A 72,089-nucleotide genomic window follows, 5' to 3' on the forward strand; every position below is an offset into this window, starting at 1 on the left:
AGTCTAGTCTATAGTCTAGTCTATAGTCTAGTCTATAGTCTAGTCCATAGTCTAGTCTATAGTCTAGTCTATAGTCTGGTCTATAGTCTAGTCTATAGTCTGGTCTATAGTCTAGTCTATAGTCTAGTCTATAGTCTAGTCTATAGTCCAGTCTATAGTCTAGTCTATAGTCTAGTCTATAGTCTAGTCTATAGTCTAGTCTATAGTCTAGTCTATAGTCTAGTCTATAGTCTAGTCTATAGTCTAGTCTATAGTCTAGTCTATAGTCTAGTCTATAGTCTAGTCTATAGTCTAGTCTATAGTCTAGTCTATAGTCTGGTCTATAGTCTAGTCTATAGTCTAGTCTATAGTATAGTGGCTTTTGTTTCGAAAAATTTTGAACCTAGTTCACTTATATTATTAACAAGATAACAACAATTAAAAACACTTTGAAAATTAAACGAAAAACAAACCACAAACGATTTGAACCAACTGAGAAAAGAACCTTACCTACAAGTGGTATTTTTATCATCATCATGATCATCAGTAGTATGTCTAGTACTGCTAATAATTTGATTTCTATTTTGTATATAATGTATGGTAGAAGTTGAAGTAGTGATAGGGGGAGTAGTATTGGTGTTGTTGGTAATATTATTATTAGTAGTACTAAGACTGGTACCAATTGCAGTAGTGGTAGTAGTAGTAGTAGAAGTGGTATTATTGGTAGTAGTATTATTACAAGTGTTGGTGTTGTTGATTGTATCTGCTGTTTTATGAGAATTATTATGTCTCAAAGAAAAACGTTTGTTTTTCATAAAGGAGGCTCTAGAGGTAGAGGACTTTTTCTTACTAAAACTACAAAAAAAAAGAAGAAACCAAAGAAAAAAGAAGGAGGGATATAGAAATAGAAAATTAAAAGAAGAACAGGATATAAAAAAAAAACAAAACTTAAGTTTTAAGCGATTATTTAAGGACAAGGCTAAATCAAACATAATCGGAGCAAGATAAAGAATTATTAACAAATATGAACAACAGTTAGTAAAACAAGCAAAGAAAACGGTTTTTAGTTAAACTTTAGTAAAGAAGAAAGCCTTAACTTTTGTTATTTGGTTTCAAAGAAATTAGCAAATAAAACAAACAGAAACAATATATGAAAAATAAATTTTGTTTTTTCGAAAATAAAACATGATTTGTTAAAATAATCTGTTAAATTTTTATGATGATTTCATAAATTATTTCTAGATTATTGCGTACAAAATAAAATAAAAATTTGTCAAGAAAATTCAAAGCCATTAAGCGTGAAATATTAAACAAATAAAAAATTTGTGTTGTTTTTTTTTTCAAAAATTTTGCCGGGGAGATGCTAAATGTTTGAAGAGTTTATTTTTGTATTAATATTTGTGTTTATATCAAAATTTTGAACAAAATTTATGAGAAAAACGAAAGTTATGGATGTTTATATTATTGGTTAAAACAACGAAAAAAACCCACTTGAAGTTAAGGTTTTTTTCCAAAATTATGATTTAATAAAATTTTAAAAATATACGAAATATTTCGAAACATAAAGCTGGTGAGGCCAAAAAATCTATTAAGTTCAACTTACTTTTGCTTTAAAATCTCAAACCATTCGTCAACAACATTCTGCGGCGGGAAAGTACCATCTTCGAATGCTAAATCTTTAACGGTGATGCCTTGTGCTTCTAATTCTTCAGTATTATAACTGGGCTCGCATACACGTACCACAGTGTTAACATTATTTTTCTTTAATTCCTGGAAAAGCAAATAAAACAACAACAATTAATGAAAAGCACAAATATAAAATTTAGGAGAGCTTTTAATAACAGAAAACTTTTGCTCTTTTTCTTCAAGAAATTTCTCTGAGAAAAAAGCTGGAGTAGTCTACAGCACAGCCATAATCTAGTGAATAGTCTAGCCTCTAGTATGATCTGTATTCTAGTCTAGTCTGTAGTCTAAATTCTAGTCTAGTATATAGTCTAGTCTATAGTCTAGTCTATGGTGTAGTCTATAGTATAGTCTATAGTCCAGTCTATAGTCTAGTCTATAGTGTAGTCTATGGTGTAGTCTATAGTGTAGTCTATAGTGTAGTCTATAGTGTAGTCTATAGTGTAGTCTATAGTGTAGTCTATAGTGTAGTCTATAGTGTAGTCTATAGTGTAGTCTATAGTGTAGTCTATAGTGTAGTCTATAGTGTAGTCTATAGTCTAGTCTATAGTCTAGTCTATAGTCTAGTCTATAGTCTAGTCTATAGTCTAGTCTATAGTCTAGTCTATAGTGTAGTCTATAGTGTAGTCTATAGTCTAGTCTATAGTCTAGTCTATAGTCTTGTCTATAGTCTAGTCTATAGTCTAGTCTATAGTCTAGTCTATAGTCTAGTCTATAGTCTAGTCTATAGTCTAGTCTATAGTCTAGTCTATAGTCTAGTCTATAGTCTAGTCTATAGTCTAGTCTATAGTCTAGTCTATAGTCTAGTCTATAGTCTAGTCTATAGTCTAGTCTATAGTCTAGTCTATAGTCTAGTCTATAGTCTAGTCTATAGTCTAGTCTATAGTCTAGTCTATAGTCTAGTTAGTCTAGTCTATAGTCTAGTCTATAGTCTAGTCTATAGTCTAGTCTATAGTCTAGTCTATAGTCTAGTCTATAGTCTAGTCTATAGTCTAGTCTATAGTCTAGTCTATAGTCTAGTCTATAGTCTAGTCTATAGTCTAGTCTATAGTCTAGTCTATAGTCTAGTCTATAGTCTAGTCTATAGTCTAGTCTATAGTCTAGTCTATAGTCTAGTCTATAGTCTAGTCTATAGTCTAGTCTATAGTCTAGTCTATAGTCTAGTCTATAGTCTAGTCTATAGTCTAGTCTATAGTCTAGTCTATAGTCTAGTCTATAGTCTAGTCTATAGTTTAGTCTATAGTCTAGTCTATAGTCTAGTCTATAGTCTAGTCTATAGTCTAGTCTATAGTCTAGTCTATAGTCTAGTCTATAGTCTAGTCTATAGTCTAGTCTATAGTCCAGTCTATAGTCTAGTCTATAGCCTAGTCTAGTCTAGTCTATAGTCCAGTCTAGTCTTGTCTATAGTCTAGTCTATAGTCTAGCTTAGTCTAGTCTAGTCCATAGTCTAGTCTATAGTCTAGTCCATAGTCTAGTCTATAGTCTAGTCCATAGTCTAGTCTATAGTCTAGTCTATAGTCTAGTCCATAGTCTAGTCTATAGTCTAGTCCATAGTCTAGTCTATAGTCTAGTCTATAGTCTAGTCTATAGTCTAGTCTAGTCTATAGTCCAGTCTAGTCTAGTCTATAGACTATAGTCTATTGTAGTCTATAGTGTAGCCTAGAGTGTAGTTTATAGTGTAGTCTATAGTCTATAGTGTAGTCAATAGTCTAGTCTATAGTCTATAGTGTAGTAAATAGTGTAGTTTATAGTGTAGTCTATAGTGTAGTCTAGTCTATAGTCCAGTCTATACTCTAGTATAGTCTAGTCTATTGTCTAGTATATAGTCTAGTCTATAGTCCAGTCTTTAGTCTAGTCTATAGTCTAGTCTATAGTCTAGTTTGTAGTCTAGTCTAATGTCAAGTGTATTGTTTAGCCTATAGTCTTGTCTAGTCTATAATCTAGTGTATAGTCTAGCCTATAGTGTTGTTTATAGTGTAGTCTATAGTCTAGTCTATAGTCTAGTCTATAGTCCAGTCTATAGTCTAGTATAGTCTAGTCTATTGTCTAGTATATAGTCTAGTCTATAGTCCAGTCTTTAGTCTAGTCTAGTCTATAGTCTAGTCTATAGTCTAGTCTATAGTCTAGTCTATAGTCTAGTCTATAGTCTAGTCTATAGTCTAGTCTATAGTCTAGTCTATAGTCTAGTCTATAGTCTAGTCTATAGTCTAGTCTATAGTCTAGTATATAGTCTAGTCTATAGTCTAGTATATAGTCTAGTCTATAGTCTAGTCTATAGTAGTCTAGTCTAGTCTATAGTCTAGTCTATAGTCTAGTCTATAGTCTAGTCTATAGTCTAGTCTATAGTCTAGTCTATAGTCTAGTCTATAGTCTAGTCTATACTAGTCTATAGTCTAGTCTATAGTCTAGTCTATAGTCTAGTCTATAGTCTAGTCTATAGTCTAGTCTATAGTCTAGTCTATAGTCTAGTCTATAGTCTAGTCTATAGTCTAGTCTATAGTCTAGTCTATAGTCTAGTCTATAGTCTAGTCTATAGTCTAGTCTATAGTCTAGTCTATAGTCTAGTCTATAGTCTAGTCTATAGTCTAGTCTAGTCTATAGTCTAGTCTATAGTCTAGTCTATAGTCTAGTCTATAGTCTAGTCTATAGTCTAGTCTATTAAGAAGAAAAACTTCAGCTGTTTAAGAGCTTTTTTCTATTTTCGCTCTATTTCAAAGCTTATTTACAGCTTTTGTCTTGAGAAGAAGACTATTAATTTAGAGATCTTTTCTAATTAAAAGCTTTTTTCTGAAAAAAAAGTAGCATTTGTTTCTGTATTAAAAATCATGTAATTTCTAATCAAACTCACCATTATATAATGATGTATGGTTACATCTGATGGCCGATCAGTGATTAGGAACTTCATTCCCTTAAACTCAATAAGAGCAGGTGCGGGGCGTAAATCCTTTTGACGCATGTTGCTCATTAATATCGATAATACAATTAATTTAAAAAAATAAAACTTTTACAAACTTATTTTTTTACGACAAAACAAAATGTGTTGTTGTTGTTGTTCTCCTTGTGTTTTTTCTTTTTGTTGTTGTTGTTTTTTCTTATGTTTTAAATATAATAAATATATATATAAAACGTTCTTATAGGATTAATTAAGTAAATAATTTTTTTTTTTTTTTTTAAATTTACAAAAAAGATTTAAGAAATTTTGTTAGCAAAAATTTTTTGTTTAGTTTTTTGTAGGTTTTTTAAAAAAAAAGTGTTCAAAAAAAGAGGTTTGTAGCGTTTAATTGTTTTTAGTTTTTGTTTGTCTTTTATAATTAAATTTAGACCGTTATTAAGACTTGTTTTTGTTTAAGTTGAAGAACAACAAAATGAACGGAAAAATTTACAAAGTAAAATTTTAAAAATTTTATGTTTTTTTTTACAATAAAGACTTGTTCTAATAACTAACGGAAGATGTTTTTACACTTTTTTCTTACAAAAAATTCAGCTTTTGTTTTTTAAAATAATTATAATTTTTTAGTAATTTTTTAAATATATAGCAAATTTTAAGCAATTAAATGTTAAGTACTGTACTTTTTATAATTTTTAATTTTTTTTTTTAAATTTAGGATTTGTTTTTCTTATAAGTTTTACTTTGTAGCTTAAAAATTATCACAAAATAAAATTAATCTGTTTTCTTAATTTTTTGTTTTTTTTTTTTTTACTAATTTTAGTCAAAAAAATTTCAAAAAATATTTGTTTTTCTCTATTTGTTTTTGTTTTAATAAACCTGCTTTTCCCTGTTCTTGCTGTAGTTTGTCAGTTTTTCAATATCCTTTTTTATAGGTTATGTTTTTCTTTTTTATATTTAATCCTGGTTGAGAGGGTTAGATTTTTAATTTTCAAATTTCCAATATTTCTTTTTTTCTATTTTTTTCTTTTAGAATTCGTTGAATAATTTTTTTAATTTTGTTTATTTTTTTTTTCGCGGGGGATTTTCTCAAATACCACTTGATCTGCTTGATATGATCGCTTGTGTTTGATGATTTTGGTGAAATCTTTTCAGCTGTAGCGTTTTGACGTCTTATTCAGATACGTTTTTGTATTAACTCTCTCTTCTATTGTATCATTCGGTTGTTAATCCTTCTAACTAGTCTTAAACTTGCAGTTTCTTCGTCTAACTTTTAAACGCCTTCGTGATCGTTTAGATTTTCTATTGCTGCTTCCTTTGATGCAAACTTTTTCCCCCTAAAAGTAAAATAAAAAGAGGGAGAAAGAAATTAATAATTTTATCAAAAGTTCTTAATTACTCTAAAGTACTAGTCATATTTTATTAAGAAAATATCTGGGATCAGAGTAACTATTTCCAGAAATTATAACTTTATATGAAAGCTACTTTTATTTCCAGAATAAAGCTTTGAATCAGAGGAACTCTATACTCTTCTACTTTATAGAAACGCTCTGAATAAGAGCAACTTTTTCTATAAAAAAAAATATTCTGAATTAGAGCAACTTTTTCTATAGAAAATTGCTCTAGATCAGAGCAAATTGTCTAGTCTAGTCTACAGTCTAGTCTATAGTCTAGTCTATAGTCTAGTCTATAGTCTAGTCAATAGTCTAGTCTATAGTCTAGTCTGTAGTCTAGTCTATAGTCTAGTCTATAGTCTAGTCTATAGTCTAGGCTATAGTCTAGTCTATAGTCTAGTCTATAGTCTAGTCAATAGTCTAGTCTAGTCTAGTCTATAGTCTAGTCTATAGTCTAGTCTATAGTCTAGTCTATAGTCTAGTCTATAGTCTAGTCTATAGTCTAGTCTATAGTCTAGTCTATAGTCTAGTCTAGTCTATAGTCTAGTCTATAGTCTAGTCTATAGTCTAGTCTATAGTCTAGTCTATAGTCTAGTCTATAGTCTAGTCTATAGTCTAGTCTATAGTCTAGTCTATAGTCTAGTCTATAGTCTAGTCTATAGTCTAGTCTATAGTCTAGTCTATAGTCTAGTCTATAGTCTAGTCTATAGTCTAGTCTATAGTCTAGTCTATAGTCTAGTCTATAGTCTAGTCTATAGTCTAGTCTATAGTCTAGTCTATAGTCTAGTCTATAGTTAGTCTATAGTCTAGTCTAGTCTAGTCTATAGTCTAGTCTATAGTCTAGTCTATAGTCTTAGTCTATAGTCTAGTCTATAGTCTAGTCTATAGTCTAGTCTATAGTCTAGTCTATAGTCTAGTCTATAGTCTAGTCTATATTCTCGTCTATATTCTAGTCTATAGTCTAGTCTATAGTCTAGTCTATAGTCTAGTCTATAGTCTAGTCTATAGTCTAGTCTCTAGTCTGTCTATAGTCTAGTCTATAGTCTAGTCTATTGTCTAGTCTATAGTCTAGTCTATAGTCTAGTCTATAGTCTAGTCTATAGTCTAGTCTATAGTCTAGTCTATAGTCTAGTCTATAGTCTAGTCTATAGTCTAGTCTATAGTCTAGTCTATAGTCTAGTCTATAGTCTAGTCTATAGTCTAGTCTATAGTCTAGTCTATAGTCTAGTCTATAGTCTAGTCTATAGTCTAGTCTATAATCTAGTCTATAGTCTAGTCTATAGTCTAGTCTATAGTCTAGTCTATAGTCTAGTCTATAGTCTAGTCTATAGTCTAGTCTATAGTCTAGCCTATAGTCTAGTCTATAGTCTAGTCTATAGTCTAGTCTATAGTCTAGTCTATAGTCTAGTCTATAATCTAGTCTATAGTCTAGTCTATAGTCTAGTCTATAATCTAGTCTATAGTCTAGTCTATAATCTAGTCTATAGTCTAGTCTATAATCTAGTCTATAGTCTAGTCTATAATCTAGTCTATAGTCTAGTCTATAGTCTAGTCTATAGTCTAGTCTATAGTCTAGTCTATAGTCTAGTCTATAGTCTAGTCTAGTCTAGTCTAGTCTATAGTCTAGTCTATAGTCTAGTCTATAGTTAGTCTAGTCTAGTCTATTGTCGAGGCTATAGTCTAGTCTATAGTCTTGTATATAGTCTAGTCTATAGTCTAGTCTATAGTCTAGTATATAGTCTAGTATTAAGTCTAGTCTATAGTCTAGTGTATAGTCTAATATATAGTCTAGTATATAGTCTAGTATAAAGTCTAGTCTATAGTCTAGTGTATAGTCTAGTCTATGTCTAGCCTATAGTCTAGTCTATAGTTTAGACTTTTTTTAGAGTAAGTTGCGTGATGTCAGCTAAAAATTCTCTAGAGAAAATTGCTCTGGATTAGAGAACTTTGATCTGGATATTTCCTTTATTAGCAAGGGAAGAGTAAGTCTGTTGTACTTTTGTAATAACAACCATAAAATTATTTATAAAATAAACAAAATATTAAAGTAATAAAGACAAAAAATAAAAGAACGTCTTTTGTTTAATAAACATCAACAATAATTTTATAAATATCTATGGTAAACAAAAATATAATAGAAAAAATATTCAAATTATTAAAGTAAATAGAATAGAGGATAATATGTATGTGTAGAAGGTGGAATGAAAGACAACAACAACAAAAAAAGCTAATTGCAGTTGTTTGATAAAATCAAGGACTATAAAGAGACAAAATTAAAAAGTCAGACTAAAATTATAAAAATTCTATGAACAAAGTTGAACTAGAGTAACTTTGCTCAATCTTTACTTAATACCACCGTGACTATTTAGTTTTGTCTGCGTAACAAGATTTTCTAATAAACAAACAAATTGTGTTTATTATTTATTAAATTTTGTTTTGTATTTTTTATACATATTTTTGTTTATTATTATCAACATCCACCAATATTTGGTTAAATGCCAAACAAACCCCTAAAATACAAAAAAAAAAAATAAAAACAAAGCCAAACAAACAAAACGAAATATCTACGTAAAATTTCATTAAAGTGATGACTTTCTGTTGTGGCTATAACGACAAACCAACAAACACCATTGACAGTGAGTGAGTTGATTATTTTTTTGTTTTTCAAACGTAAATTATCAAATTCAAACAAGGAGGGCAGGTCTGCACCTAAATAGAACAGAAAAAAAACTCATCAACAGCAACAAAATAAATTATAAATAATATCGCATAAAAACAAAGGGAAGTGTGGGTGTTATTTTCCAACTAAATTTGCCATGATTTCATTTAAACAACGAAAACAACGACTACGACAATCAGAGAAAGGCGACAATTGTGGTGTGGCGCACAAAAAAATTGCCGCAAAAATAAATTAAGCAGAAATCAAAGTCACAACATATATAATCTGTTCATATAGCAACACACACCCTTTATCTATCCATTCCCTACTAAATGTCATTTAAATTATAGTTGGATGTGAAAAAGTGCAGGAAAAATTGCGGAAAAAAACGATTTAGTATGGATCATTATTGCCTTAATAGTCTAAAATTAGTTGATACATTACTAAAGGTTCATGCAAGTCTAATGTAAATGATACAATTTATGCTATGACCATTGAACTTAGTAAGTATTTCAATCAGTTTCATTCAAAAAATATTATGTACGAAAGTTTTTATTTAAATTGAGCTCAATTTTGCAATTTAAGGCAGGAAATATTAATAAATTTAAACGAGAAAAGAAGAGGAAAATTAGAATTGTTTAAATACATTTTTATTAAAATAAAGTCTACTCTAAAATCGGGATTATAGTCTAGAATTTAGTCTGGTTTAATGTCTGGACTATAGTCTTTACTATACTCTAATCTACAGACTTGACTACAAACTATTCTCTGGTCTGGAATAGTCCATAGCCTGGACTTTAGTCTATAGTCAGGAATATAGTCTAGTCTAAAGTCTAGTCTATAGTCTAGTCTATAGTCTAGTCTAGTCTAGTATCTAGTTAGTCTAGTCTAGTCTATAGTCTAGTCTATAGTCTAGTCTATAGTCTAGTCTATAGTCTAGTCTAGTCTAGTCTATAGTCTAGTCTATAGTCTAGTCTATAGTCTAGTCTATAGTCTAGTCTATAGTCTAGTCTATAGTCTAGTCTAGTCTATAGTCTATAGTCTAGTCTATAGTCTAGTCTATAGTCTAGTCTATAGTCTAGTCTATAGTCTAGTCTATAGTCTAGTCTATAGTCTAGTCTAGTCTATAGTCTAGTCTAGTCTATAGTCTAGTCTAGTCTATAGTCTAGTCTATAGTCTAGTCTATAGTCTAGTCTATAGTCTAGTCTATAGTCTAGTCTATAGTCTAATCTATAGTCTAGTCTATAGTCTAGTCTATAGTCTAGTCTATAGTCTAGTCTATAGTCTAGTCTATAGTCTAGTCTATAGTCTAGTCTATAGTCTAGTCTATAGTCTAGTCTATAGTCTAGTCTATAGTCTAGTCTATAGTCTAGTCTATAGTCTAGTCTATAGTCTAGTCTATAGTCTAGTCTATAGTCTAGTCTATAGTCTAGTCTATAGTCTAGTCTATAGTCTAGTCTATAGTCTAGTCTATAGTCTAGTCTATAGTCTAGTCTATAGTCTAGTCTATAGTCTAGTCTATAGTCTAGTCTATAGTCTAGTCTATAGTCTAGTCTATAGTCTAGTCTATAGTCTAGTCTATAGTCTAGTCTATAGTCTAGTCTATAGTCTAGTCTATAGTCTAGTCTATAGTCTAGTCTATAGTCTAGTCTATAGTCTAGTCTATAGTCTAGTCTATAGTCTAGTCTATAGTCTAGTCTATAGTCTAGTCTATAGTCTAGCCTATAGTATAAAGACTATAGTCCAGACATTAAACCAGACTATATTCGAGACTATAATACCGATTTTAGAGTAGACTTTATTTTAATAAAAATATATTTAAACAATTTTAATTTTCCTCTTCTCGTTTAAATTTATTAATATTTCCTGCCTTAAGTCTATAGTCTAGTCTATAGTCTAGTCTATAGTCTAGTCTATAGTCTAGTCTGTAGTCTAGTCTATAGTCTAGTCTATAGTCTTGTCTATAGTCTAGTCTATAGTGTAGACTATAGTATAGTCTATAGTCTAGTCTATAGTCTAGTCTATAGTCTAGTCTATAGTCTAGTCTATAGTCTAGTCTATAGTCTAGTCTATAGTCTAGTCTATAGTCTAGTCTATAGTCTAGTCTATAGTCTAGTCTATAGTCTAGTCTATAGTCTAGTCTATAGTCTAGTCTATAGTCTAGTCTATAGTCTAGTCTATAGTCTAGTCTATAGTCTAGTCTATAGTCTAGTCTATAGTCTAGTCTATAGTCTAGTCTATAGTCTAGTCTATAGTCTAGTCTATAGTCTAGTCTATAGTCTAGTCTATAGTCTAGTCTATAGTCTAAGTCTAGTCTATAGTGTAGTCTATAGCGTAGTCTATAGTGTAATCTATAGTCTAGTCTATAGTCTAGTCTATAGTCTAGTATTTAGTCTACTCTATAGTCTAGTCTATAGTCTAGTCTATAGTCTAGACTATAGTCTAGTCTATAGTCTAGTCTATAGTCTAGTCTATAGTCTAGTCTATAGTCTAGTCTATAGTCTAGTCTATAGTCTAGTCTATAGTCTAGTCTATAGTCTAGTCTATAGTCTAGTCTATAGTCTAGTCTATAGTCTAGTCTATAGTCTAGTCTATAGTCTAGTCTATAGTCTAGTCTATAGTCTAGTCTATAGTCTAGTCTATAGTCTAGTCTATAGTCTAGTCTATAGTCTAGTCTATAGTCTAGTCTATAGTCTAGTCTATAGTCTAGTCTATAGTCTAGTCTATAGTCTAGTCTATAGTCTAGTCTATAGTCTAGTCTATAGTCTAGTCTATAGTCTAGTCTATAGTCTAGTCTATAGTCTAGTCTATAGTCTAGTCTATAGTCTAGTCTATAGTCTAGTCTATAGTCTAGTCTATAGTCTAGTCTATAGTCTAGTCTATAGTCTAGTCTATAGTCTAGTCTATAGTCTAGTCTATAGTCTAGTCTATAGTCTAGTCTATAGTCTAGTCTATAGTCTAGTCTATAGTCTAGTCTATAGTCTAGTCTATAGTCTAGTCTATAGTCTAGTCTATAGTCTAGTCTATAGTCTAGTCCTATAGTCTAGTCTATAGTCTAGTCTATAGTCTAGTCTATAGTCTAGTCTATAGTCTAGTCTATAGTCTAGTCTATAGTCTATTTTATAGTCTAGTCTATAGTCTATTCTATAGTCTAGTCTATAGTCTAGTCTATAGTCTAGTCTATAGTCTAGTCTATAGTCTAGTCTATAGTCTAGTCTATAGTCTAGTCTATAGTCTAGTCTATAGTCTAGTCTATAGTCTAGTCTATAGTCTAGTCTATAGTCTAGTCTATAGTCTAGTCTATAGTCTAGTCTATAGTCTAGTCTATAGTCTAGTCTATAGCCTAGTTTATAGTCTAGTCTATAGTCTAGTTTAGTTTATACTCTAGTCTGTTCTAGTCTATAGTCTAGTCTATAGTCTATTCTAGTCTACTCCATAGTCTAGTCAATAGTCTAATCAATAGTCTATAGTAATCTATAGGTTACTCCTTAGTTTACTCCATAGTCCATACTACATACTCTACTGCGTAGTCTAGTCCGTAGTCTAGTCTGTAGTCTAGTCTATAGTCTAGTCTATAGTCTAGTCTGTAGTCTAGTCTGTAGTCTAGTATATAGTATAGTCTGTAGTCTAGTCTGTAGTCTAGTCTGTAGCCTAGTCTGTAGTCTATTTAATAGACTACTCTATAGTATAATCAATAGCTTGAATATTGACTATAGTCTACTTCATATTTTACGTTATATTCTACTCTATAATCTACTCCATAGTCTAGTATGTAATCTAGTCTATAGTCTTGTCTGTAGTCTAGTTTGTAGTCTAGTCTATAGACTAGTCTATAGTCTAGTCTATAGTCTAGTCTATAGTCTAGTCTATAGTCTAGTCTATAGTCTAGTCTATAGTCTAGTCCGTAGTCTAGTCTATAGCCTACTCTATAGTCTAGTTTATAGTCCTGTTTATAGTCTAGTTTATAGTCTAGTTTGTAGTCTAGTCTATAGTCTAGTTTATAGTCTAGTTTATAGTCTAGTCTATAGTCTAGTTTATACTCTAGTTTATAGTCTAGTGTATAGTCTAGTCTATAGTCTGGTCTATTATCTAGCTTTTAGCTCGGACTAGTTGGGGGAATATAGTCGGTAATGTGGATTATTTGCTCTAGTTTTTCTCGTCGTTACTGCAACCTGTACCAGATTTTTATTTATTTTTTATGACTAATTAAAATGAATATAAATGTTTATAAATAAAATGTAATTGTTTTATCTAAAAAACTAAATTGCCTTAGCAAGCTTTTACATATTGTGATATGCAGAAGATTCATTTATTCATCATGGGCTATTACAAAACTCTAACAAAAAAAGAAACAGAAGGCAGGTGTAATTCCTATCTAGTATTATTAACATTGATTAGCAATTTTACAATTAAGAAATCTCAACAAATTTGCGTCGTGTAATAACCTTAAGTGACCGCTAGTACATGAATGTAGACAAAAAATCATTCATGCCGAAAAAAAAACAGAAGATAGAAATCTTAAAATTGAACAATTGACAGCTGTCAATAGTTTTTTTGTAACGAAAAAAAAGAGATGTACATTTATGTATTTAAATTTTCTTAAAATGCTCGTGTTTGGCGTTAACATATTTTGTAAGAATTTTCAAAAAAATAAGCTTATTTCCGTTTTTGTTGTTGCCTTAAAAAAGTTCTTAAATGAACTTTACACTTTCATTTTTAATTTTATTCTCTTTTATTATTAAGTTTTTTCTTCTTCTTTTTAGTTTGTTTTTATCTCACAATTGTGAAAAATAAAGTGTTGACATTTTGTTGTATTTTTTCATTGCTATTGTTTGTTTTATTGTTGTTTATTATAGTATTATTGTTTTATGTTCGTTCGGTTTTGTCTGTGTGATTTGCGCCTGGTTTAATCAGAAATTGAGGGCAACCGAGCGTATAAAATTTCCTCTTATTTTATATTTTTGTTCGATTTCTTATTTACACTTTTCGCATTGTATTGTTTTTCATAAGAAAGCTAAATTTATGTGATGACGTCTTTTGGGTGCATTTTGACTTTGTAAAATATAAAATGCATTTAAAAGTTTTTCAAAACTTTTTGTGACTTTTAAGGGAAACCTGATTTGGATGTATTTTCTATAGATAATAGAGCTTTATAAAGATGTATAGGTTTTCATAGAAAGCTTTCTTGTAAGGAAAGATTTCAATTATACCAAAGGAATCTAATAAAAAGCTTTCTAATAGAGATAAGTTTGTAATAGAAAGCTTTTGATATTGCAAAACATTTCTTAAATAAAGCTTTCGATATCGTAAAGCGTTTCTATAGAAAGCTTTCAAGTTTTCTAATAGAAAGAAGTTTGTAATTGAACGCTTTCGATATTGTAAAGCGTTTTAATAGAAAGCTTTTGATATTGTAAAGCGTTTTAATAGAAAGCTTTTAATATTGCAAAACATTTCTTAAATAAAGCTTTCTATATCGTAAAGCGTTTTAATAGAAATCTTTCAAGTTTTCTAATAAAAAGGAGTTTGTGATAGAACGCTTTCGATATCGTAAAGCGTTTTAATAGTAAGCTTTCGATGTCGTAAAGCGTTTTAATAGAAAGCTTTCGATATTTTCAAAACTTTTTGTGACTTTTAAGGGAAACGTGATTTGGATGTATTTTCTATAGATAATAGAGTTTTATAAAGATGTATAGGTTTTCATAGAAAGCGTTCTTGTAAAGAAAGATTTCAATTATAGCAAAGGAATCTAATAAAAAGCTTTCTAATAGAGGTAAGTTTGTAATAGAAAGCTTACGATCTTGCAAAGCATTTCTTAAATAAAGCTTTAAAGCGTTTTAATGGAAATTTTTCAAGTTTTCTAATAGAAAGGAGTTTGTAATAAAACGCTTTCGATATCGTAAAGCGTTTTAATAGAAAGCTTTCGATATTGCAAAACATTTCTTAAATAAAGCTTTCGATATCGTAAAGCGATAGAAAGCTTTCAAGTTTTCTAATAGAAAGAAGTTGTAGTAGAACGCTTTCGATATCGTAAAGCGAATAGAAAGCTTTCGATATGGTAAAGAGTATAAACAAAAAGCTTTCGATATTGCAAAGGTTGATAATAGAAAACTTTCAATATTGCAAAACTTATTAATAAAAATAATACGATATTGCAAAGGTTTATAATAGAAAGCTTTTGATATTGCAAAGGTTTCTAATATAAAGCATTCGATTTTGCAAAAATGTTTAATTGAAATCTCAAAGTTTTCTCATAGAAAGCTTTCGATTTTGCAAAGGTTTCTCATAGAAATCTTTTGATATTGCAAAGGTTTATAATAGAAAGCTTTTTATATTGCAAATGTTTATAATAGAAAGCTTTGCAAAGGTTTCTTATAGAAAGTTTTTGATATTTCAAACGTTTCTAATAGAAGGCGATATTGTTTATAATAAAAAGCTTTCGATGTAGCAATCGTTTCTAATAGAAAGGTTTCAATATTGCAAAGATTTATAATAGAAAGTTTTCGATATTGAAAACGTTTATAATAGAAAGCTTTCGATATTGCAAAGGTTTCTCATAGAAAGCTTTTGATATTTCAAACGTTTCTAATAGAAAGCGATATTGTAAAGGTTTCTAATCGAAAGCTTTCAATATTGCAAAGGTTTATAATAGAAAGCTTTCGGTATTTAAAAGATTTCTAATAGAAAGCTTTCGATAGGATTCTAAAATAATGCTTTAGATACTGCAAAAGTTTGAAATAAAAAGATTTCGAAATTGCTAAGGTTTCTAATAGAAAAAAAGGTTTAAAATAGAAAGCTTTAGATATAGAAAAGGTTTATAATAGAAAGTTTTCTATCCTACCCATATTTCTAATAGAAAGCTTTCGATATTGCAAGGATTTTTAACACAAATCTTGTACTACAAGGCATTCAATATCGCAAATTTTTTTAATATGAAGCTTTAGATATTATAAAAGTTTCTAATAGCAAGCAATCAATATTACAATGATTTTTAATAGAAAGCTGTCGATATTGCAAAGATTCCTAGTAAAATGGTTTCTATATTTGAAAGGTTTCTTATAAAAAGGTTGGGATATTGCAAAGATTTATAAAACAAAGCTTTCGATATTGATTTTCGATATAGAATAGATTTAAAATAGAAAGCTTTTTATAAAACATAAGTTTCTAATAGAAAGCTTTCGATATTGCAGGGATTTCTTATACAAATCTTTCTGTATGAAGCTTTTTTCTTCCCCTAAAAAGCTTATTCTAGATATTTTTACAAGTATTTATAACTTACTTTTTATTTGTGCTGTGCCTGGCAGTATTCTGCACTGTCTAGATGAAACTCCATAGATGTAGGAACAGGTCTAACCAGCTGCAATGAAAACAAAATCGAAAAAAAAAAACAAATTAAAATCTATAGACAAAAAAGGTAAAAATACTTATTTATAAAAATATCAAAATATTTAATTATATTTTTTACAAAATAGCTTAATCAAACAAGAAAATATTTGCAAACAAAAATCTATTTTTAACCTTCAACTAACACGCAATTAATAGATAAAAAAAATCTGAAAAATAATAAATATTTTCAGAAAACAAAAATCTGCATTAAATGCAATAAGAATTTTGCTCTTTATGACTTTTTAAAAATAAACAACAAGGAGAAATAAATTATAAATAAATATTTCAGGCCATGACAAAATATATTTTTGGCCAAAAGAAAAACAAAACACACTTCCATCTTCGATAAGACAACAATATTTAAACATGACAGCAGTTGATGAAAAAAAAAAAATATATAGAAACGTATCAAGTTGTCAGTCTGACATTTTAATGAAAACAAATGCTGCCTTTTTTAAAAAAAAAAACAACCAAAAAGAAAATATGTTTTCTTTTAAGACTCAAAAAAGTGTTTCCTTTTAAACCACTATTTACAGAAACAAAATAAAAAAAACAAACCAAGAAAAAATGAAAATTTTGTAGACATTTTTATGATTAAAGAGCAAATTATTGGGGAAAAGGAAATTCATTATTTAGTTTACCGCAAAATATTTATTTAAACATTTAAATTTAATCATGTAAATAATTTATTTTATCTTACAAGTTAAAGCAACAAGTATGAGAAATGTTTTGAGGAAAATTTAAATTTATTAGTTTTTATTAAGACAAATTAAAAATACAAATTACGTATACGCCACATGGCCGGCAGCAAAGAAAATGATTGATGCCACACAACCCAGAGAGAACTTTTTATAACAACAAACTCATGTTAGATTTTCGCAAAGAAATAGAAAGCTTTAGATATTGCAAAGGTTACTAGTATAAAGCTTTCGATATTGCAATGTTTTCTAGTATACAAAATTCGATATTAAAAAGAATTATAATAGAAAGCTTTTGGTTCGGCAAAGATTTATTAAAGAAGGTTACCAAATCGCAAAGATTTCTAACAGCAAGCTTTTGATATTGTAAAGTTTAATGCTAGAAAGCTTTCGATATGAAACAAATCTAACAGAAAGCTTTTGATTTTGTAAAGGTTTACAATATAAAGCTTTAGTTATTGCTAGGGTTTCTAGTAGAAAACTTTGGATATTGTAATGGTTTTGATAATTTCAAGGAAAGCTTTCGATACCACAACAGATTCTTATATAATATTTTCAGTAGTAAGCTTTCCATGTGCAACATTACCTAATAGAAAGCTTTCTATATTGTAAAGGTTTCTAATAGAAAGCTTTTGATCTTGCAACATTTTCAAATAAAAATCTTTCAAATTTTAAAAGTTTGTAATCGAAAGCTTTCAATAATGGACAAAAATTTAGTTTATATATTAAGCTTTTGCTATAACGAAGAATTCTATAGAAAGCTTCCAGCTAATGTTACTATAGAAAGCTTTTACTTTAGCAATGACATATATATAAAGCAATGACGAAAGCTTTCGTTAAAGTAAAGGTTTCTGTATTATAAAGATTTTTAATAGAAAGCTTTTGATCTTGCAAGATTTTCAAATAAAAAGCTTTTAAACTTCAAAAGTTTGTAATCGAAATCTTTCAATAAAGCACACAAATAAAGTTTGTATATAAAGCTTTGCTATAACGAAGAATTCTGTGGAAAGCTTCCAGAAAACGTTATAATAGAAAGCTTTTGATCTTCCAATATTTTCAAATAAAAAGCTTTCAAATTCTAAAAGTTTGTAATCGAAAGCTTTCAGTTTATGTATTAAGTTTTTGCTTTAATGAAGAATTCTGTAGAAAGCTTCCAGCAAACATTACTATAGAAAGCTTTTACTTTAGCAATGTCATACATATAAAGCTTTCGCCATAGCAATGACTATAGTAATGTTTTTTACATAAAGCTTTCTCTATAGCAGCGAATTATATAGAAAACATTCGGGTTTAAGTAGAAAGCTTTTGCTTAATATAATCGAATCTTTCGGTTTTTATAGAAAGCTTTCACTATAGTAAAAGTTTGTATATAGAATTTTCCTAATACAAACGGTTCTAATAGAAAGCTTTCGCTATGGGAGAAGTGTTTTGCAATAGATCGTCTATAGTAAATCTTCCAATAGTTACTTAGTTTGTTTGCTGGGTTTGTTTTAGTTAAAGAGTGAATGATGAAAAGCTATTAAAAATTTAAATGGGAATAATTATTTTCATTTACGAATATTCTTAAGCAAAAAATACGCTACAATGTAATTAAAAAAAAACAAATATAAGAAAAATTTAAATGATCAGCAAAAAAGCTTTAATACAAAAGTGTTTGAAAACAATTTGTTCAGAATTTTTGTCAAGTAATTCTCATGGAATTATCAATAAAATTTACACGTTTCGTTAGTGGGATTATATATTCTTGTTTTGTGTCTATATAAATTGGTCACATGTAATAAATATTTATTGTTCATGTGTAGTAGACAAATAATAAAATTGATATGAGTTTTAATGATAATGATTTATTACAAGCTTGACAATGAAATTGTTAACAAAAAAAAAAAAAAAAAAAAAACGAGGCTAAGAATGAAAGGAATAAAGAACGTTTAAAGAAATAAAAATTTGTGTTAGAAAACATTTGATATCGAAAGATTTTCTATAGAAATAGAAATTAAAACTTTTAACACCGAAAGCTTTTCAATAGAAAATGTTTATAGCACAAACGTTGCCATAGAAAACTACCGTTATCGTAAACTTTTCTATAGAAAACTTTCGATATCTATAACTTTTCTATAGAAAACTTTTGATACCGAAAGCTTTTTTATAGAAAATGTAAACTTTTCTAAAGACATTTTTTTAAAAAAGCCTTTCTGTAAAAAACTTTTGATATCGAAAACTTTTCTATAGAAAACTTTTGATATCGAAGACTGAAGACTTTTTATAGAAAGCTTTAAATATCGAAAACTTTTCTATAGAAAACTTTTGATATCGAACATTTTTCAATAGAAAACTTTTGATGTAGAAAGCTTTTCTATAGAAAACTTTTAATATCGAAAGCTTTTCTATAGAAAACTTTTGATATCGAAAGCTTTTCTATAGAAAACTTTTGATATCGAAAGCTTTTCTATAGAAAACTTTTGATATCGAAAGCTTTTCTATAGAAATCTTTTGATATCGAAAGCTTTTCTATAGAAAACTTTTGATATCGAAAGCTTTTCTATAGAAAACTTTTGATATCGAAAGCTTTTCTATAGAAAACTTTTGATATCGAAAACTTGTCTATAAACAACTTTTGATATCGAAAGCTTTTCTATAGAAAAGTTTTAATATCGAAAATTTTTCTATAGAAAACTTTTAATATCGAAAACATTTTGATATCGAAAGCTTTTCTGTATAAAACTTTGGATATCGAAAGCTTTTCTAAACTAATTTTTTTCAAAAACTTTTAATACGGAAAACTTTTCTATTATAAACCTTTGATATCGAAAGCTTTTCTATAGAAAACTTTTCATATCGAAAACTTTTCTATAGAAAACTTTTGGTATCGAAGAAATTTCTGTAGAAACTATGGTATCAAAAACTTTTCTATAGAAAGCTTTCGATATCGAATACTTTTTGAATCCGAAAAGCTTTTGAAAATATTTACTTTAAGCTTTCCGAAATTGTATACTATCTTGTGGAAAGCTTTCAATATTGAAAAGCTTGCTTTGGAGAGCTTTCAACATTTAAGACTTTTCTTTTGAAAAGCTTTCAATATTGAAATGTTTTGATTGAAAAGCTTTCAATATTTAAATTTTTTCTTTGAAAATCTTTCAATATTGAAATGTTTTCTTTGGAAAGCTTTTAATAGTAAATTTTTTTTTCTTTTGAAAACTTTCATTGTTGAAATCTTGGAAAAGCTTTCAATATTGAATCCGAAAAGCTTTTGAAAATATTTACTTTAAGCTTTCCGAAATTGTATACTATCTTGTGGAAAACTTTCAACATTTAAGACTTTTCTTTTGAAAAGCTTTCAATATTGAAATGTTTTCATTGAAAAGCTTTCAAAATTTAAATGTTTTCTTTGAAAAGCTTTCAATATTGAAATGTTTTTTTTTTTGCAAAGCTTTCAATAATTAAAACTTTCCTTTATTAAGCTTTCAATATTGAAAAGTTTTCTTTGAAACGTTTTCTTTGAAAAGAAGAATATTTTTATAGAAAAGTTTATTAAGGAAACATGCAGTTTATAAGTAAAGAATGTTAATTACTTTATTGCTTACCTTTAATTTAATAATGTTAGTAAAATGTATTTTAAAAAGTTAATTTATTAAATATAAAACTTTTTTCTTTAATTTAGTTTATACAAGAAGAGTTTATGTATAATTATTAAACAATTTTGCTTAAAGTTTCGTTAAACTTTTTATTATTATTATTTCAGACTTTTTGTAAATTTCTCTCCCACTATGAAAACAAAATTTCTTTTTTTGGCAAAAATACAAGTTTTTGGTTTTTGGTAAAAAAACTTAAATTTTTTTTCTAAAATTATATTGAAGAATTATATAAGGTAAGTCACCGAAAGCTGGAAAGGAAGAAAAATAAACAAAAACAATATAATTGTAATAAATTGCATGAACATAACAAATTTCTTAGAAACAATTGCAAATTAAATTGTTTGTAAATTGTTTGTTAAAAAGAAACAAATAAAAACAATTTATTGCTAAACAAATTGTTTAGCAGAAAATATAAAATAAAAGTTAAAACAAAAACAAACAATTAACAAAAAAATACTAAAAAAAATCCCCGAAAAACACCCCCATTTAATAAAAATTTTAATTTTCTATAAAAACTACCGAGAAAAAAGGTCGTTTACTTGAACTTGAGACTAAATTGCTGCAACAAATGATGAAATGTTTAAAGAACAACGACATTAAAACACAAAATTAGCGTAAAAACAAATATTAAACAAAATAAAAACTAAAATAAACAATGACTTGTATTATATATATATATAACAAAATAATTAAAAAAAAAAACTGAAACGAAATAAAACTAAAATAATTTACGCTTTATTGCGAAAAAGAAATGTATATAAAAATTAATTGATAACGTACGTTTTGGGTTGGTTCAATGGTTTGGGTAGTGTGTGTGTGTGTGTATGTATGTGTCGTCGTCTGTCGTCAAGTAAATAAAAATGTAAATAAATGTTTTTTTTTTCGTTTTCATTTAATGAAAATCATATGATTCAACAAAACAAATTCTAGTTAAAGGAAAAAAGAAAAAGACCGAATAGTAATATGACGGTTACTTGTAGCGGTCATGGACGTTTAACATTACATAAGGGAAAAGTTATTACAATTCTAAAGAAGAAGAAAATACCGATAAAAGGGAAAATTATACAATTTATTAGGCAAATAAAGAGAAGCATCAAAACATTTCTTAATATTCGTTAAAAATTTTGTTTTTCGAACATTTTCGATATTCGAAAATTAAATTTTAGTTCTTTCTGTTCTAGTTCTGTTCTAGTTCTGTTCTAGTTCTGTTCTATCTGTTCTAGTTCTGTTCTAGTTCTGTTCTAGTTCTGTTCTAGTTCTGTTCTAGTTCTGTTCTAGTTCTGTTCTAGTTCTGTTCTAGTTCTGTTCTAGTTCTGTTCTAGTTCTGTTCTAGTTCTGTTCTAGTTCTGTTCTAGTTCTGTTCTAGTTCTGTTCTAGTTCTGTTCTAGTTCTGTTCTAGTTCTGTTCTAGTTCTGTTCTAGTTCTGTTCTAGTTCTGTTCTAGTTCTGTTCTAGTTCTGTTCTAGTTCTGTTCTAGTTCTGTTCTAGTTCTGTTCTAGTTCTGTTCTAGTTCTGTTCTAGTTCTGTTCTAGTTCTGTTCTAGTTCTGTTCTAGTTCTGTTCTAGTTCTGTTCTAGTTCTGTTCTAGTTCTGTTCTAGTTCTGTTCTAGTTCTGTTCTAGTTCTGTTCTAGTTCTGTTCTAGTCTGTTCTAGTTCTGTTCTAGTTCTGTTCTAGTTCTGTTCTGTTCTAGTTCTGTTCTAGTTCTGTTCTAGTTCTGTTCTAGTTCTGTTCTAGTTCTGTTCTAGTTATGTTCTAGTTCTGTTCTAGTTCTGTTCTAGTTCTGTTCTAGTTCTGTTCTAGTTCTGTTCTAGTTCTGTTCTAGTTCTGTTCTAGTTCTGTTCTAGTTCTGTTCTAGTTCTGTTCTAGTTCTGTTCTAGTTCTGTTCTAGTTCTGTTCTAGTTCTGTTCTAGTTCTGTTCTAGTTCTGTTCTAGTTCTGTTCTAGTTCTGTTCTAGTTCTGTTCTAGTTCTGTTCTAGTTCTGTTCTAGTTGAGTTCTAGTTCAGTTCTAGTTCTGTTCTGTTCTAGTTCTAGTTCTGTTCTGTTCTGTTCTAGTTCTGTTCTAGTTCTGTTATGTTCTAGTTCTGTTCTAGTTCTGTTCCAGTTCTGTTCTAGTTCTGTTCTAGTTCTGTTCTAGTTCTAGTTCTGTTCTAGTTGTTCTAGTTCTGTTCTAGTTATGTTCTAGTTCTGTTCTAGTTCTGTTCTAGTTCTGTTCTAGTTCTGTTCTAGTTCTGTTCTAGTTCTGTTCTAGTTCTGTTCTAGTTCTGTTCTAGTTCTGTTCTAGTTCTGTTCTAGTTCTGTTCTAGTTCTGTTCTAGTTCTGTGCTAGTTCTGTTCTAGTTCTGTTCTAGTTCTGTTCTAGTTCTGTTCTAGTTCTGTTCTAGTTCTGTTGAGTTCTGTTCTAGTCTGTCGAGTTCTAGTTACTTTTCTACTTCGTTTCTAAGTACTGTTCTAGTTCTGTTCTACTTCTGTTCTAGTTCTGTTGTACTTCTGTTCTAGTTCTGTTCTAGTTCTGTTCTAGTTCTATTCTAGTTCTGTTCTAGTTCTGTGTCTAGTTCTGTTCTAGTTCTGTTCTAGTTCTGTTCTTAGTTCTGTTCTGTTCTGTTCTAGTTCTGTTCTAGTTCGGTTCTAGTTGCTTTTCTAGTGTCTGTTCTAAAATTCTGTTCTAGTTCTGTCTATATGTTCTAGTTTTCTAGTTCTGGTACTAGTTCTGTTCTAGTTCTGTTCTATGTGTTCTGTTCGAGTTCTGGTTCTAGTTCTTGTTCTAGTTGCTAGTTCTAGTTTCTAGTTCTGTTCTAGTTCTGTTCTAGTTCTGTTCTAGTTCGTTCTGTTCTAGTTCTGTTCTAGTTCTGTTCTAGTTCTGTTCTAGTTCTGTTCTAGTTCTGTTCTAGTTCTGGTTCTAGTTCTGTTCTAGTTCTGTTTCTAGTTCTGTTCTAGGTCTGTTCTAGTTCTGTTCTAGTTCTGTTCTAGTTCTGTTCTAGTTCTGTTCTAGTTCTGTTCTAGTTCTGTTCTAGTTCTGTTCTAGTTCGTTCTGGTTCCGTTCTAGTTCTGTTCTAGTTCTAGTTCTGTTCTCTTCTGAACAAAGATTTTCTTTACAAAAAATTTATCTTAACAAAGATATTATTAGAAACTTGCTTTGAAACCCTGTCTTATCTAATACTTTCGGTTTTTTCTAATCATTGCACTCTTTGGTTAGAAAAAACCTTGTAAATTTGTCATACCAAAATAAATTTTGCAAAAAACCCATTAGCGGAAATTAAACAAGAAAACCAGCAACGAAGTAAAAAAAGATTGTCCATTTATATACTTAAAGGAAAGATAAAGAAAAAAAACTAGATAAAAAAACACAAAATTAAAATTTACAAAAAATATGAAGAAAAAAAGGTGAGAGAAAACATAGGAAAATGGGAAAAACTAAATAAACAACAAAACTTTCACTTGAAAACTAAAGGCAATGGAATGAACACCATTCACTGGATGTTTAGAGATGATATTTTTAGTTCCACAATGTTTTAGTTTTTTTTTTATTTATTCCATTTTACATTTTCCTAATGATTTTTTTAGATTTTGTTTTTGCGGTTGGTTGATGTGTTTTTGTTATTTTGCTTATAAATTTTGCTCCAATGAATTTTGTTTTATTTTATTTTTTTATTTCTTTATTTAACATTAAAATTACCTTTTTATTTATATATATATTTTGTTATATATTTTTTATATATGTATGTATATAAAAATGTAGATATTTTCAAGTATATAAATGAGAAACCAATTGTTTATATATAGATTTTAAAATGTATATAATACAAAAACAAAAATATACGACGAATTTGAAAAAAAAATAAATAAATTTGTTTTTATTTAATTTCTTTTTTAAAAACACAAGTTTTTTTTTGCAAATCTTTTTGTGTTGTGATAAAATTATATAAAATTTTTTAAAATTTTGGATTTTCTTTTTAAATTTTTTTTCAATTTGTTATTAAATTCAGTTGCTATTGGTTTAATTTTGTTAAAATTTTTATGCAAATTTATTTTAGTTTTCGTTCGTGCTGCCTTTAGAATTGTAAAAAAGAATTTTTAATGAAATTCTTTTGTTTTTCAACAATTCTAATTTAACTTCCTTTCCTTCTAGAATTCCGTTGAATTTAAATTCTTTTTTTTCTTCAAATTTCCTTTTAAGGAATTTCTTTATTTTGTCGTTACACTTTTGGTCACAAAATAAATTCTTTCTTAGAACCTTTTTCTTTTCACACACTTCACAATAATTACTTTATTAATTAATAAATGATTTTTATCGTTTTGTTGATTTTTTTTTATTTAAGACGATTTATTCACCCGTTATGCGACGCGATAAAATCTCGATTAGATATCGACAGGTGTCAATTCTAAGACGTTGATCTATAACAATATTCAGCAGATTAGAGCTTCTGCAAGATGAGCACAGTTTCATCATTTGATGTAGACTGATATAAAAATTGTCAAGATATAAAGCAAATAGCTTTAAACAATTCATACCATCAACCACAACAACAAAAACAAAATCTCTACAAATACTTTATATATATACAACAAAATGCTAAGAGTGTTAAGTATATAATAGCTTTTATTTTATATATAAAATAAAATACTTAAAAAAAAGAGCTTTTATACAGAGAAAATTTCAAAAGTTTTCTCTTAAAAAATTTCAAGTTTTCTCTTTTTTATTGAGTTAGTTAATATTGCCAAAAAGTCTCCAATGTTTGAATTTCCTTAGATTTTTGTTTAATTATTTATTCATTGTATAACTTTTGTTAATTTATTTATATTTTATTTGTCAGTTTTGTTAATTATTCCATATTTGTGTTGTTGCTTTGACTCCCTTCCCATATAAATTACTTATAGCTGTGTGCATATTTTGATCAAATCTAAATATGTTCTGAGAAACCGGTTTAATTGAGTTTAATGAGATTTTATTGAAACTTTGTTAAATTAATAAATTTTTAAGAAATTGGCTATTCCAAAAATTAAATATTTTTAATATCGAAAAACTTTCCGTATAAAATTTTTGAAATTAGGAAGTTTTTTCGATGTCTAAACTATAGCTGTACATACTAGAATTGATCTAGAGAAATGAATTAGAACTTTATTAGAAGTGAACTAGAACATGCTGGAGCTAAAATAGAACTGAACTAGAACTTATCTAGAACTAAACTATAACTAGAACTGAACTAAAACTAGAACTAGAACTGCACTAGAACTAGAACTGAACTAGAACTAGAACTGAACTAGAACTGAACTAGAACTGAACTAGAACTGAACTAGAACTGAACTAGAACTGAACTAGAACTGAACTAGAACTGAACTAGAACTGAACTAAACTGAACTAGACTGAACTAGAAACTGAACTAGAAACTGAACTAGAACGGAACTAGACCTGAACTAGAACTGAACTAGAACTGAACTAAACTGAACTAGAACTGAACTAGAACTGAAACTAGAACGAACTAGAACTGAACTAGAACTGACTAGAACTGAACTAGAACTGAACTAGAACTGAAGCTAGAACTGAAACTAGAACTGAACTAGACCTGAACTAGAACTGAACTAGAACTGGAAGCTAGAACTGAACGAGAACTGAACTAGAACTGAACTAGAACTGAACTAGAACTGAACTAGAAACTGAACTAGAACGACTAGAACTGAACTAGAACTGAACTAGAACTGAACTGAACTAGAACTGAACTAGAACTGAACTAGAACTGAACTAGAACTGAACTAGAAACTGAACTAAGAACTAGAACTAGAACTTAGAACTGAACTAGAACTAGAACTGAACTAGAACTGGAACTAGAACTGAACTAGAACTGAACTAGAACTGACTAACTGAAAAACCTAGAACTGGACTAGAACTGAAACTAGAACTGAACTAGAACTGAACTAGAACTGAACTAGAACTGAACTAGAACTGAACTAGAACTGAACTAGAACTGAACTAGAACTGAACTAGAACTGAACTAGAACTGAACTAGAACTGAACTAGAACTGAACTAACGAACTAGAAGACTAGAACTGAACTAGAACTGAACTAGAACTGAACTAGAACTGAACTAGAACTGAACTAGAACTGAACTAGAACTGAACTAGAACTGAACTAGAAACTGAACTAGAAACTGAACTAGACTGACTAGAAATGAACTAGAACTGAACTAGAAACTGAACTAGAACTGAACTAGAACTGAACTAGAAACTGACTAGAACTGAACTAGAACTGAACTAGAACTGAACTAGAAACTGAACTAGAACTGAACTAGAACTGAACTAGAACTGAACTAGAACTGAACTAGAACTGAACTAGAACTGAACTAGAACTGAACTAGAACAGAACTAGAACAGAACTAGAACAACTAGAACAGAACTAGAACAGAACTAGAACAGAACTAGAACTAGAACAGAACTAGAACAGAACTAGAACAGAACTAGAACAGAACTAGAACAGAACTAGAACAGAACTAGAACAGAACTAAAGAGAACTAGAACAGAACTAGAACAGAACTAGAACAGAACTAGAACAGAACTAGAACAGAACTAGAACAGAACTAGAACAGAACTAGAACAGAACTAGAACAGAACTAGAACAGAACTAGAACAGAACTAGAACAGAACTAGAACAGAACTAGAACAGAACTAGAACAGAACTAGAACAGAACTAGAACAGAACTAGAACAGAACTAGAACAGAACTAGAACAGAACTAGAACAAACCAGAACTAGAACAGAACTAGAACAGAACTAGAGCAAACTAGAACAGAACTAGAACAGAACTAGAAAGAACTAGAACAGAACTAGAACAGAACTAGAACAGAACTAGAACAGAACTAGAACAGAACTAGAACAGAACTAGAACAGAACTAGAACAGAACTAGAACAGAACTAGAACAGAACTAGAACAGAACTAGAACAGAACTAGAACAGAACCAGAACTAGAACAACTAGAACAGAACTAGAACAGAACTAGAAAAGAACTAGAACAGAACTAGAACAGAACTAGAAAAGAACTAGAACAGAACTAGAACAGAACTAGAACAGAACTAGAACAGAACTAGAACAGAACTAGAACAGAACTAGAACAGAACTAGAACAGAACTAGAACAGAACTAGAACAAACTAGAACAGAACTAGAACAGAACTAGAACAGAACTAGAACAGAACTAGAACAGAACTAGAACAGAACTAGAACAGAACTAGAACAGAACTAGAACAGAACTAGAACAGAACTAGAACAGAACTAGAACAGAACTAGAACAGAACTAGAACAGAACTAGAATAGAACTAGAACAGAACTAGAACAGAACTAGAACAGAACTAGAACAGAACTAGAACAGAACTAGAACAGAACTAGAACAGAACTAGAACAGAACTAGAACAGAACTAGAACAGAACTAGAACAGAACTAGAACAAACTAGAACAGAACTAGAACAGAACTAGAACAGAACAGAACTAGAACAGAACTAGAACAGAACTAGAACAGAACTAGAACAGAACTAGAACAGAACTAGAACAGAACTAGAACAGAACTAGAACAGAACTAGAACAGAACTAGAACAGAACTAGAACAGAACTAGAACAGAACAGAACTAGAACAGAACTAGAACAAACTAGAACAGAACTAGAACAGAACTAGAACAGAACTAGAACAGAACTAGAACAGAACTAGAACAGAACTAGAACAGAACTAGAACAGAACTAGAACAACTAGAACAGAACTAGAACAGAACTAGAACAGAACTAGAACAGAACTAGAACAGAACTAGAACAGAACTAGAACAGAACTAGAACAGAACTAGAACAGAACTAGAACAGAACTAGAACAGAACTAGAACAGAACTAGAACAGAACTAGAACAGAACTAGAACAGAACAGAACAGAACTAGAACTGACCTAGAACAGAACTAGAACTGAACTGAACTAGAAATAGAAAATTTTTCTAATACCAAAAAATTTTATAGAAAATTTTCGATTATTAAAAATTTTTTTGAAATTTTTTCAAATATTGAAAATTTTCAATATTTTAGTTCTTTTTCGAACATCGGAAATATTATACCCTACACCACTTTAGTGGGGAGGGTATATTGGATTTGTGCTGATGTTTGTAACATACAAAAATATTCGTCCTAGACCCTTAAAGTATACCAATCGGCTTAGAATCGTTTTCTGAGTCGATTAAGCTATGTCCGTCCGTCCGTCTGGCTGGCTGGCTGTCCATGTAAACCTTGTGCGCAAGGTACAGGTCGCAATTTTCAAGATAATTGGATGAAATTTGGCATGCACGTTTTATTTGAACCACGAAGCATATTGAAAATGGTTAAAATTGGTCCATTATTTCACCTAGCCCCCATACAACAGAACCCCCCGAAAAGGGCTTCTGAGCTCATAATTATGTTAAATATACAGATATACCGATAAAATACGGCACAACTAAGTTTTATAGAAGTCTTTAGTTTTTCATCCGTAATTTGCTTAAATGCATCGGAACAAGGGAATATTGAAGATAAATGCTTTATTATGAAAAATAAATCACATTTAATATTCATAACTGGTGTAGGGTATCATATGGTCGGCCAAGCCCGACTATACTTTCTTACTTGTTTCAATTGAAAATAATTCGAATATCGGAAAATTTTATATGGAAACTTTTAGGTATATCTACATATGTAATATTGAAGTGTCAATAGAAAATTTTCGAATATATGAAAATGAAATCTTATCATTGTCTATAGTTTTTAACCTGAATGACTCATTACAATGGCAACTCTAGAAATACTTAACAATTGTTATTGTTTTTTTTTTTTTTTTTTTTTTTTTTTTTTTTGCAGTATACAATTTACTTGGAGACTTTTATTAAAGAAGAAAAAGAGATACAAAAATTGTACTATATACTTGCCTTCTCTCTACAAAGTAAACAAACTTTTTAGTCGCCTCTCTCATTCTCTTTTTATCTTGACTACATACGTCATAAAATTTTGCAAAACACAAAAACAAAAATACTACAATTTGCGGCATGCAAACGAAAAAGGAGAAGAACGCAAGAATAATAACGAATGTGGCAAGGAGGAAAAGGACTCACTACTCAACAGCCGAAGGCAGTAGCAAAATAATTGCACAAACTTATGAAATTTTGTTGCACACAATTCAGTGTGAGTAAAGTTTAAATTGCAACATGTTAATTTGTGTGCAACAAACAAAAACAAAAGTTTTAAAAATACATACATGTGCAAGCGTTTATAGTATAGGATTTCTTGTTTTCTTGTAAAATGTTAATGAAAGACATTTTCCAGGAAAACCCAATAGAATAATTGAAAATTTTCAGCTTAATTTCGGTTACAATGAAAATAACTTGCAGCAAATTTATACTCAATAAATGTTAAAGTTAACTTTTGTGAAATAAGTTCAGAATAATGGAGTTAGTCACTTTCGCTTATAGTTCCTTCATTGTTAAACTATATTATTCGTAACTTTTCCAGAATAAATCTATAAAAATCTTTTGGCCTTTTCAAAAGCAATCCTACGCTTTAAACACTTGAGATAAAAATGTAAAACAACTATAAATTTCCTGGGAAATAAAAAACTACGTAGATACAATGAAAAGTTCCAGTTGTAGGTAAAATTTAAATTAAAATAATGGAGAAAAAAATTTAATGTAAAAAAAAAAAATTGAAAGACGATGATCCATATAAATGTGCAAGCGAAATATTCAAAAAAAAATTACATTTAAATGCAAAAATATACTTCAGTAAAATTGTATAAAAAAACTCGACTTTACAGAATTTATTAAACTTTAAAGAAAGTATTTAAAATGCGACTGTTCATTCAAAAATCCTTAAAAAATAACTAATGTTCTACCTGGACATAAACTGATTGCAAAACTATAACCTCTAATTACTTTGTATTTATAAATTAGCACTAAAACTAATTTATAATCATGATTCGGATTTTGCCGGAACGTGTGATGTTGCATATTCATCCAAGCAACGTTTTACCAAATGACTGCAGATACTTTCCCTTTCTGCTAGTTTCATATAAAACTAATTGGCTTCATATAAAACTACCAGGTGCGCATCGCCACCCAGACAGAATAACAAAGAACCTGAAATATTTTTCTCATTTGAAATATAACAGAATTAGAACAGAACTAAAATAGAAATAGAACAGATCTGAAACAGAATTAGAACATAACTAAAAAAGAACACAAACAGAACTAGAACAAAAATAGAACAGAAATAGAACTGAACTGGAACAGAACTAGAACGGAACTAGAACAGAACAGAACTAGAACAGAACTAGAACAGAACTAGAACAGAACTAGAACAGATATAGAACAGAACTAGAACAGAACTAGAACTAGAATAGAACTAGAACCAGACACTAGAACAGAACTAGAACAGAACTAGAACAGAACTAGAACAGAACCTAGAACAGAACTAGAACAGAACTAGAACAGAACTAGACAGAACTAGAACAGAACTAGAACAGAACTAGAACAGAACTAGAACAGAACTAGAACAGAACTAGAACAGAACTAGAACAGAACTAGACAGAACTAGAACAGAACTAGAACAGAACTAGAACAGAACTAGAACAGAACTAGAAAGAACTAGAACAGAACTAGAACAGAACTAGAACAGAACTAGAACAGAACTAGAACAGAACTAGAACAGAACTAGAACAGAACTAGAACAGAACTAGAACAGAACTAGAACAGAACTAGAACAGAACTAGACAGAACTAGAACAGAACTAGAACAGAACTAGAACAGAACTAGAACAGAACTAGAACAGAACTAGAACAGAACTAGAACAGAACTAGAACAGAACTAGAACAGAACTAGAACAGAACTAGAACAGAACTAGAACAGAACTAGAACAGAACTAGAACAGAACTAGAACAGAACTAGAACAGAACTAGAACAGAACTAGAACAGAACTAGAACAGAACTAGAACAGAACTAGAACACTAGAACAGAACTAGAACAGAACTAGAACAGAACTAGAACAGAACTAGAACAGAACTAGAACAGAACTAGAACAGAACTAGAACAGAACTAGAACAGAACTAGACAGAACTAAAACAGAACTAGAACAGGACTGGAACAGAACTAGAACAGAACTAGAACACAACTAGAACAGAACTAGAACACAACTAAAATACAACTAGAACACGACTAGAACACAACTAGAACACAACTAGAACAGAACTAGAACACAACTAGAACACAACTAGAACAGAACTAGAACAGAACTAGAACAGACTAGAACAGAACTAGAACAAACTAGAACAGAACAGAACTAGAACATAACTAGAACAGAACTAGAACAGAACTAGAACAGAACTAGAACATAACTAGAACAGAACTAGAACTAGAACATAACTAGAACAGAACTAGAACAGAACTAGAACATAACTAGAACTAGAACAGAACTAGAACAGAACTAGAACAGAACTAGAACAGAACTAGAACAGAACTAGAACAGAACTAGAACAGAACTAGAACAGAACTAGAACAGAACTAGAACAGAACTAGAACAGAACTAGAACAGAACTAGAACAGAAGTAGAACAGAACTAGAACAGAACTAGAAACAGAACTAGAACAGAACTAGAACAGAACTAGAACAGAACTAGAACAGAACTAGAACAGAACAAGACACAAACTAGAACACAACTAGAACACAACTAGAACAGAACTAGAACAGAACTAGAACAGAACTAGAACAGAACTAGAACAGAACTAGAACAGAACTAGAACAGAACTAGAACAGAACTAGAACAGAACTAGAACAGAACTAGAACAGAACTAGAACAGAACTAGAACAGAACTAGAACAGAACTAGAACAGAACTAGAACAGAACTAGAACCGAACTAGAACAGAACTAGAACAGAACTAGAACAGAACTAGAAACAGAACTAGAACAGAACTAGAACAGACTAGAGCAGAACTAGAACAGAACTAGAACAGAACTAGAACAGAACTAAAACAGAACTAAAACAGAACTAGAACAGAACTAGAACAGAACTAGAACAGAACTGGAACAGAACTGAAACAGAACTAGAACACCACTAGAACTAAACTGTCGATTCTTATAAAAAATTGTACATATACAATTTTTTTCCGATTTCGCAACTTTATGCAATTTATTCTAAAAAAAACGTTAACGCCTAAAAGTTAGCAACAAAATCCCACCTAAAATCCATAAATCCTTATATTTTTCAACCTAGAGTATGAAAAGAAAACAAAAAAAAAAAACTGGAAAAACTGAAAAATATAGTGTAGGTATTCGGCCAAGTGTAAAACATTTCCATACAATGTATATTGTTTTTGTGGAATTTCTATAGTGGCTTTTGTGTGAGTGTGTGAGTAAAAACTTACTAAAACTGAAGTCGTGTGTATGCAATTTGATGTATTGTGAAATGGGTAGTAAAGGTCAAAGGTTTAATGCAGATTTCAATGGTCTACCAGTGTGTGTGTGTGTAAGGTGGTATTCATTGTAGTTAAAGTGGTATTGGTGACACGTGTGCAACATAAAATTGAAGAAGAAACTAATTGATTTAAATATTGAAAAAAAAATATATAATTTTTTTATAGTTTTCATATTTAAAGAAAACGAGCAACAATGTAAAAACATACATCAAAATATATTAACTTTATTGTTGTTACACGGTAGAAAGAAGGTAGGGAAATAATACATAATCTGGTAGATTACACAAGTTAAAGTAATGATAATGATGTTATAAGATAATGATTTGATAACTTTACTACATAATCGAATTGAAGGTAAAGTTCTTTTTAATGTCTTTAAAAGAATTGACAATGTAATGACAGGGGCGTTGTTTAAGAGAAATATATATTTTCTAGGGAAGTCTTAAAATGGCGAAAGGGTTTTTCTATTTTTAGAAATATTTTTCTCGAGAAAGCTTTTCTTCACGAGAATTTCCAATGTAAAATTTCGTTGAAGAGAGAGTTTTTTTTTTCTATTTTTGACCCTTTTTACTTCATATGTTTTCATGTCTCTGTCAGTAACATTTAACCAAACATTCTGGTTTTCCTGGAGGTTAAAACCTAACAAAACATTAGATATAACAGGAAAAAAGTATATATATTGACATAAGAAGATCTACATAACTTGTCAATGACAAATTCATTAAATTCATATAATAAATACAATATAAAAATGAATAAATAACATTTTATATATAGAAATAGAGAAAAAAGAGAAAAGTTAACCAAGTCATCATCATCATGTTCTAATAAAGTAAATATTAAATAAATAAAAAAAAATACAAGAGAAATTAAATAAACGAAAACTACGATATATTTATTAATAATGACATAACCCTAAAAATGTAATGTAATTGATAAAAATTAAAGTAGTTAGAGGGAAATAAATTAAGCAATTACAAAAAACAAAAAACTTGTGAACTATAGTCTAGTTTGAGGCTTTGAGTAGCAAAAGATCAAATAAATTAAAGAAATAAATTCTTGGACAATTTACATACTTATATATAAAAACAAATTCATGTTTAAAACTCATAAAAATGGACAAATTTAAAAACACTTCTGTCCTGTTTTCAAACGTCCACATACAAACTAAAAAGTTTTAAAGGATAAATGAGACTCGTGAAAATAATTACAATATTAAATAAAAATCTCTTAAACAAACAAGATAATGAAGTTTTAAATTCAATCTAAGAAATCCAAAACAAATTTGTAAGACTGATTCTGTTCTACTTGTGTTTTAAGTTCTGTTTAAGGTGAGTCCTAATTCAGTTCTATTTCTGTTCTAGTTCTGTTCTAGTTCTGTTCTAGTTCTGTTCTAGCTCTGTTCTAGTTCTGTTCTAGTTCTGTTTCTAGTTTTCTGTTCTAGATCTGTTCTAGTTCTGGTATGATCTGTTTTTCTAGTTCTGTTCTAGTTCTGTTCTAGTTCTGTTCTAGTTCTGTTCTAGTTCTGTTCTAGTTCTGTTCTAGTTCTGTTCTAGTTCTGTTCTAGTTCTGTTCTAATTCTGTTCTAGTTCTAATCTGTTCTGTTCTAGTTCTGTTCTAGTTTTGTTCTAGTTCTGTTCTAGTTCTGTTCTAGTTCTGTTCTAGTTCTGTTCTAGTTCTGTTCTAGTTCTGTTCTAGTTCTGTTCTAGTTCTGTTCTAGTTCTGTTCTAGTTCTGTTCTAGTTCTGTTCTAGTTCTGTTCTAGTTCTGTTCTAGTTCTAGTTCTAGTTCTGTTCTAGTTCTGTTCTAGTTCTGTTATTTCTAGTTCTGTTCTAGTTCTGTTCTAGTTCTGTTCTAGTTCTGTTCTAGTTCTGTTCTAGTTCTGTTCTAGTTCTGTTCTAGTTCTGTTCTAGTTCTGTTCTAGTTCTGTTCTAGTTCTGCTCTAGTTCTGTTCTAGTTCTGTTTTAGTTCTGTTCTAGTTCTCTTCTAGTTCTGTTCTAGTTCTGTTCTAGTTCTGTTCTAGTTCTCTTCTAGTTCTGTTCTAGTTCTGTTCTAGTTCTGTTCTAGTTCTGTTCTAGTTCTGTTCTAGTTCTGTTCTAGTTCTGTTCTAGTTCTGTTCTAGTTCTGCTCTAGTTCTGTTCTAGTTCTGTTCTAGTTCTGTTCTAGTTCTGTTCTAGTTCTAGTTCTGTCTAGTTCTGTTCTAGTTCTGTTCTAGTTCTGTTCTAGTTCTGTTCTAGTTCTGTTCTAGTTCTGTTTCTAGTTCTGTTCTAGTTCTGTTTCTAGTTCGGTTCTAGTTCTGTTCTAGTTTCTGTTCTACTTCTGTTCTAGTTCTGTTTTAGTTCTGTTCTAGTTCTCTTCTAGTTCTGTTCTAGTTCTGTTCTAGTTCTGTTCTAGTTCTGTTCTAGTTCTGTTCTAGTTCTGTTCTAGTTCTGTTCTAGTTGTTCTAAATTCTGTTCTAGTTCTAATCTGTTCGTTCTAGTTATGTTCTAGTTCTGTTTCTAGTTCTGTTCTAGTTCTGTTCTAGTTCTGTTCTAGTTCTGTTCTAGTTCTGTTCTAGTTCTGTTCTAGTTCTGTTTTCGTAGTTCTAGTTCTGTTCTAGTTCTGTTCTAGTTCTGTTCTAGTTCTGTTCCAGTTCTGTTCTAGTTCTGTTCTAGTTCTGTTCTGCTCTAGTTCTGTTCTAGTTCTGTTCTATTATGTTACCCATACATTTTCATTGAAAATAGAGATGTTTGCAAAATCATGTAATTAATACATTATATAACAAACAATTACACCCCAAATTGGATGTTTTTCGTTAACGAGAATTTATGGCAAACAACACTTGACCCAACTCATAGGAATTTTTTGAGTCGTCAAGTAAATTAATATAAATGACATTACAAAACATTATTAACTTACATACCAATCGTGTCAACACCTTAATCATAGTATTTTTTTGGCTTTAATGATGCAATAACTTATTAAATTGAGTAGATTAAATGCTTACCTGTAAATAGAAAATAGAAGAATGGAGAAGTAAATAACATGTAACTGAATTAATGGAAAATTACTAAATAACAACAATTTAAATATTTTGTGATTTTCCAAAGAACTAAAGAGATTTTGCAATAAATAAGAAAGTGTTCGACGTGGATGTATAAAATTGATTTAAATAAGTATAGATTAGATTTGAAGGACTTAAAATTAAAATATAATAAGCCGCACAGCACATTTACTATATTCATTTAAAAGAATTTATTATATTCTATTATTTGCACACTTTTAAAAATATTTTTACATATATTTTTAAAAATGCATTTTGTAATTGATTTAAAAAAATATTGTGAAATTATTATATGTAGTTAAATATATGTATTCTCTCTAGATTAATTATAAATGTGAACAGCAATAATTATATTACAGCGTCACTCATATATTTAAATAAAAAACTTATCACTGCATATGGAAGCTTTTTAATATAAATTAATTTACGCTTTTAATTTTCTCTAGACATTGGAAAATTTTATTAAACGTCATTAACTTTTACGTCAGGCATAAGTTGTTTTAATTATTAATTAAGTCATAAAAACATGACTATTAAACGAATATTGAATAATAATGCAAAAAGGGAATAAGGGGCATGAAAAATCAGATCTTACTTAAGACTGAACAAGAACTAAAACAGAACTAGAAAAGAAACTAGAAGAGAACTAGAACAGAACTAGAACAGAACTAGAATAGAACTAGAACAGAACTAGAACAGAACTAGAACAGAACTAGAACAGAACTAGAACAGAACTAGAACAGAACTAGAACAGAACTAGACAGAACTAGAACAGAACTAGAACAGAACTAGAACAGAACTAGAACAGAACTAGAACAGAACTAGAACAGAACTAGAACAGAACTAGAACAGAACTAGAACAGAACTAGAACAGAACTAGAACAGAACTAGAACAGAACTAGAACAGAACTAGAACAGAACTAGAACAGAACTAGAACAGAACTAGAACAGAACTAGAACAGAACTAGAACAGAACTAGAACAGAACTAGAACAGAACTAGAACAGAACTAGAACAGAACTAGAACAGAACTAGAACAGAACTAGAACAGAACTAGAACAGAACTAGAACAAACTAGAACAGAACTAGAACAGAACTAGAACAGAACTAGAACAGAACTAGAACAGAACTAGAACAGAACTAGAACAGAACTAGAACAGAACTAGAACAGAACTAGAACAGAACTAGAACAGAACTAGAACAGAACTAGAACAGAACTAGAACAGACTAGAACAGAACTAGAACAGAACTAGAACAGAACTAGAACAGAACTAGAACAGAACTAGAAGACTAGAACAGAACTAGAACAAACTAGAACAGAACTAGAACAGAACTAGAACAGAACTAGAACAGAACTAGAACAGAACTAGAACAGAACTAGAACAGAACTAGAACAGAACTAGAACAGAACTAGAACAGAACTAGAACAGAACTAGAACAGAACTAGAACAGAACTAGAACAGAACTAGAACAGAACTAGAACAGAACTAGAACAGAACTAGAACAGAACTAGAACAGAACTAGAACTAGAACAGAACTAGAACAGAACAGAACTAGAACTAGAACAGAACTAGAACAGAACTAGAACAGAACTAGAACAGAACTAGAACAGAACTAGAACAGAACTAGAACAGAACTAGAACAGAACTAGAACAGAACTAGAACAGAACTAGAACAGAACTAGAACAGAACTAGAACAGAACTAGAACAGAACTAGAACAGAACTAGAACAGAACTAGAACAGAACTAGAACAGAACTAGAAGAGAACTAGAACAGAACTAGAACAGAACTATCACAGAACTATCACAGAACTAGAACAGAACTACAACAGAACTAAAACAGAACTAAACAGAACTAGAACAGAACTAGAACAGAACTAGAACAGAACTAGAACAGAACTAGAACAGAACTAGAACAGAACTAGAACAGAACTAGAACAGATCTAGAACAGAACTAGAACAGAACTAGAACAGAACTAGAACAGAACTAAACAGAACTAGAACAGAACTAGAACAGAACTACAACAGAACTAAAACAGAACTAGAACAGAACTAGAACAGAACTAGAACAGAACAGAACTAGAACAGAACTAGAACAGAACTAGAACAGAACTAGAACAGAACTAGAACAGAACTAGAACAGAACTAGAACAGAACTAGAACAGAACTAGAACAGAACTAGAACAGAACTAGAACAGAACTAGAACAGAACTAGAACAGAACTAGAACAGAACTAGAACAGAACTAGAACAGAACTAGAACAGAACTAGAACAGAACTAGAACAGAACTAGAACAGAACTAGAACAGAACTAGAACAGAACTAGAACAGAACTAGAACAGAACTAGAACAGAACTAGAACAGAACAGAACTAGAACAGAACTAGAACAACTAGAACAGAACTAGAACAGAACTAGAACAGAACTAGAACAGAACTAGAACAGAACTAGAACAGAACTAGAACAGAACTAGAACAGAACTAGAACAGAACTAGAACAGAACTAGAACAGAACTAGAACAGAACTAGAACAGAACTAGAACAGAACTAGAACAGAACTAGAACAGAACTAGAAGAGAACTAGAACAGAACTAGAACAGAACTATCACAGATCTAGAACAGAACTAGAACAGAACTAGAACAGAACTAGAACAGAACTAAACAGAACTAGAACAGAACTAGAACAGAACTACAACAGAACTAAAACAGAACTAGAACAGAACTAGAACAGAACTAGAACAGAACTAGAACAGAACAGAACTAGAACAGAACTAGAACAGAACTAGAACAGAACTAGAACAGAACTAGAACAGAACTATCACAGAACTAGAACAGAACTACAACAGAACTAAACAGAACTAAAACGAACTAGAACAGAACTAGAACAGAACTAGAACAGAACTAGAACAGAACTAGAACAGAACTAGAACAGAACTAGAACAGAACTAGAACAGATCTAGAACAGAACTAGAACAGAACTAGAACAGAACTAGAACAGAACTAAAACAGAACTAGAACAGAACTACAACAGAACTAAAACAGAACTAGAACAGAACTAGAACAGAACTAGAACAGAACAGAACTAGAACAGAACTAGAACAGAACTAGAACAGAACTAGAACAGAACTAGAACATAACTAGAACAGAACTACAACAGAACTACAACAGAACTACAACAGAACTAAACAGAACTAGAACAGAACTAGAACAGAACTAGAACAGAACTAGAACAGAACTAGAACAGAACTAGAACAGAACTAGAACAGAACTAGAACAGAACTAGAACAGAACTAGAACAGAACTAGAACAGATCTAGAACAGAACTAGAACAGAACTAGAACAGAACTAGAACAGAACTAAACAGAACTAGAACAGAACTAGAACTGAACTAAAAGGTTTAAAACTTAGCATGAACAATAATGTTCTAAAATGAACATAACTAGAACCGAACTAGAACAGAACTAGAACAGAACTAGAACAGAACTAGAACAGAACTAGAACAGAACTAGAACAGAACTAGAACAGAACTAGAACAGAACTAGAACAGAACTAGAACAGAACTAGAACAGAACTAGAACAGAACTAGAACAGAACTAGAACAGAACTAGAACAGAACTAGAACAGAACTAGAACAGAACTAGAACAGAAACTAGAACAGAACTAGAACAGAACAAAACTAGAACAGAACAAAACTATAACAGAACAAAACTAGAACAGAACTAGAACTGAACTAAAAGGTTTAAAACTTAGCATGAACAATAATGTTCTAAAATGTTTTAATAATCTATGGAATTTTTTTTAAAAATTAATGAAATTATTTTTGTCACAAAATAACACTTTGCAACTCATTACCACACTCTCTATAAAAATAAATATGTTTCGATAAAAATTATAAAAAAAAGAATTAACAGATGTTTACATATGTCTGCTACTACTAAATATCCCCAAAAAAGATGTTAATGTTCTTTAACTCCTGGCACAAAGTAAATAAAATATAGACTCATGGGAAAAATTCTTAAGGAGGATTTCTTCCTTTATTGACTTAAGTACAAGAATATAAAACAGAAAACATAAGAATTCAGACAAAGCACTGCTTATTTGCCACAACAAGAAAAGTTTATTGTCCTCTGACAGACATAAGCAGACAAGTCAATGCCACACCAAAAAAAAATATAATTTTTGTTAAGGTTTTTTTTTTGTGAGTCTCAAGACAGACAGACATTTTAGACTTTACTTTTAAAATCTAGATAAAGTGAAAATAAAAGATGTTGTTTTTATAGAAAATTAGTTTAACAAAAATGGCAAATAAAATGGTTTATATGACTGTATATCTGTCTGTCTGTGAGTAATTTATAAAAATTATAAAATCCATAAGAGGGTTTGAATATTGTTTTTTTTTATCACAAAATTTTGTCTCGTTTCTATATGAAATGTTTTGTATTATTTTTGGTATTTCTATAGAAAGCAAAACCTGAATTTGAACGTACTGAACTCTTGTTGAGTTTATTTTTTAAGAGAAATCACCTAATTTTAGAGGAATATAAAGTGAACGAAAATTTCTCTTAAATTAATGATTATTTCAAAGGTCAATGCATTCTTCTTGTAACAGTCTCACGTACGAGAGTACGTAGACTGTATGTACTACGACGTAGTAGTATGTAGTATGAAAAACAGCCCAACCAATAATCTAACTGCCACAGCCAGTCATACAATCAAAGTATATATATAACAGCCAGACGACCAGACAGACATATAGCCAACCATCCAGCCAGCTAGTCATTGTCTATATTGCTTTCAAAGAGGGGAGGAAGTTTTTTAAAAACAAACAGCAGCAAAAAAAAAACAAAATTTACAAAAAAAAAAAAATTCAATAATAAACAGACGTTCTTTATATATAATTTTTTTTTATTATATTAACTTGATCCAGACAAAGGAAGTTGTTTTGAAGTTATTTCTTTACTCCTTTTAAAACAAATTTATTTTAAAATTTAAAAAAAATAACACATTCAAAGAAAGCAGTCTCAAGTTCAAAATTTAGTTTTGGATTTCTTTGTGAAGTTTTCAAAATGGCAAGCAAATTAATATGAAGGTTATCGATCTTGTTGAGGAAGAAGTTGAAAGAACTTTTGTAAAAGACGAGACAATGACAGAGTGCAGTAGAGCATTGAAATTAAGAAAACTAAAAAACAACTGCTCCATAGGGGAACTTTTAAGAAACTAATTGAAGAATATAAAGTTCAATGTTCAATTGTTGAAAAGAAAAATACAATACCAAATGTATAACTAACATTGGCCCATAGTGATAACAGGAGGCCGAGATAATCAAATTTAAAGATAAACCCGACAGTAATATAATATCGAGGATCGATGCAAAGATCAGTGACTATAGACCAGACTATGATTAGACTATAGACTAGACTATTACCTATAGATTTGACTATAGATAACACTATAAACTAAATTATAGAATAGACTATGACTATTGACTAGCTGTGGACTAGACTATAGACTAGCCTGTGTACTAGATTATAAACTAGACTATAGACTAGACTACAGAGTAGACTATAAACTAGAATATAGACTAAACTACAGACTAGACTATAGAATAGACTAGACTAGACTAGACTACAGACTAGACTATAGACTAGACTATAGACTAGACTATAGACTATACTATAGTCTAGACTATATAGACTAGACTATAGACTAGACTATAGACTAGACTATAGACTAGACTATAGACTAGACTATAGACTAGACTATAGACTAGACTATAGACCAGACTATAGACTAGACTATAGACTAGACTATAGACTGACTAAGCAGGACTATAGACTAGACTATAGACTAGACTATAGACTAGACTATAGACTAGACTATAGACTAGACTATAGACTAGATAGACTATAGACTAGACTATAGACTAGATATAGACTAGACTATAGACTAGACTATAGACTAGACTATAGACTAGACTATAGACTAGACTATAGACTAGACTATAGACTAGACTATAGACTAGACTATAGACTAGACTATAGACTAGACTATAGACTAGACTATAGACTAGACTATAGACTAGACTATAGACTAGACTATAGACTAGACTATAGACTAGACTATAGACTAGACTATAGACTAGACTATAGACTAGACTATAGACTAGACTATAGACTAGACTATAGACTAGACTATAGACTAGACTATAGACTAGACTATAGACTAGACTATAGACTAGACTATAGACTAGACTATAGACTAGACTATAGACTAGACTATAGACTAGACTATAGACTAGACTATAGACTAGACTACAGACTAGACTATAGACTAGACTATAGACTAGACTATAGACTAGACTATAGACTAGACTATAGACTAGACTATAGACTAGACTATAGACTAGACTAGACTATAGACTAGACTATAGACTAGACTATAGACTAGACTATAGACTAGACTATAGACTAGACTATAGACTAGACTATAGACTAGACTATAGACTAGACTATAGACTAGACTATAGACTAGACTATAGACTAGACTATAGACTAGACTATAGACTATAGACTAGACTATAGACTAGACTATAGACTAGACTATAGACTAGACTATAGACTAGACTATAGACTAGACTATAGACTAGACTATAGACTAGACTATAGACTAGACTATAGACTAGACTATAGACTAGACTATAGACTAGACTATAGACTAGACTATAGACTAGACTATAGACTAGACTATAGACTAGACTATAGACTAGACTATAGACTAGACTATAGACTAGACTATAGACTAGACTATAGACTAGACTATAGACTAGACTATAGACTAGACTATAGACTAGACTATAGACTAGACTATAGACTAGACTATAGACTAGACTATAGACTAGACTATAGACTAGACTATAGACTAGACTATAGACCAGACTATAGACTAGACTATAGACTAGACTATAGACTAGACTATAGACTAGACTATAGACTAGACTATAGACTAGACTATAGACTAGACTATAGACTAGACTATAGACTAGACTATAGACTAGACTATAGACTAGACTATAGATAGACTAGACTATAGACTAGACTATAGACTAGACTATAGACTAGACTATAGACTAGACTATAGACTAGACTATAGACTAGACTATAGACTAGACTATAGACTAGACTATAGACTAGACTATAGACTAGACTATAGACTAGACTATAGACTAGACTATAGACTAGACTATAAACTAGACTATAGACTAGACTATAGACTAGACTACAGACTAGACTATAGACTAGACTATAGACTAGACTATAGACTAGACTATAGACTAGACTATAGACTAGACTATAGACTAGACTATAGACTAGACTATAGACTAGACTATAGACTAGACTATAGACTAGACTATAGACTAGACCTATAGACTAGACTATAGACTAGACTATAGACTAGACTAGTAGACTAGACTATAGACTAGACTATAGACTAGCCTATAGACTAGACTATAGACTAGACTATAGACTAGACTATAGACTAGACTATAGACTAGACTATAGACTAGACTATAGACAGACTATAGACTAGACTTAGACTAGACTATAGACTAGACTATAGACTAGACTATAGACTAGACTATAGACTAGACTATAGACTAGACTATAGACTAGACTATAGACTAGACTATAGACTAGACTAGACTAGACTGATAGACTAGACTATAGACTAGACTATAGACTAGACTATAGACTAGTCTATACTAGACTTAGACTATAGACTAGACTATAGGACCCTAGACTATAGACTAGACTATAGACCTAGACTATAGACTAGACTATAGACTAGACTATAGACTAGACTATAGACTAGACTATAGACTAGACTATAGACTAGACTATAGACTAGACTATAGACTAGACTAGACTATAGACTAGACTATAGACTAGACTATAGACTAGAATATAGACTAGACATAGACTAGACTATAGACTAGACTATAGACTAGACTATAGACTAGAATATAGACAAGACTACAGACTAGACTATAGACTAGACTATAGACTAGACTATAGACTAGACTATAGACTAGACTATAGACTAGACTATAGAAGACTATAGACTAGACTATAGACTAGACTATAGACTAGACTATAGACTAGACTATAGACTAGACTATAGACTAGACTATAGACTAGACTATAGACTAGACTATAGACTAGACTATAGACTAGACTATAGACTAGACTATAGACTAGACTATAGACTAGACTATAGACTAGACTATAGACTAGACTATAGACTAGACTATAGACTAGACTATAGACTAGACTATAGACTAGACTATAGACTAGACTATAGACTAGACTATAGACTAGACTATAGACTAGACTATAGACTAGACTATAGACTAGACTATAGACTAGACTATAGACTAGACTATAGACTAGACTATAGACTAGACTATAGACTAGACTATAGACTAGAATATAGACAAGACTACAGACTAGACTATAGACTAGACTATAGACTAGACTATAGACTAGACTATAGACTAGACTATAGACTAGACTATAGACTAGACTATAGAGTAGACTATAGACTAGACTATAGACTAGACTATAGACTAGACTATAGACTAGACTATAGACTAGACTATAGACTAGACTATAGACTAGACTATAGAGTAGACTATAGACTAGACTATAGACTAGACTATAGACTAGACTATAGACTAGACTATAGACTAGACTATAGACTAGACTATAGAGTAGACTATAGACTAGACTATAGACTAGACTATAGACTAGACTATAGACTAGACTATAGACTAGACTATAGACTAGACTATAGACTAGACTATAGACTAGACTATAGACTAGACTATAGACTAGACTATAGACTAGACTATAGACTAGACTATAGACTAGACTATAGACTAGACTATAGACTAGACTATAGACTAGACTATAGACTAGACTATAGACTAGACTATAGACTAGACTATAGACTAGACTATAGACTAGACTATAGACTAGACTATAGACTAGTCTATAGACTAGACTATAGACTAGACTATAGACTAGTCTATAGACTAGACTAGACTATAGACTAGACTATAGACTAGACTATAGACTAGACTATAGACTAGACTATAGACTAGACTATAGACTAGACTATAGACTAGACTATAGACTAGACTATAGACTAGACTATAGACTAGACTATAGACTAGACTATAGACTAGACTATAGACTAGACTATAGACTAGACTATAGACTAGACTATAGACTAGACTATAGACTAGACTATAGACTAGACCATAGACTAGACTATAGACTAGACTATAGACTAGACTATAGACTAGAATATAGACTAGACCATAGACTAGACTATAGACTAGACTATAGACTAGACTATAGACTAGACTATAGACTAGACTATAGACTAGAATATAGACAAGACTACAGACTAGACTATAGACTAGACTATAGACTAGACTATAGACTAGACTATAGACTAGACTATAGACTAGACTATAGACTAGACTATAGACTAGACTATAGACTAGACTATAGACTAGACTATAGACTAGACTATAGACTAGACTATAGACTAGACTATAGACTAGACTATAGACTAGACTATAGACTAGACTATAGACTAGACTATAGACTAGACTATAGACTAGACTATAGACTAGACTATAGACTAGACTATAGACTAGACTATAGACTAGACTATAGACTAGACTATAGACTAGACTATAGACTAGACTATAGACTAGACTATAGACTAGACTATAGACTAGACTATAGACTAGACTATAGACTAGACTATAGACTAGACTATAGACTAGACTATAGACTAGACTATAGACTAGACTATAGACTAGACTATAGACTAGACTATAGACTAGACTATAGACTAGACTATAGACTAGACTATAGACTAGACTATAGACTAGACTATAGACTAGACTATAGACTAGACTATAGACTAGACTATAGACTAGACTATAGACTAGACTATAGACTAGACTATAGACTAGACTATAGACTAGACTATAGACTAGACTATAGACTAGACTATAGACTAGACTATAGACTAGACTATAGACTAGACTATAGACTAGACTATAGACTAGACTATAGACTAGACTATAGACTAGACTATAGACTAGACTATAGACTAGACTATAGACTAGACTATAGACTAGACTATAGACTAGACTATAGACTAGACTATAGACTAGACTATAGACTATATGCAATCACTACCAAAAGTATATATTTCAATAATAAACCATGTTTTTGCATGCGTTGTTTAATCAAATGTTTATCCAAAATAAACAAACAGTCGTTCAAAAAAAACATATTCCAAACTTTATTTGCCCTGTTTATAGCTTATGGCTGTGTAGTAAGTACTAGACAAGATAAATATTATTATTCTAATTATGTATAAATGTCGCAATGCAGTAGTCAAAGGAACTTTGTCATCATCGCTTTGTACAAACATCCATTGTTATTGCCTTTGAAGGTCTTTATGTTGTTGCTTTTGTTTTTTCTACATTTATTTGTTTGTTTGTTGGTTACGACAACAACCCTTTTGCTGCCTTTGTCAACGATGACAATTAAAGTCAATGCACTTTTAAGAATTGTTGTATGCAACATATGTTGCATTAATGCAAACATACAAGAGTTTTTGTTCTGTGGTACTTGTATGCCAAATGTCTGTTGATATTATATTCTAAAGGCTATAGTGTAGTTGGTATAGTTAAGATGTACTAGATTTGATAAAGTATTTGCAAAGTTTGTCAATGATATGTAAAACCAGCTTGAAAGCTTTTGATAGTGGGGAGTAAGAAATCGATTTAGCAATATCCTTGTAACTGTCCTTCCATCCATGAAAACTTTTATTTAACTACAGGCTTGAAATTAGAAGTATAGTGTTTTAAGGTATCGTACAGTCGCTATAGACCGACTTTATTTTCATATTTGTTTTTTTAATGTTATTATTGAATTTGTATATAGAAAACTTTTATGTCTGGTTTATCATTCACACACATTGTTTTCCTTAAAAATTTAAAGGCCTACCTACTTCTGTTGAGGACGAAGCTGCTGTTGCCGCTGCTGCTAATGATGATGACGTTATAGATGTTGATCAAGAGTCTAGATAGTAAGAGGTATTGGTAAAGTTTATTGTTATTTGTCTTTTTACTTTCGAGGCCTGTTTTGTTGTGTGTCTCGTATCTCTATATAAGTGCAACATCGAGTAGAAGAGAAGAAAAAAGAAAACACAATAAAAACTGCACCAGTATGCATTGCATTGACCGAGGTCGTGAGTATTTTGCCTCAAGAGTATTTAGAATCGATTATGTTGCATAAAACTGCATTAAGGAACTGGTTCATATACAATCGTTGTTAGTTTTATAAAAAATTTATTGCTCTTGCAGAGTACAAGGGGTTGTTAACCTCTGTAGTTAATTTATAGTAAAAAAACATAAAATAAAAATTGTAACATGGGAATTTTTTTGATCCTACTGGTTTTGATTTTCTTATGCACAATACAAGTTTTAGTAATTTTTTTTTTAAGAAGAGTTCAACGATTTTCCTATATTTAGTTTGCTAAAAATAAATCAGAGAAATTTTAATTAACAGAATGGAAAAGGAACTTGTAGGAAAAATATTTCAACTATTTGCTAGTTAAAGAACTAGTTTTTAATTTAAAACTATTTTTGCAAACACACATTTATCTCATAGTTTTGACTAAAATGATGTTCTAAAACTAAAATAAATTGTTGAACAAAAAGTCGTTTCCATGCTGACTAGACAAGACTATAGACTAGATTATAGACTAGACTATAGAGTAGAATATAGATTAAGTATATACTATACTATAGACTAGGTTATATACTATACTATAGTTTAGATTATAGACTTGACTATTGACTAGACTATAGACTAGACTACAGGCTACACTATAGACTAGACTGCAGACTAGACTATAGACTAGACTATAGATTAGACTATAGACTAGACTATAGACTAGACTATAGACTAGACTATAGACTAGACTATAGACTAGACTATAGACTAGACTATAGACTAGACTATAGACTAGACTATAGACTAGACTATAGACTAGACTATAGACTAGACTATAGACTAGACTATAGACTAGACTATAGACTAGACTATAGACTAGACTATAGACTAGACTATAGCCTAGACTATAGACTAGACTATAGACTAGACTATAGACTAGACTATAGACTAGACTATAGACTAGACTATAAACTAGACTATAAACTAGACTATAGACTAGACTATAGACTAGACTATAGACCAGACTATAGACTAGACTATAGACTAGACTATAGACTAGACTATAGACTAGACTATAGACTAGACTATAGACCAGACTATAGACTAGACTATAGACTATACTATAGACTATACTATAGACTAGACTATAGATTAGACTATAGACTAGACTATAGACTAGACTATAGACTAGACTATAGACTAGACTATAGACTAGACTATAGACTAGACTATAGACTAGACTATAGACTAGACTATAGACTAGACTATAGACTAGACTATAGACTAGACTATAGACTAGACTATAGACTAGACTATAGACTAGACTATAGAATAGACTATAGAATAGACTATAGAATAGACTATATACTAGACTATAGACTAGACTATAGACTAGACTATAGACTAGACTATAGACTAGACTATAGACTAGACTATAGACTAGACTATAGACTAGACTATAGACTAGACTATAGACTAGACTATAGACTAGACTATAGACTACACTATAGACTACACTATAGACTACACTATAGACTACACTATAGGCAACACTACAGACTAGTCTTTAGATTATACTATATACTAGACTACACTATATACTACACTATAGATTAGACTGTAGACTACACTATAGACTACACTATAGACTACACTATAAACTACACTATAGACTAGACTATAGACTACACAATAGACTACACTATAGACTAGACTATAGACTACACTATAGACTAGACTATAGACTACACTATAGTATAGACTATAGACTACACTATAGTATAGACTATAGACTACACTATAGTATAGACTATAGACTAGACTATAGAATACACTATAGTATAGACTATAGACTACACTATAGATTAGACTATTAACTACACTATAGACTACACTATAGACTAGACTATAGACTACACTATAGACTGCAGTATAGACTACACTATAGACTAGATTATAGACTACATTATAGACTACACTATAGACTACACTATGGACTACACTATAGACTAGACTACACTATAGACTACACTATAGACTACAATATAGACTACACTATAGACTACAATATAGACTAGACTATAGACTACACTATTGACTACATTAAAGACCAGACTATAGACTACACTATGGACTAGACTATAGACTACACTATAGACTACACTACAGACTAGACTATAGAGTACACTATTGACTACACTATAGACTAGACTATAGACTAGGCTATAGACTACACTATTGACTACACTATTGACTACACTATTGACTACACTATAGAGTAGACTATAGACTACACTATAGATTAGACTATAGACTACACTATAGACTAGACTACAGACTACACTATTGACTACAATATAGACTAGACTATAGACTAGACTATAGACTAGACTATAGACTACACTATAGACTACACTATTCACTTCACTATAGACTAGACTATAGATTAGGCTATAGACTACACCATTGACTACACTATAGACTAAACTATAGAGTAGACTATAGACTACACTATAGATTAGACTATAGACTACACTATAGAATACACTATAGACTAGACTACAGACTACACTATTGACTACAATATAGACTAGACTATAGACTAGAATATAGACTACACTACAGACTACACTATAGACTACACTATAGACCAGACTATAGACTACACTATAGACTAGACTATAGACTAGACTATAGACTACACTATAGACTACACTATTGACTACACTATAGACTAGACTATAGACTACACTATAGACTACACTATAGACTACACTATAGACTACACTATAGACTAGACTATAGACTACCCTATAGAATAGAATAGAATATAGACTACACTATAGACTAGACTATAGACTAGACCATAGACTACACTATAGACTAGACTATAGACTACACTATAGACTACACTATAGACTACACTATAGACTACAGTATAGACTATAGACTTACTTATTCTAGAACAACTGTTTCTAGAAATTTTGTTCTACAGTCTGATCAATTCTTCCTGGAAATAATAGTTCCGTTTGTAAGCAATTCTTGTCAAAAAAAACTTTTTTAGTTTTTAAGCAACTTTTCCCCCAAAAAACCTCATCAGTTTCTAAATACTTCTTCAATTTACGTCATTTTTATTTGCATTTTCCAACAATAGCAAATGAAAGTGCATACATGTCTTTAAAAAAAATTGTTATTAATAGTAGTTTTATTCTTATTTAAATTAGTTTTGACGTGTGTTGTGAAAACAAACGACAATAGACAAATAAATATTTCTATAAAATCTATTATAATTTATACTACATTGCCTTAACGTGACGCTATTAAATGAAAACTGACACAAAAAATTTCATTTTATAACAAAATTTACTGTAAGATTTGCTAGATTATTTATTCATTTAAAAATTTCAATACTGACGCATTTAAAGTACTAAAGTTAATAAAAATCTCAGAACTATGCATTTAAATAAATATAATAATTGTTTAACGAACAAATTAAATATTTACAAATATAAAACCGAACAAAAACCACATTCAAGTATTTGGCATTAAACAAAAAAATATTAAATTTATTTAAAGCAAAGTCACACAAGATTTGTTTTTATACCCTACACCACTTTAGTGGGGAGGGTATATTGGATTTGTGCTGATGTTTGTAACATACAAAAATATTCGTCCTAGACCCACCTTAAAGTATACCAATCGGCTTAGAATCGTTTTCTGAGTCGATTAAGCTATGTCCGTCCGTCCGTCTGGCTGGCGGCGGTCCATGTAAACCTTGTGCGCAAGATACATGTCGCAATTTTCAAGATAATTGGATGAAATTTGGCACGCACGTTTTATTTGACCGATCAGAACCCCCCGAAAAGGGCTTCTGAGCTCATAACTATGTTAAATATACAGATATATCGATAAAATACGGCACAACTAAGTTTTATAGAAGTCTTGATGACCCTGCCAAATTTCATAAAGATCGGGCCACATTTGACCCTAGCTCCCATACAAAGTCCCCTTCAGAAAATTACTTGAATGTCCCAAATCAGCTTATAAACACAAATATCGCGATGAAATTCAGCAAAATAAAATATTATGTCAATATAAATATATTCACAAAATTTTATCGGACTTGGTCCATATTTGCCCCTAGCCCCCATATAAAGCCTCTTTCAGAAAATTAGTTTTTCATCCATAAATTGCTTAAATGTATCGGAACAAGGGAATATTGAAGATAAATGCGATATTATGAAAAATAAATCACATTTTATATTCATAACTGGTGTAGGGTATCATATAGTCGGCCACGCCCGACTATAATTTCTTACTTGTTTTAAAATAATAAATACTAAGATGTAGATTCTTTTTTGTTTGTTTTGCTGTTTGCATTTGATTTTATTAATTCATGGAACAACTGTAGGAAATTTGATCTTTTGTTTTTGTTACTCTGCTTGCTGCTGCTGCTGTTGCTATTGTCCTTGAACTTGAATTTTATAATATTTGTCCTTAAATGACCTTTGTGGCTATAGCAAAATTTGCGTTATTATTTGAAATAAAATACACGTTGAATATACATGAACATACAAATTTATTTATCTTTATGGAGCAATATAGTTAGTTACTAGTAGCCAGTCGTCACCAGCTACCAGACAGACACATCATCATTATTACAATAAAATTTTTTTTGTAAAAATAAAAAGAAAATTTCTTTAGTAATTTACATAGAAAATATAGATAATGAGGAGGTTGAATACTTTATGATTATTGCAACACATTGTTTTATGATGAAAAAGAAATATGGAAATTAACACAACATACTTTTAGGCGATAAAATCTATTAAAGATGTGTTGCTTAGTATTAAAGAGGACTAAAATGGGTAGAAAATTTAGTGAAAAAATAATGTCTAGACTTATTTTTCTCATTTAACAAATGATGATGAAATAAATTTCACTAGAAAATTATAAGGTTAGAGGATATCATACACAACATTTCTAATCACATTTCATTAGAGAAAACTTGATCAGTTACTAAAACAAGATCCACAAGATCTCGATCGCTTGCTGAGCAACTTTCTTCTAAAAAAACTTGATCAATTGCTGCTCAACTTTTTCTAGAAAAACTTGATCAATTGCTGCTCAAATTTTTCTAGAAAAACTTGATCAGTTGCTGCTCAACATTTTCTCGAAAAAACTTGATCAGCTGCTACTCAAGTTTTTCTAGAAAAACTTGATCAGTTGCTGCTCAACTTTTTCTAGAAAAACTTGATCAGTTGCTGTTCAACTTTTTCTAGAAAAAACTTGATCAGTTGCTGCTCAACTTTTTCTAGAAAAACTTGATCAGTTGCTGCTCAACTTTTTCTAGAAAAACTTGATCAGTTGCTGCTCAACTTTTTCTAGAAAAACTTGATCAGTTGCTGCTCAACTTTTTCTAGAAAAACTTGATCAGTTGCTGCTGAACTTTTTCTAGAAAAAACTTGATCAGTTGCTGCTCAACTTTTTCTAGAAAAACTTGATCAGTTGCTGCTCAACTTTTTCTAGAAAAACTTGATCAGTTGCTGCTCAACTTTTTCTAGAAAAACTTGATCAGTTGCTGCTCAAATTTTTCTAGGAATAACTTGATCAGTTGCTGTTCAACTTTTTCTAGAAAAAACTTGATCAGTTGCTGCTCAACTTTTTCTAGAAAAACTTGATCAGTTGCTGCTCAACTTTTTCTAGGAATAACTTGATCAGTTGCTGTTAAAATTTTTCTAGAAAAACTTGATCAGTTGCTGCTCAACATTTTCTCGAAAAAACTTGATCAGCTGCTGCTCAAGTTTTTCTAGAAAAACTTGATCAGTTGCTGCTCAACTTTTTCTAGAAAAACTTGATCAGTTGCTGTTCAAATTTTTCTAGAAAAACTTGTTCAGTTGCAGCACAACTTTTTCTAGAAAAAACTTGATCAGTTGCTGCTCAACCTTTTCTAGAAAAACTTGATCAATTGCTGATCTAATTTTTCTAGAAAAACTTGATCAGTTGCTGCTCAACTTTTTCTCGAAAAAACTTGATCAGTCGCTACTGAACTTTTTCTGGAAAAACTTGATCAGTTGCTGCTTAACTTTTTCCAAAAGACTTTGATCAGTTGCTGAGCAACTTTTGCTAGAAAACTTGATTAGTTGCTGCTCAAATTTTTCTAGAAAAACTTCATCAGTTGTTGAGCAACTTTTTCTACTAAAACTTGATTTGTAGTTGAGCATTTTTTTCTAGAAAAACTTGTCAAAATTCCTGAGCAACATTCACTTATTTAGTATTTTCGTGTAATTTGAAACATACTAAAGCCTACCTTTAGGCTGTCTTTTGAAATTTGCTAAAGCATACCTTAAGGCTAAAAAATTAATAAATTTCAGTAATATTACTGCAAAAATCCCTTTAAATTTATGACCAAATACATTAATCCTAAAAATCAAGATCTTCTACAGTGACATTGTTTAAGACACAATTCAGCAGAGATAGAAACAAGTTATGAATTTATGTTCTTCTAAGTAATTTAATCAGCTTAAGAAGTTTAATTATTTACTCCTACATTATAACTTTTCATTAAGAAATAATTGAAATGTCTAAATGTGGGCTGTGTGATGGTGGTAGGCAAAAAAATTAAATTACATGGCAGTACATTGGAATAACTTAAGGGGTTTTTTTATGTATACCTATTTATACCTCACAGCTAAAGCCTACAATTAGGGATGACTCAGCTTTTTCGTTAAAGTTCACTGACATACATTTTTTTTGCTCTTTAGAGGTCTACTGAAATTAATATAACGTCTATTTTAAGCTTTAAATTAATTGGTTTTATGTACTTTTTTTCTAACATTTATTGTTTTGTGAATATTAATTGTTGCTGATAATCGCCTAAGGTCTTTATATTTTATATTTAAATTTATTGAAACTTTAGTTGATTAGTTTATAACATTTTATAGGCTTTTGGAAGCAGAAGAAAGTTGTCTAGCTTGCGTGTTTTTATTTCAAAACTTAGTTATAGCATATTGGCGCGTGTCAGGTCAAGGCTAGTAAAACCATATTTTTTCTTTTTGGGAAAATTTTCTTAATATAAGGAGACCACAAAAGAATTCCCCAAATATGAAGCAAAAAATAAAGGAAAATCTATAAAGAAAGACTAAATAAGTTCAAAAATTTTTATTAATAATTTAAAGATACAGGAATTTCCAAAAAAAAAAGTTTCCCAACTTTTTCTTGGAATGAAATTTTTTATAACTTTTTAATTGAAAATTTGGTTGTCAAGAAGTTGAATAAGTTTCTTCTAGAAAAATATAGAAATTAAACAAGTTCTTGTTTAATAAAACTTTACAGAAACTGGACAAGTTTTACAAAAAAAAAGTTGCTCTGTAATTGAATAAGTTTTTCGGGAAAAGTTGTTCAGCAACTGATCGAGCTTTTGGAGAAATGGTTGTTTAGCAAATCAAATTTTTCTAGAAAAAGTTGTTCACTAACTGATAAAGTTTTTCTACAAAAAGTTGTTGAGCAACTGATCACTCTTTACTAGAAAAAGTTGCTTCAGCAACTGATCAAGTTTTCCTAGAAAAAGTTGCTCAGTAACTGATCAAACTTTTCTGGAAAAAATTTGCTCAGTAACTGATCAAGCTTTTCTAGAAAAATTTGCTCAACATTTGAACAAATTCTTCTAGAAAAAGTTGGTCAGCAACTGATCAAGTTTTTCTAGAAAAAGTTGCTCAGCAACTGATCAAGTTTTTCTAGAAAAAGTTTCTCAGCACTTGATCAAGCTTATCTAGAATAAGTTGCTCAGCAACTGTTCAAGTTTTTCTAGAAAAAGTTGCTCAGTAACTGAACAAGTTCTTCTGGAAAAAGTTGGTCAGCAACTGATCATGTTTTTCTAGAAAAAGTTGCTCAGCATCTGAACAAGTTCTTCTAGAAAAAGTTGCTCAGCATCTGATCAAGTTTTTCTAGAAAAATTTCTCAGCATTTAATCAAGTTTTTCTAGAAAAAGTTGGTCAGCAACTGATCAAGTTTTTCTAGAAAAATTTCTCAGCATTTGATCAAGAGAGAGAGAGACTTCTCTGAAAGTTACTCAGCAATAAGTTACTCAGCAATAAGTTTTTCTAGGGAGACTTCTCCGAAAATGATCCAGTTTTCCTCTAATAGAGAGTTTCTCTAAAAAAATACTCTGGATCTAAACAAGTTTTTCGCCTTGAATTATGCAACACTAATTAAATTTATTCAATAATACAATATTCTAATAATTCATGGAATAAATTTATAGCTAATAAAGCCCCTTGTTGTAATAAAATTAAAATTAAATAGAAAATATATAATAATACTAATACATACATACATAAATAGAAAAAAAGTTAATGAGAAAATAATTAAAATGTCCTTGATTAAAATTGAATTCAAAAGGTTGTTCCTAGCTAAAGCATAAAAATAAAAGTTATCAAGTACATGCTCCCTATAAATGAAAGATTGTATGAATGAGTATATATGTATTACATTACAACAACAACAAAACATAATCATAAAGACAATAGCAACACCTAAAAGTCTGCTATAAAATACAATATAATAAAATACACAACATTAATCTACAAAAAGTCATGTGTCGCTGTTAAGGTAGGAGAGTACATCAAGGTCTAAGGGTTCCAAAGTAAAGCAGTATAAACGTTGTAGAGTTTTATTAAGTTATATATTTGTTAAAGAGAAATACAAATTGTTTGCATACTTTTTTGGGTTCATTTTTTAACTCTTAAAAGTATGCTCTAAAATATTGATTTTTTCCCTATATATTCTCCAAACTCTAAAAAGAAGAGATTTTTCTCTAGCTCTTTCGTTTGTTTTAGTCAGAATGAAAGCAACAATAGTTATTGTATACATTTTAACTTCAAACAAAACTCTCTTCTAACTAAATACTACTTATCATATAATCATCTTTAGCATACTTTAAGGATGATGTGGTAGATTTTACTAAATACCCTTATAGAAATCAACATGCTCTGACAATATATTTTATGTTGTCTGTGAACATGAATCTGTGTGCACTTTTATTTTCGTTGTTTCATTTTTGTTTAGTGGTCTGGTTGGATGCACTATCTTACATTATCAGAGGAGTATAGTATAATACCATGTATGGTTATGGTTCGATTTTTCGTATATGCATAATAAAATAAGGGCGGCAACCTGTCTGTCTGTATGAAAAACATTTTTTAAACACATGAAATCATGACAAATAGCAAAGTTACGCGATATGAACAAAGATTACGGAATTTAGTATATTTAGCAAATGCTATAGATAATGGCTGAGGCTGACTGTACATGGTGTTTTAACAAATGTATACGTTTTTATAGAATAAGTTGCTTCAAAACAATTTGCTTCAGCAACTGATTAAGTTTTTCTAGAAAAAGTTGCTGGAAACCGATCAAGTTTTTCTAGAAAAAAATTGAGAAGCAACTAATCAAGATTTTCTAGAAAAAGTTGAGCAGCAACTGATCAAGTTTTTCTAGAAAAAGTTGAGCAGCAACTGATCAAGTTTTCTAGAAAATGTTGAGCAGCAACTGATCAAGTTTTTCTAGAAAAAGTTTCTTCAGAAACAGAACAAGTTTTTCTATGAAAAGTTACTCAGCAATTGCTCACGATTTCTAGAAACAGCAGAGCAGCAACTGATCAAGTTTTTCTAAAAGAAGTTGAGCAGCAACTGATCTAGTTTTTCTAGAAAAAGTTGAGCAGCAACTGATGAAGTTTTCCTAGAAAAAGTTGAGCAGCAACTGATCACGTTTTCTAGAAAATGTTGAGCCGCAATTGATGAAGTTTTTCTAGAATAAGTTGAGCAGCAACTTATCAAGTTTTCCTAGAAAAAGTTGAGCAGCAACTGATCAGGTTTTTCTAGAAAAAGTTTAGCAGCAACTGATCAAATTTTTCTAGAAAAAGTTTAGCAGCAACTTTTCAAGTTTTTCTAGAAAAAGTTAAGCAGCAACTGATCAAGTTTTTCTAGAAAAAGTTGAGCAGCAACTGATCAAGTTTTTCTAGAAAAAGTTGAGCAGCAACTGATCAAGTTTTTCTAGAAAAAGTTGAGCAGCAACTGATCAAGTTTTCTAGAAAATGTTGAGCAGCAACTGATCAAGTTTTCTAGAAAATGTTGAGCAGCAACTGATCACGTTTTTCTAGAAAAAGTTGAGCAGCAACTGATCAAGTTTTTCTAGAAAAAGTTGAGCAGCAACTGATCAAGTTTTTCTAGAAAAAGTTTCTTCAGAAACAGAACAAGTTTTTCTATGAAAAGTTACTCAGCAATTGCTCACGATTTCTAGAAACAGCAGAGCAGCAAATGATCAAGTTTTTCTAGAAAAAGTTGAGCAGCAACTGATGAAGTTTTCCTAGAAAAAGTTGAGCAGCAACTGATCACGTTTTTCTAGAAAAAGTTGAGCAGCAACTGATCAAATTTTTCTAGAAAAAGTTTAGCAGCAACTGTTCAAGTTTTTCAAGAATAAGTTGAGCAGCAACTGATTAAGTTTTTCTAGAAATAGTTGAGCAGCAACAGATCAAGTTTTTCTAGAAAAAGTTCAGCAGCAACTGATCAAGTTATTGGAGAAGAAGTTGAGCAGCAACTGATCAAGTTATTGTAGAAAAAGTTGAGCAGCAACTGATCAAGTTTTTCTGTAGAAAGTTGCTTCTGCATAACTTTTGATTGAAAAAGTTGCTGTAACAATTGAACAAGTTCTATTAGAAAATTGCTTAGTAAATGTACAAACATTTGCTTTTCTTACATAAAATTGTAATAAAATCTAAAAAGTATTGCATACTTTTAGGCCTTAAAGAAAAGTATTAAAGTATAGCATACTTGTAGGTAACATTTAGATTATTTACTAAATACAACAAGCTTTTGAACACAAATAAGGCGTTTAAATAAACAAAAGATTTGTGAAGAGTAACGCGACAAGCCTTCGCTTTTATTCTTTTTCAGGTCAATGTCCTGACAAGACAAAAACACAAATACAAAGAGAATGTCAGTCAGACAGCGTGGTTTAACAAATAGGAAGAGTACAGACTAAATGACAGCCCCATATAAACAAATAAATAAACAAAAATGTAAACATTATAAAAAAGTATAGAAAACAGACTGCAATAGGGGTACATATGCAAAAACGAAAAGAAAACCCATATAAAGCATATAGACCTAGTGGTTAGATGTGCTGGGTTTTGTTGAACTTTTGTTGTTACAGTTTAAGAATTGGGTGTGAGCAATGAAAGCATAAGTTTAAAAAAAAATAAGAATTATAAAATTAAACCAAAAAGAAAAGACTAGAGAGCGAAAAAAAACTGCAACAGACATAAACAAGAAAAAAAACAAGGCATAGAATTACACAAACGAATTTTGAAAGGGTTATAGGCACACAAAAGAACAGCTCGATAAATTTTATTAAACAAAAAAAAAAAATAAACGAACAAATTATGAAAGAAAATCAATTTTGCACCCCAGTCAAAGTCAAAAAGTAAGAAAGTGCATTCAACCTGACGCATGTAAAATATTAAATTTCATTATTTCCTATAAACAACAAAAATAAAATTTAATTATTTTTTAGTTATATATGAAGTAATAAAGTAAAATTTTCAACAAAATTCCCAGAAAAATAAAACCAAACAAACAAAATTTTTTTTTTAAATTTCTGACTATAGACGACCCAAACAGTCTACAAACAAACCATTAATGAATTAAAGTGAATGAAAAAAAGTTATAAAATATATTATATTTTTTTAAAAAATATGACAATTTACACACGTATTGCACAGTTTAAGTTGACGGGAAAAATAATTTCTTTTGGCAATACGAAAATAAAAAAACATTAAAATTGTTTATGTTTTTAAAACAAAAGATCAAAAATATATATAAAAATTTAATAAAAAAGATTCACCAAAATGGTGTCAAGATTTTCTGGCAGTTAATGAACAACAGTAAATTATGAAAAATACCGCATCTAGTGTGGTAGACAATATATAGATCAGCATCGATTATATAAGTAATTATTAAGATTTCAAAGACGCAGATATATAAAATTTCATGTGACTTTTTAAACATTTATTTTATATTAAATATTAAAACATAAATTTAAGTAAACGTGTCGGTAACGACCAAGATTAAAAACAAAATACGTCAATTAGTATTGCTAATATGGTTGCTCTACAATAGGGCAACTTATTATAATCAAAATGTAGTTACAACAGAAATAAATTTTTTAATAAAAAAGTGCTCAGGAAGAGAAAACTTTTATTCTAAAATTTAGCTCTAAAACAGAACAATTTTTTCTATAAAAACGTTGCTCTAAAACAGAACATCTATAAAAAAGTTGCTCTAAAACAAAACAACTTTTTCTATAAAAATTGCTCAAAAACAGAACAAATTTTTCTATAAAAAATGCTCTAAAATAGAGCAACTTTTTCTATAAAAAGTTGTTCTAAAACAAAACAACTTTTCCTACAAATGTTGCTTTAAAAATAGATCTAAAATAGAAAAACTTTTTATAGAAAAAGTTGTTCTGTTTTAGAGCAGCTTTTTCTATAAAAAGTTGGTTTGAAAAGGAATAACATTTTTATAAAAAGTTTCTCTAAAACAGAACAATTTTTTCTATAAAAAGTTGCAGAATAACTTTTTCTATAAAAAGTTGCTCTAAAACAGAATAACTTTTTCTATAAAAAGTTGATCTAAAAAAGAGCAATTTTTTCTATAAAATTTTGATCCAAAACACAACAACTTTTTCTATAAAAAAAATTGCTCTAAAACAGGACAACTTTTCCTATAAAATGTTGCTCTAAAACAGAACAACTTTTTCTATAAAAATTGCTTAAAAAGAGAACAACTTTTTCCATAAAAAATTGCTCTAAAATAGAAAAACTTTTTCTATAAAAAGTTGCTCTAAAACAAAACAACTTTTTCTATAAAAAGTTGCTTCAAAACAGAATGCTCTGAAACAGAACTACTTTTTCTATAAAAAGTTGGTCTGCTTGAGAAAGTAGCTGTGAAACAGAAAAACTTTTTCTATAAAAAGTTGCTCTAAAACACAACAACTTTTTCTAAAAAACAGAACAACTTTTTTTATAAAAATTTGATCCAAAACAGAACAACCTTTCTAGAAAAAGTTGATTTAAAACAAAACAACTTTTTCTATAAAAAGTTGCTCTAAAACAGAACAACCTTTTCTATAAAAAGTTGCTCTTTTCTATAAAAAGTTGCTCTGAAGCAGAGCAACATTTTCTATAAAAAGTTGCTCTAAAACAGAACAAATTTTTCTACAAAAAATTGCTCTAAAATAGAACAACCTTTTCTATAAAAAGTTGATTTAAAACAGAACAACCTTTGTAGAAAAAGTTGATGTAAAACAAAACAACTTTTTCTATAAAAAGTTGCTCTAAAACAGAACAACTTTTTCTATAAAAATTGCTCTAAAACAGAACAACTTTTTCTATAAAAAGTTGCTCTAAAATAGAACAACTTTTTCTACAAAAAAGTTGCTCTAAAACAGAACAACTTTTTCTATAAAAAGTTGCTCTAAACAGAACAACTTTTTCTATAAAAAGTTGCTCTAAAACAGAACAACTTTTTCTATAAAAAATTGCTCTAAACCTTTTCTATAAAAAGTTGCTCTGAAGCAGAGCAACATTTTCTATAAAAACTTGCTCTTAAACAGAACAACTTTTTCTATAAAAAATTGCTCTAAAATAAAACAACCTTTTCTATAAAAAGTTGCTCTAAAACAGAAAAACTTTTTCTATAAAAAGTTGCTCTGAAGCAGAGCAAAATTTCCTTTAAAAAGTTGCTCTAAAATAGAAAAACTTTTTTCTATAAAAAAGTTGAAAATTGCTCTACCTACAAACATATTTTCTTATATAAACATCTCTCAGCAACTAAACAACTTTGACTTATTATGTAAATGTAATTATAACAATTTAATGGTATTAACTATGTTTAAATTAATGCGCCTTAAGTTATGCCATAAAAATTTAATAAAGTCGTTTAAACAAAGTATGCTATAGATAATAACTTAAGGCAAAATTTTGAATTAAATTTTAATAACAAAAATACTTTAAACATATTAGCAAAATGTTGACTATTTAAAAATTAATTATGTAAAAATTTATCAATTAGCAAAAATTAGTTGAATTGTTTCTCAAAGATCAAGTTTAAATATTAAAAGTAAAGCATACTTAAGAAGTAAATAAACCTAATACTGTTGAGGATTCCTAACTTGTCGGCATCATCATAACGAGACAATTGCGTCATAAAATTATATTTACATACATTTAAAACAAAAGGATAATAACAAAAATTCACGTAGGCTGTCACAAGTTGCCAGAGTTATTCGTCACTTATTCTTTTGTTTTAAAAATGACGCAATAAAACATATGTTTCACAAGCTGTAAACCATGTTTATTGCCTAAACAACAGTGAGAGAGAGATAGAGAGAGGAAAAGGTGAAGCAATAATCCTTTCAATAGATTTGTTGAACGCAACTTGTTGATAAATATGTATGTACTTTATAGTTGCTTGAATGACGTAGTTAGAAATACAAAAATATTTTAAAATTATTGAAGGGTTAAAACACCTCCATGACAGAAATCTAAAGCTGCTGCGCCTGCATAGGGTGGCTGTGAAATATAATTTAAATTTCATTTGTTTTTGACAAATATTATTTAAAGAAAATTTAAAATGCATTATATTGAACTTGAAATGTTATTTTAAAAATAAATTTAAATAAAAATAGAATGAAAATAAATTATTCAATAGTATAGAAGACAGCAGTAGACAAATCAAGGCACGAAAATAGATTTCCTAAAGAAAATTGCTTAGAATGCAAGCAACTGTACTTAAAGAAAAGTTGTGAACATCTTCCTATAGAGAAGTAGCCAGAATCTGAGCAACTTTTAATATAGAAAAGTGGTCAGAATCTGAGCAACTTTTAATATAGAAAAGTGGTCAGAATGTGAGCAGCTTTTCCTATAGAAAAGTGGTCAGAATCTGAGCAACTTTTAATATAGAAAAATTCTCAGAATCTGATCAACTTTTAGTATAGAAAAGTGATCAGAATCTGAGCAACTTTTCCTATAGAAAAGTGGTCAGAATCTGAGCAACTTTTCCTATAGAAAAGTGATCATAATCTGGGCAACTTTTCCTATAGAAAAGTGATCAGAATCTGAGCAACTTTTCCTATAGAAAAGTGGTCAGAATCTGAGCAACTTTTCCTATAGAAAAGTGGTCAGAATCGGAGCAACTTTTCCTATAGAAAAGTGGTCAGAATCGGAGCAACTTTTCCTATAGAAAAGTGGTCAGAATCGGATCAACTTTTCCTATAGAAAAGTGGTCAGAATCTGAGCAACTTTTAATATAGAAAAGTGGTCAGAATGTGAGCAGCTTTTCCTATAGAAAAGTGGTCAGAATCTGAGCAACTTTTAATATAGAAAAGTGGTCAGAATCTGAGCAACTTTTACTATAGAATAGTGGTCAGAATCTGAGCAACTTTTAATATAAAGAAGTGGTCAGAATCTGAGCAACTTTTACTATAGAATAGTGGCCAGAATCTGAGCAACTTTTACTATAGAATAGTGGTCAGAATCTGAGCAACTTTTCCTATAGAAAAGTGGTCAGAATCTGAGCAACTTTTCCTATAGAAAAGTGTTCAGAACCTGAGCAACTATTCCTATAGAAACATGGTCAGAATCTGAGCAACTTTTTTTTATAGAAATTGCAACCTTTTTAGAGCAACTTTCATGTAGAAAAGCGTTCACAATCTGATGAGCAACTTTTTCTATAGAAAAGTGGTCAGAATCTGAGCAACTTTTCCAGTTGAAAATTGGGCAGAATCTGTGCAATTTTTAATATAGAAAAGTGGTCAGAATATGACCAACTTTTCCTATTGAAAAGTGGTCAGAATCTGAGCAACTTTTCTATAGAAAAGTGGTCAGAATCTGAGCAACTTTTCCTATAGAAAAGTGGTCAGAATCTGAGCAACTTTTCCTATCGAAAAGAGGTCAGAATCTAAGCAACTTTTAATATAGAAATTGCTGAGAATCGGAGCAACCTTTCCAGAGCAACTTACATGTCACAATCTGAGCAACTTTTTCTATAGAAAAGTGGTCAGAATCTGAGCAACTTTTACAGTTGAAAATTGGGCAGAATCTGTGCAACTTTTAATATAGAAAAGTGGTCAGAATCTGAGCAACTTTTCCTATAGAAAAATGGTCAGAATCTGAGTAACTTTTCCTATAGAAAATTGCTTAGAATCTCAGCAACTTTTCCTATAGCAAAAACGTTTAAAATCTGTGCAATTTTGCCCATAGAAAATTGCTCAGTTGTTTCAATAAATCGAACTTATGAAACTTTTACTGCGTCAGTGTGAAAATTAAGACGTTATGACGTATAACTCGGGCAGTTGATGCAGCCTACGTGAATTTTATATTCTCCATTTATTCTGACGCCATGGTCTCGTTATGATGATGACGACAAATCTTCTGTTACAGATATTTTCCTCGCAGCATGTTGGTTCCCATGAGCCTTGCAATCTTAGTAGGTGTTTATTGTAGAATTAACTGTTTTTTTATAGAAACAATATCGTTTATTTCTATTTTAATTAGTTGTCATAATGTTGTTAGACAGATGATATTCTAAGTATTCCGTTACAAAGTTCTTTAATTGTATATCTTGTTAAGTGTCAAAAGCTATTTGTTATGTTCATTAAATATGTTTTATTGCACATTTTTTATTTCAAATATTCAAACTGCTTATAAATATATTGTTGATATTGATAATCCTTAAAGTATACTTTAGTCTTAATATTATAACTTGACATTAACTTTAAGTAACTTTCTCAAGTTTATTTAATTTAAATTGATTTATAAAATTTTCTACTTATTATTAATATCAATATTTTACTTTCATGTTTCAACTATTTTCTTGTTAAAATTTATCTCAATTGTTGATAAAAGTTTTAATTTGTAGCATACTTTGATTAAACGTCTTTATTAAATTGCTAAGGTATACCTTAAGGCGCATTACATAAATAATTAAATATTAGAACTACTGATTGCTTTCAGAGCAACTTTTTATAGAAAAAGTTTTTTAGTTCTAGAGAAACTTTTTAGAGAATAAGTAGTTTTCTTCTAGAGAAACTGTTTAGAGAAAAAGTTGTTTTGCTCTAGAGCAACTTTTTGTTGAACAGGTGGTTTTATTCTAGAGCAAATTTTTATAGAAAAAGTTGTTCTGTTCTAGGGAAACTTTTTAGAGGAAAAGTTGTTTTGTTGTAGAGAAACTTTTTACAGAAAAAGTAGTTTTGTTTTAGAGCAACGTTTTAGAGAAACAATTGTTCTGTTCTAGAGCAACTTCTTATAGAAAAAGTTGTTCTGTTTTGGAGCAACTTTTTATAGAAAAAGTTGTTCTGTTTAGGAGGAACTTTTTTATATAAAAAGTTGTTTTGTTTTAGATAAACTTTTCATAGAAAAAGTTGTTCTGTTTTGGAGCAACTTTTCATAGAAAAAGTTGTTTTGCTCTAGAGCAACTTTTTATAGAAAAAGTTGTTCTGTTTTAGAGCAACTTTTTATAGAAAAAATTGTTCTGTTTTGGAGCAACTTTTTATAGAAAAAGTTGTTCTGTTTTGGAGAAACTTTTTATAGAAAAAATTGTTCTGTTCTAGGGAAACTTTTTAGAGAAAAAGTTGTTTTGTTCTAGAGAAACTTTTTACAGAAAAAGTAGTTTTGTTTTAGAGCAACTTTTTAGAGAAACAATTGTTCTATTCTAGAGCAACTTTTTATAGAAAAAGTTGTTATGTTCTAAAGCAACTTTTTATAGAAAAAGTTGTTCTGTTTTGGAGCAACTTTTCATAGAAAAAGTTGTTCTGTTTTGAAGGAACTTTTTATAGAAAAAGTTGTTCTGTTTTAGAGCAACTTTTTATAGAAAAAATTGTTCTGTTTTGGAGCAACTTTTTAGAGAAAAAGTTGTTCTGTTTTGGAGAAACTTTTTATAGAAAAAATTGTTCTGTTTTGGAGCAACTTTTTATAGAAAAAGTTGTTCTGTTTTGGAGAAACTTTTTATAGAAAAAATTGTTCTGTTTTGGAGCAACTTTTTATAGAAAAAGTTGTTCTGTTTTGAAACAACTTTTTATAGAAAAAGTTGTTTCGTTTTAGATAAACTTTTTATAGAAAAGTTGTTCTGCATTAGAACAACTTTTAATAGAAAAAGTTGTTCAGTTCCAGAGCAATTTTTATAGAAAGAGAAGAACTTTTAATAAAAAAATTATCTTTTACAGAAAAACATTTAATAAAAAAGTTGTTCTCTTCCAGAGCAATTTGGTCAGTAAAAAATTACTTGAAAACTGAGCAACTTTTCCTAGTGAAAATTGATGAGAAACTATGAACTTTTCTTTTAGGTTGGCCATCTCATATGTTCAAAAATATTTAAATTTATATTGAAATAAATAAGCACAAAGTGAAGCAATTAAAAATTTACATATCATTAAACATAGACTAGATAGAAAAGAGAAAAATATGCTATAATATATTTCCCTAAAAATAAAAAAAAAATTAAATTTACAACATTTTAATTATTTTACAAAAAAGTTCAACATGTGTCTGCAAAGAAAAAGACATATTTTGCAAAAAAAAAAACAAAAAATATTAAAAATGTTAAGCAAGTTCCAAATACAAATATGTATTTTTCCTTGAACGCCATACCGTGCCACCTTGTAGGAAATTAATAGAAAAAGTTCCTCCTTCACGTTGCTATTGTGTCAATTAACCTTGACAAACAATTGGCAAAATGTTATTTGTTGTTTATTTGTAAACTTTTTGCGGTTTTATTGTGAGCTCAATATAGAAAAATAATATTAAAAAAAAAATAATTTTAAATTGTTTTGTTTTTCATTTAATGATAATTGTCATTAAATAGCACTGGGAGAGGGTTTGTTGTTTATTATTATTTTTTTTTTTTTTTTTTTGCATTAATAAACATTTTAAAAACTTGTGTAATTTGTGGAGGAAATAAAAATAGATTTTGCAATGTAATTATTTAGTTAAAATAATTTTAATGAATGCTTGACATGACATACAATTTGAAGTATAAAATAAAGTGATAAAAGATGTTTTATTATTAATTGTCATTTTGCATAAGAATGTAATTATTGTGCAAATTAGGAAAAAATGCCAAATCTCTAATATGTTAAAAGGATTCTTGTTTTTTTTATCAATATCACTCTCACTCTTTTTCCTATAATATTAGTTTAACATCCACAATTCAGGCCAAATTTCTCAGAATTGTTGACAGACAAATTGGAATTATTTTGTTCCCAAAACTGTCAAATTAAAATAAATGTAAAATTTGAAACATTTAAACTTTATTTATTTAAAAAAAAAACTAAATTGTCCTTTTAGCCATACAACATCCTTTTCTTATGATAAATAGTTAAATACAATTAGGAATTGTTTTAAACGTTTACAGTCAAATAAGGAAGCAAATCAGCTCAGTAACTACTAAAGTATGCTAAAGTTTTAACAGTTTAAAGTCATTTGCTTTAGGTTTGCTGTGTGTGTGTTATTTAACTCCTAAAAGTAGGCCCATTATGTTTTAAAAATCAATGAAAAGAGATCCTAAAAGTATGTTGTGATTGTGTGTGTTTCGTTCGGTTAACTAATATATTGATTGGATTAAACAGAAAAAGATAAAATTACCGTATATATTTCAGAAACTGAACAATCTTATAGAATTTTCTATAGAAAAAGTTGTTCAGCTTCTGAACAATATTCTGTAAGAAAAGTTGTTCAGACTTCCTATAGGAAAAGCTGAACTGAACTAGAACTGAACTAGAACTGAACTAGAACTGAACTAGAACTGAACTAGAACTGAACTAGAACTGAACTAGAACTGAACTAGAACTGAACTAGAACTGAACTAGAACTGAACTAGAACTGAACTAGAACTGAACTAGAACTGAACTAGAACTGAACTAGAACTGAACTAGAACTGAACTAACTGAACTAGAACTGAACTAGAACTGAACTAGAACTGAACTAGAACTGAACTAGAACTGAACTAGAACTGAACTAGAACTGAACTAGAACTGAACTAGAACTGAACTAGAACTGAACTAGAACTGAACTAGAACTGAACTAGAACTGAACTAGAACTGAACTAGAACTGAACTAGAACTGAACTAGAACTGAACTAGAACTGAACTAGAACTGAAACTAGAACTGAACTAGAACTGAACTAGAACTGAACTAGAACTGAACTAGAACTGAACTAGAACTGAACTAGAACTGAACTAGAACTGAACTAGAACTGAACTAGAACTGAACTAAACTGACTAGAACTGAACTAGAACTGAACTAGAACTGAACTAACTAGAACTGAACTAGAACTGAACTAACTGAACTAGAACTGAACTAGAACTGAACTAGAACTGAACTAGAACTGACTACAAACGGAACTACAACTGAACTACAACGGAACTACAACTGAACTACAACTGAACTACAACTGAATTCAACTGAACTAGAACTGAACTAGAACTGAACTAGAACTGAACTAGAATTGAACTAGAACTGAACTAGAACATAACTAGAACTGAACTAGAACTGAACTAGAACTGAACTTGAACTGAACTAGAACTGAACTAGAACTGAACTAGAACTGAACTAGAACTGAACTAGAACTGAACTAGAACTGAACTAAAACTGAACTAGAACTGAACTAGAACTGAACTAGAACTGAACTAGAACTGAACTAGAACTGAACTAGAACTGAACTAGAGCTGAACTAGAACTGAACTAGAAACTGAACTAGAACTGAACTAGAACTGAACTAGAACTGAACTAGAACTGAACTAGAACTGAACTAGAACTGAACTAGAACTGAACTAGAACTGAACTAAAACTGATCTAGAACTGAACTAGAACTGAACTAGAACTGAACTAGAACTGAACTAGAACTGAACTAAAACTGAACTAGAACTGAACTACAACTGAACTACATCGGAACTACAACGGAACTATAACTGAACTACAACGGAACTACAACTGAACCACAACTGAACTACAACTGAACTAGAACTGAACTAGAACTGAACTAGAACTGAACTAGAACTGAACTAGAACTGAACTAGAACTGAACTACAACGGAACTACAACTGAACTACAACGGAACTACAACTGAACTACAACTGAACTACAACTGAATTACAACTGAACTAGAACTGAACTAGAACTGAACTAGAACGAACTAGAACTAGAACTAGAACTGAACTAGAACTGAACTAGAACTGAACTAGAACTGAACTAGAACTGAACTAGAACTGAACTAGAACTGAACTAGAACTGAACTAGAACTGAACTAGAACTAAACTAGAACTGAACTAGAACTGAACTCCAACTGAACTAGAACTAAAACTGAACTAGAACTGAACTAGATTCAGAACAATTTTCTGTAGGAAAAGTTGTTCAGATTCTGAAAAGTTATTGAACAAAATGCTGAGCAATTTGTTTTATAAATGTAGCATACATAAGGGATGACTATTATTATATTCCTTTTTATTTATCTCCATAGTAAATACCTTAAAATAGTCTTCCATGAGCAGGAAATTTACACTTACCTAAAATGAAAAGAAATATAAAGAGAATTAGTTTAATATATAAGATTTAATAGAAATCATATAATACAAATAGGATGAGGCTTTTAAAACAAATCATCATTTCAATTATTTCCTATTTCAACCTGTGAATATCCTAATTACAATTTATTAACAAAAATAGAGAATAAAACTAAAATATGTCAAGTATTTTTAAAACAACATAAACAATACAATACAACATTGTATTTACGTACATATGATTCTTTACAGAGGTAAATAAACACATACATACATCTACCTCAAAAAAAAAGAACTAAATATAAATTAATTTAAAAATAAAAATAAAAATAAAAACATTCAACAAACTTTTTCAAGGTCAGCATACAAAATGCTTAATTATGAATAGAAAGACGTAAATTGTAAAAAACGCTCTCACAAAAATAATAAAATAATTTATTTAAAAAAAAACATTTAAATAAAAAATGTAAAAATTCTAAAACAAGTTTTTAGTATAACGGTTTTCCAGAAATTTTATGATTATTTCAAAAAAAAACTTGCTCTATAAATTTAAAAAGCTACTGATTATTTTCGAAGTTATAAATAGATAAAAGTATTGCATTAACAATTTTTATATAAAAGCTAACAATTGATTTATTAAATTGATTAATGAAATCATTTATGATTAAATTGTCACGAGTGTGTGGTTATAAAAAAAAGAAAAAATTCTTTTTAAAAAATTAAACAAATTAAATTTAAATTATTGCAAATTATTAATATTATTAAAAATTTATAAATCAACAAATATGTATAGAAAGTAATAGAGACGCTAAGTTTCAAGATTAAAATATTTAAAGAAAATTACTGGACTATACCGAATCTTATATACCCTTTACTGAATTAGAACTGAAATAGAATTGAACTAGAACAAGAACGGAACTAACTGAACTAGAACTGAACAAGAACTGAACAAGAACTGAACAAGAACTGAACTAGAACTGAACTAGAACTGAACTAGAACTGAACTAGAACTGAACTAGAACTGAACTAGAACTGAACTAGAACTGAACTAGAACTGAACTAGAACTGAACTAGAACTGAACTAGAACTGAACTAGAACTGAACTAGAACTGAACTAGAACTGAACTAGAACTGAACTAGAACTGAACTAGAACTGAACTAGAACTGAACTAGAACTGAAACTAGAACTGAACTAGAACTGAACTAGAACTTAGAACTGAACTAGAACTGAACTAGAACTGAACTAGAACTGAACTAGAACTGAACTAGAACTGAACTAGAACTGAACTAGAACTGAACTAGAACTGAACTAGAACTGAACTAGAACTGACTAGAACTGAACTATAACTGAACTAGAACTGAACTAGAACTGAAAGCTAGAACTGAACTAGAACTGACTAGAACTGAACTAGAACTGAACTAGAACTGAACTAGACTGAACTAGAACTGAACTAGAACGAACAGAGAACTGAACTAGAACTGAACATGAACTGAACTAGAACTGAACTAGAACTGAACTAGAACTGAACTAGAACTGAACTAGAACGGAACTAGAACTGAACTAGAACTGAACTAAACTGAACTAGAACTGAACTAGAACTGAACTAGAACTGAACTAGAACTGAACTCGAACTGAACTAGAACTGAACTAGAACTGAACTAGAACTGAACTAGAACTGAACTAGATCTAAACTAGAACTGAACTAGAACTGAACTAGAACTGAACTAGAACTGAACTAGAACTGAACTAGAACTGAAATAGAACTGAACTAGAACTGAACTAGAACTGAACTAGAACTGAACTAGAACTGAACTAGAACTGAACTAGAACTGAACTAGAACTGAACTAGAACTGAACTAGAACTGAACTAGAACTGAAATAGAACTGAACTAGAACTGAACTAGAACTGAACTAGAACTGAACTAGAACTGAACTAGAACTGAACTAGAACTGAACTAGAACTGAACTAGAACTGAACTAGAACTGAACTAGAACTGAACTAGAACTGAACTAGAACTGAACTAGAACTGAACTAGAACTGAACTAGACTGAACTAGAACTGAAGTAGAACTGAACTAGAACTGAACTAGAACTGAACTAGAACTTAACTAGAACTTAACTAGAACTGAAGTAGAACTGAACTAGAACTGAACTAGAACTGAACTAGAACTGAACTAGAACTGAACTAGAACTGAACTAGAACTGAACTAGAACTGAACTAGAACTGAACTAGAACTTAACTAGAACTGAGCTAGAATAGGTAAAGGGTATAAAAAAGTTTTAAAATAATAAAATTTCAAACAGAAAAGTCAAAGTGAACGCGTCATATTTGTTTGAAAAGCATTGACGTAAACTGTTTTATAAACATTGTGGGGGTTTCAGTGCAAAATAAAATATATACGATACGTGTTTAAAAAAATATAAATTAATGTAAAAGATAAAACAGATAGACAATATAAAAACAAATTATAAAAATAAAAAAATAAAAATTACATTAACAAAACAAATACATATAGAAAAGAATCTCAGTAAAATAATGTAAACAAATTTTGACAGTAGTGTCGAGAGAAGTAGTAGCACAATTGTCAAGCAAAGATGCCAATCTTCAATAATCATCAAAATTACCTTAAATTACAAATCTTAGACATTTCTTACAACTTTCTTATACAAATTATTTTATATATTACTTCAATCACTTTAAATACTAATAAATTCTTTATGATTATCACTTAAATAAATATAAAAAAATTATCACAGTTGCTGTATTGTAATTAGGTTTTTAATCTCAATTATAATTTTTAAATTTTGTAATTTTTTTTTAATGCGATTTATATTAATTAAATTTCACTTTTTTATTATTAATCACAAACGTTTTATCATTTAAACAGCTCTATAAAAACTGACTGAAAAGTTGATTTTATGAACTGCTTTGAAAGATTATAGGTGAGTTTTTTTTATCATGATATAAAGATAATTGATCGTCATCATTACTAACTGTTTTATCATTTAGATGTTGTCGTAACTAGTGATGAAGTAATTAGAGTAACGGGTGCAAAAGAAATTTATCAAGTTTTAAATAAAGAAACAATATTTTCGCAAATTTTCGTTTTCTGAAAATTTCTGAAATTCAAACTTTCCATAGAAAATTTTCTAAATTTTTTTACTTTCTATGGAAAACTTTCTAAATTCAAATTTTGAATTTTCCTTTTTTAAACAAAATTTTCGGAATTTTCGAAATTTTCACTTTCTATCAAAAATCTTCGAATTGTTTCAAAAGAACTAATCTAGAACTGAACTAAAACTGAACAGAACTAAAACTGAACAGAACTAAACTAGAACAGAACGAACTGAAC

General features: G+C 29.9%; 2 protein-coding genes across 3 annotated transcripts; both read right to left on the reverse strand.

Annotated features, from left to right (window-relative positions):
• Window positions 1-460: 460 nt before the first annotated feature.
• LOC119611482 (probable serine/threonine-protein kinase ndrD) lies at window positions 461-4,810 on the reverse strand. The gene is made up of 3 exons (XM_037967061.1): window positions 4,511-4,810; window positions 1,583-1,749; window positions 461-834 (listed from the first exon to the last, which is right to left on the reverse strand). The coding sequence occupies exons 1-3, from the start codon at window positions 4,625-4,627 to the stop codon at window positions 486-488; spliced, it is 633 nt and encodes a 210-aa protein (XP_037822989.1). The 5' UTR covers window positions 4,628-4,810; the 3' UTR covers window positions 461-485.
• Window positions 4,811-5,340: 530 nt separating this feature from the next.
• On the reverse strand, window positions 5,341-24,790 carry LOC119611483. Of its 2 annotated transcripts, none has more exons than XM_037967064.1 (3): window positions 24,577-24,790; window positions 15,879-15,956; window positions 5,341-5,886 (listed from the first exon to the last, which is right to left on the reverse strand). In XM_037967064.1, the coding sequence occupies exon 1, from the start codon at window positions 24,758-24,760 to the stop codon at window positions 24,635-24,637; it is 126 nt and encodes a 41-aa protein (XP_037822992.1). In that variant the 5' UTR covers window positions 24,761-24,790; the 3' UTR covers window positions 5,341-5,886; window positions 15,879-15,956; window positions 24,577-24,634. The 2 variants fall into 2 exon arrangements, with proteins under 2 accessions (XP_037822992.1, XP_037822991.1); XM_037967063.1 differs by having other exon boundaries at window positions 23,987-24,789.
• Window positions 24,791-72,089: the final 47,299 nt, after the last annotated feature.

This window comes from Lucilia sericata, unplaced genomic scaffold (assembly GCF_015586225.1).
Source record: "Lucilia sericata isolate MDLA Ls3-8-SP2 unplaced genomic scaffold, ASM1558622v1 Contig001462F_arrow, whole genome shotgun sequence".
In the NCBI taxonomy this organism is placed as follows: domain Eukaryota; kingdom Metazoa; phylum Arthropoda; class Insecta; order Diptera; family Calliphoridae; genus Lucilia; species Lucilia sericata.

Coding starts and splice junctions, on each gene's coding strand:
- LOC119611482 (XM_037967061.1), bottom strand. CDS start 4,627: ATGAGCAACATGCGTCAAAAGGATTTACGCCCCGCACCTGCTCTTATT. Junction 1,750..4,510: donor CCATACATCATTATATAATG/GTGAGTTTGATT, acceptor TTGCTTTTCCAG/GAATTAAAGAAAAATAATGT. Junction 835..1,582: donor TTTGAGATTTTAAAGCAAAA/GTAAGTTGAACT, acceptor TTTTTTTTGTAG/TTTTAGTAAGAAAAAGTCCT.
- LOC119611483 (XM_037967064.1), bottom strand. CDS start 24,760: ATGATGAAACTGTGCTCATCTTGCAGAAGCTCTAATCTGCTGAATATT.